General features: G+C 37.7%; 1 protein-coding gene across 3 annotated transcripts; it reads right to left on the bottom strand.

The window, feature by feature from the left end:
• Window positions 1-14,222: 14,222 nt before the first annotated feature.
• Window positions 14,223-69,633, bottom strand: LOC128588010 (annexin A10-like). 3 transcript variants are annotated; one of them, XM_053594576.1, is made up of 12 exons: window positions 69,479-69,633; window positions 62,192-62,273; window positions 57,024-57,118; window positions 29,744-29,857; window positions 28,206-28,296; window positions 27,191-27,270; window positions 22,942-22,995; window positions 22,759-22,852; window positions 21,220-21,315; window positions 18,939-18,997; window positions 16,540-16,662; window positions 14,223-14,443 (listed from the first exon to the last, which is right to left on the bottom strand). In XM_053594576.1, exons 1-12 carry the CDS (start codon window positions 69,494-69,496, stop codon window positions 14,375-14,377), a joined length of 975 nt encoding a protein of 324 aa, XP_053450551.1. In that variant the 5' UTR covers window positions 69,497-69,633; the 3' UTR covers window positions 14,223-14,374. The 3 variants fall into 3 exon arrangements, with proteins under 3 accessions (XP_053450551.1, XP_053450550.1, XP_053450552.1); XM_053594575.1 differs by lacking the exon at window positions 14,223-14,443 and adding an exon at window positions 15,166-15,448; XM_053594577.1 differs by lacking the exons at window positions 14,223-14,443; window positions 57,024-57,118 and adding an exon at window positions 15,166-15,448 and having other exon boundaries at window positions 69,479-69,632.
• Window positions 69,634-72,089: the final 2,456 nt, after the last annotated feature.

Below are 72,089 nucleotides of genomic sequence, written 5' to 3'. Positions count from 1 at the left end.
GCACGATCAATCTCACACAAAGCCTACTAGACCAGTCCTCTTCACCCTTGTCTTACCAATGCTAGATGTGCCTGTCTCTCTCCTCTGATGCGTATGCTGCCATTTCTGCTCCAGATCACATCTGGGAAATATCTGCTGTACACTTAGCCTACCACAAAGAGACAGCCAACCCAGCAGACATGCTTCTGGGGAATCACTCCACCACTGTAGTCAAAGGAACAATTAAACTGTTCCAAAACTTTTCAGAAACACCCGCTCCCTCCCTTACAGATCAACTACCATCTCTGCGGCTGTGGCATCTACCATAAACCTTAACAACCCAGCCCCTTTGTATGACCCACAGGGGCTCTGGTATTTCCTGGGCACTTTACCCCCAAGGCTCTGCAACCATACCACCAAATCCATCCTCCCAACAGTGGTCTATCCTGGCAAGCCCATTATTCTCTGTTGCCTCATGCTAATGGATTGTTTTTATAACCCATTTTCTTCTCAGGAACCCCCAACTTCATAATGTTCGTACTTTTTCTTGCCCTAAAAAACCCCTTCCCCTGGGTACACACTGTTGGCTGCCTTCCACAGACCCATGGGCAGATCTCCTCTTTTATGAGGGGGGCCACTTGCTGGTTCTTTTTTCAGTCTGGGGTAATGAACCAGGATAACATCAGGGAACTCACAGTTTTCTCCACCTTTCCTCATTTTTAACAAAAGAAGATCTAATTTGTACTTGTGGAAACAAAGCACATTCTTGCCTACCCACCAACCCGACAGGCACCTGCACTTTTGGAGATTTGCCTCCTAATTAATCTGTACCCGCTCCAATAAAAACACGCGTCAGGCCCAAAAGACCCCCATGCTAATCCCACTCCTTGTTGCTCTGCAGATAGATACCCACAGGGTTCGGAACAGGACTGGGAGGGGAGGGTCTTCTCTGCATTTTTTCCATGTATTGTCATAACACCTACAAGAAAGCCTGGAAGAAATATCCCAGACCCTTGTAAAATTGCAAGACCAGATAGATTCCTCCCCAGCCATACCCCTCCAAAACGGATATGGCCGAGACCTCCTCACTGCAGAGAGGGGAGGCTGTGTTGGTTCCTGCATGAGGAATGATGCTTGTCACGACACGTCAGAAAGGTCTGCTAACCTCTGAAGACAAAAAGAGAACTCCTGGCAATCTTGGTTTGACTCACAAAGTTGGCTCCCTGGGGTCCTACCTATAAATACCCCTTTAATTCCTTTATTCTTTGTGTCTCCCTAGGTCAGCTCCTTATACCAACTGTAATCCAGCTCATTCGGAACACAGTTCGAAGCTTCACCCAACAACACATCCCCCAGGTCCTTCCTCTAAAGGAGACTCGTTGAAGACAACACCAAAATACCTCCAACCCCTAAACTCCTTTCTGTACCCCTTCCTCTCCAGTAGGAAGCAGTTTTCAGAGATTACAGCACCCTCATTCCTTAAAATAAAAAGTGGGAAAGAAACCCTCAGAACTCTGACAAACGTACAGCTATTTGGAAGACAGAGAAAGAAAGAAAGGCAGAAACCAAGTTGCATGCTTGCAGCCGCCCCTTCCCATACTCCTGTAAATCCTCATGACCATAACAAGGGTCCCTCGAAACTGTGTGAGAGGGGCTGACTTCCGGTCAGACTCCACTCTGCTCCAGTAAAATAAAACCTGTCTTTCATCCCTGAACTGGCCTCCTCTCCTTGCGGACTCTGGCAGGACTCTATCCCTAAACCTCATGGAAAGTGGAATTATGCTCTCTTCCTCTCTGTCTCATAGTTGAGGTACCACATTTACCTCAAATGATGAACATATGCTCCGTGCTTAGGCTAATGGCATTAATAAGTGGGAAGTAAAGTCAATTTAGAGAAGAGAGACCAGCAGGAGCCCAGTCAGGAGACACTGTCCTAGAGATGTGGTCCAGACCCGTGTGGACCCATCCAGGGAGTGAGAAGTGGCCACACACTGTGTCTGATCAGAAGTTCCTGCTGTCAGCTTGCGTGCAGAACATGAGGTGATTAGTCAGGTTTCTGGTGTGTGCTAGGAACTGTGTGCATGTCTTAGTCAGGGTAGAGAAAGATTAAGGAATCACTGACCTAAAGTTAAATATTACAGATAAAATTCCTAAATAAATGCATAAAAATGCCAATAAAAGTCTAAATTATTTTTCAGCCAAAGTACAGAGAATAGGTACTACACATGTGAAGATAAACAATTAGTTTTCTGTTCATTCTATTAACAAAACAAGCCACAGGGATTAAAGATAGCGCAGTCAAAATACAAAAATCTAAAAATATTTAAAAATATGTGTGCCTATACATCCCTAATTTTTGAGAACAGAATGCACATGGGGAATGAATAGTCTCTTCAATAAATGGTGTTGCTAAGACCTAATATTCACATACAAAAAAATTGAACTTGGACTCATATATTAAATCATACCAAAAAAATCAACTCAAAATGGATTACAGACTTACATGTAAGACATGAGGACATATAACTCCTGGGGAAAAAGCACAGGGGAACGTCACAGACACTGGTATTGGCAGGGATGTCATGGCTATGACACCAACAGAACAGGCACCAACAGCAGAAATAAAGAGGACTGAATCAAACCAAGAGGGTTCTACACATCAAAAGAAACACCCAACAAAATGGAAAGACAAGCCAAGGAATGGAAGAAAATATTTGCAATCCACACATCCATTAAGGGGGTAATATTCAAATGCTTAGGGAAAGCAGACTCATTTGAAAAATAGGGAAAGGAACTGAAGCAACATGTTCCCATGACAAATGGAGAGTTGTCACAGAAGCACAAAGCATGTGTAACAGCTCTCCTCATCAGGGGGTTGTTGATTTTGCAAATCAAAACCTCTGTGGTGTGGACTCACACCTGGAAGGGGGCTTTTTAGAAAGGTAAAGGATAAGGGCTATCAGGATGTGAAGAAAGGGGAATACTGAAAAATTCACAGGATGGAAAACAATATGGAGAATCCTCCAATAAAAATAAACTGGTGTATGATGTGGTAATCCCATTTTGGGGTGGGAAATAAGAAAATAAAATCACCATCTCTAATAGGTTACCTACGTTTCCATGTCCATTTCAGCATAATTCACAGTAGCCAAGATAGGGGAACTATTGAAGCTGCTCCAGCAGATTAATGGGTAAGGAAAATGTGATGTGGGTATAGAATAGAATTTTATCCGAATGGATGGACCTAGAGAACATTATGCAAAGTGCCATATACCAGTTTATACAGGACAAAGCAGCCTGAGATTTGCGATATAACCTGTTCTTCCTAAGATATCTTACATAAGCTTTATTAATTTCATGACACTTTTGTAAACTATGATCTAGCCCATCCCTAAAGAACTGAAGGTCCTGGGAATGTAACCATGACAATTCATTGTTTATCTGAAGAAAAATGGGTGCTCTTCAGAGATTCAAAGGTTTGTTTGTTTGTTTGTTTGTTTGTTTTTAAACAGAGCTTTATGTTGCCGGGCTCTAGTATTCCTCATTCCTCAGCCTTCTGGGTACCTGAACTGCAGGCAAGAGCCCCCACACTAGATTTTGTTTTTAAAATTAGAAGCTAAATTGGGACCAAGAAAGTGTTGCTTAAACATTTCCCATTAAAACTCATGAAATGCATATCCTTGATGAGTGGACAGAGCGGAGTATGGTCGTGGTGGAGATGGACAGGTAGTGAAACCTCTAGGCATTATTCTGTTAAAACTTTGGCTACCTTTGTCCAAACACTCCCATAATAAGCAGATGTCTTCTTTAGCCTTCTAGAAAGCCAATCAATGAAATGCCTTGAGCAGCTCAAAATACTATCGTCATGTCCTTTCTCCTCCGCTGGCCTGCTTTTGCTGGGACTGGGCCATGGCCTTCTCTGGGCTCCTGTGTACTTAACTGTGCTCCTTTGTCTTAGTAGCCATCAGTTTGCTTGGGAAGCCATGTTTCATGGTGTGTGGCACTTCCTTGAAGAAATGCGTCAGGATCCTATTCCATCTGTTTCAAATTTCCCTTGAAAGCTCCGCTCTTGTCTATAGCTGATCTAGGTGTAGTGGTTTTGGCAACCATCAAGTGGAAAGGTTGCTCAACTTTAATTTTCCAGTCAGAATTGTGAAAGCTGAACGAGTTGAGATCCTTGTGATGGTAGATATTATTTCTACTGTCAATCATCAATCCTCTTGAAGAAGGGCATGAGGTTAATTTTTCCTTGATGTGGATGGTCTGCTCAGGCAAGTTGCATGTTCAACGTAGTTTCATTCCTTCTTAAAGCAACTGCTTTTTAGGGGACATTGTCAACATCTGGAAAAGTTCAGAGGGCCTCAGCCTCTGGTTTGCTGTTATGGACCTGACAAACATGCTTTATTCTGCATGAACTTTAGAGGAAGATCAGACACAGATCACCTTCACATTTGAAGGCCAGGGATACATACCTCAAGAATTTTTGAGAGGATATTGTTGAGAGGCTCAACAATTGTCACTTGCTCATGGTCTGTGTCAACAGGGTCTAGCTTCACTCCCACTGCACCTGACACACACCTGTACAACTATAGAGGACGTCCTTCTGGCCAATAGCCCCTAGAGGAAGTTGTAAGTTGTACAAGGCAACATCTCCTTGTCCAGAAGGTTCTAATATGTGAGTCATCCTCTCCTCAGCTAAACACTATTAAATTTAATGTGTCTAAGGTTTTTCTTTAAAGACACTCTTGAGAAGATAAACTAGTAAAGGTTTTGCTATGTAGGGATATAGTCTGTTCATGGGACAGGCTGTGAGACCATCCTGGGTAAAGGAGAGCATTATATCATAAGCACAGCATTCCCTAACAAGGAGAAGATTCTGAAATAGGCAGAGAATTCTATAATAGGGAGAGCATTTTGTAATAGGCAGAGTTTTATACAGTAGGCAGATCATTCTGTAATAGGGAGTACATTCTGAAATAAGCAGAGTTTTCTGTAATAGGGAAAATATTCTGTAATAGGCAGAGCATGCTGTAATACGGACAACATTATGTAATAGGGAGAACATTTTATAATAGGCAGAGCTTTCTGTAATAGGGAGAGAATTCTGTAATAGAGCATTCTATAATAGGGAGAACATTGTGTAATAGGGAGAACATCTGTAATACACAGAGCATTCTGTAATAGGCAGAGATTTCTGAAATAGAGCATTCTGTAATAGGCAGAGCATTCTGTAATATGGAGAGCATTCCATAATAGGCAGAACATTCTGTAATAGGGAGAGCATTTTATAATAGAACTTTCTGTAATAGGTAGAGCATTCTGTAATAGGGAGAACATTCTGTAATAGGAAGAGCATTTTGTAATAGAGATTTCTGTAATAGAGCATTCTGTAATAGGGAGACCATTCTATAATAGGGAGAACATTCTGTAATAGGCAAAGCATTCTGCAATAGGCAGAGCATTCAATAACAGGGATAACATTATCTCATAGGAAGAGCATTCTGTAATAGAAAGAGCATTCTGTAATAGGTAGAGAATTTTGTAATAGGCAGAGCATTCTGTAACAGGCAGAGCATTCTCTAATAGGGAGAGCAAAGTATTCTCCCTATTACAATACCCTCTTCTAATACAAAGGCCTCCCGACTCCTTATTGCAAACAGACTTTTTGAATAGTTTATTTCCTCTTACCTAAGTCCAGTTATTTTTTAAAAATTTATTAAATTTGAGTTCCTTGAGTTTCAGAGAAAGCTGTGCTGTGAAAGAAATGAAATATATTACCTAGATAAAATATAGGTTTTATACTTTTTTTTTTTTTTTTGAGACAGAGTCTCATTCTGTCACCCTGAGTAGAGTACCAAGGTGTCATCATAGCTCACAACAACCTCAAACTCTTGGGCTCAAGCAATATCCTCTTAAGCCTCCCTAGTAGTTGGGACTACAGGCGCCCATCATAACACCCAGCTAGTTTTTCTAGTTTTGATAGAGACAGGATCTCAGTCTTTCTCAGGCTGCTCTTAAACTCCTGAGCTCAGGTCATCTACCAGCCTTAGCTTCAAACAGTGGTAGGATTACAGGCGTGAGCCACTGTGCCCAGTCTATAGATTTCACAAGTAATGAACTGTATATAGAAAGCCTTTTTGAAAATACCTAAATTCTCCAAAGGAATTCTAATATTTTTCTTTTAAACGATCTATGAACCAAGTGTATGGTGCCCCATGATCATACTAATGTACACAGCTATGATTTAATAAAAATAAATAAAGAAAGAAAGAAAGAAAGAATTTTAGCTGGCAAAAGTTCTATGCTAAATGTCTCAAGCAGTCAATATTTTTGGCTTGAAATGTTAATATGACTTTTTTAATGTTAGAAATCAAACCTGAATTAAAATGACATAACATCATGTATCATAGTAGAAAGTTGAAATTTTGAAAGAGATTTCAGAAGTCTAATTATTCTTAAATGATTATGCTGTGCTTATTTTTTATGTTTTATGCATCCTATTTCACTCTTGTCAGATACTAGGTATTTGTATTTTGTCAGATACTGAGTATTTTTATTTCCCCTGAGACAAGAGGCAGACCCCCAGGATGCAGGACTCAGGCCACTGAAAATGGCCACATGGGATAAATGCATCCAACACCTGCTCCCACTGCTGCCTGAGATCTCAGTCTGTGCCCCTTGCTCACATCGGTGACTGGTCCACCCATCCTTCCTCTGCCTTTACTCCCGAGTGTACTGTGGCATCGAGTTAGGTTCTCCCCCAAATATGACCACAGAGACTACTGTTCCTCTGTCACTCTTAATTTGCTGAATTTTGAGAGCAGAAGAGACCCTGTTCTCCTGATGGCACCAAGCTCATAAGCAACTGCCAAGAGTTTTTGATGATCGTGTTAAAAAGTGAAATCGAGACAGACAGCAGTGATTTTTCAGTCACAGCCTAGGCAAGTGGCTGGTTACCTACTGACTCCAAAAATTATCTGGAGATAAACTGCCTTTCCCAGAGTGCCTGCCAAATACACCCACACCCTTCTCTGTGTTTTTACATGCAAATCTCTTATGCATCTTGTCCAGACAAGGCAAACATCTGCAGCATTTTGCTTTTTTATATCTTGATTTTCTTTTAAAGTCTGATTTAGATGTTCAGTTCAACTTTATTGTATTTGTAAAAGAGTCATAAAATTCCTCTAATAAGAATGGTCACAAGCTGCATTTTGTTGGTTTCTCAAATCATGCTAAGGACAACCTTGAGCTCCTGCCTCTTAGTGTAGGGTATTGACGGTTCACATTTATTCTTTTTATTTTTTATTAAATCATAGCTGTGTACATTAATCAATTAGAGGGTACAATGTCCTGGTTTTATATACAATTTGAAATACTTTCAACAAACTAGTTAATATAGCCTTCTCTGCATTTTCTTAGTTATTGTGTTAAGACATTTATATGCTACATTTAGTAGATTTCACATGTACCCTTGTAAAATGTACCATAGGTGTGGTCCCACCAATTATCCTCCCTCCACACAACCTACCCCCTCCCGTTCTCTCCCCTTCATCTTTCCCCTTCATCTTGGGCTGTAGTTGGGTTGAAGCATTCATAAGGAAGTGTGGATGTTTATAAATTGGTTTCCTAGTAGGGCTGAGTACATTGGATACTTTTTCTTCCATTCTTGAGATACTTTGCTAAGAATATGTTCCAGCTCCATCCATGGAAACATAAAAGAAGTAAAGTTTCCATCTTTTTTAAGGCTGCATAAAATTCCATGGTGTACATATACCACAATTTATTGATCCATTCATGGTTCGATGGGCACTTGGGCTTCTTCCATGACTTAGCAATTATGAATTGGGCTGCAATAAACATTCTGGTGCAAATATCTTTGTTATAAAGTGATTTTTTTGGTCTTCTGAATATATACCTAGTAGAGGAATTGCAGGATGGAGTGGCAGGTCTATTATTAGATCCCTATGTGATCTCCAAACATCTTTCCAAAAGGAACGTATTAGTTTCCACTCCCACCAGCAGTGCAGAAGTGTTCCCTTTTCTCCACATCCATGCCAACATTTATGGTTTTGGGGTTTTGTGATGTGGGCTAATCTTACTGGAGTTAGATGACATCTCAAAGTGGTTTTGATTTGCATTTCTCTGATGATTAAGGATGATGAGCATTTTTTCATATGTCTGTAGGTCGTGTGCCTCTCTTCTTCAGAGAAGTTTATATTCAAGTCCCTTGCCCACACTGAAGTGGGATCACTTGTTCTTTTTTGCTAATACGTTGGAGTTCTCTGTGGATCCTGCTTGTTATACCTTTATCGGAGACACAACCTGCAAATATCTTCTCCCATTCTGCTTGCTTTACTTACTGGGTTCTTGGCTGTGCAGAAGCTTTTTAGATTGATCAGATCCCAGTAATGTATTGTTGGTGTTGCTTCAATTTCCTGAAAGTTCCTCCCCATAAAATATTCTCCCAGGCCGATTTCTTCCACTGTTTTCCCTGTACTTTCTTCTGGTATATTTATAGTTTAAAGTCTTAGTTTAAATCTTTTATCCAATGAGAGTCTATCTTTGTTAAAGGTGAAAGGTATGGGTACAGTTTCAGTCTTCTACAGTTCACCAGCCAGTTCACCCAGCACCATTTGTTGAATAGGGTTTTTTCCCCCAGTGAATGTTTTTGATTGGCTTATCAAAGATCAAATGATGGTAAGTAGCTGTGTTCATCTCTTAGTTCTCAATTCTGTTCGATACATCTACCTCTCTGTTTTTGTTTCAGTACCATGCTGTTTAATTACTATCGATTTATAGTATAGTCTGAGGTCTGGTAGTGTGATTCCTCCTGATTTGTTTTTATTTCTGAGTAATGTCTTGGCTAATTGAGGTCTTTTTTTTTTCTGATTCCATTTAAAATAATGTATTGTTTTTTGAAGGTCTTTAAAGTGTGACAGTGGTGCTTTAATAGGAATTGCATTAAAATTGTATATTGCTTTGGGTAGTATGGACATTTTAACAATGTTGATTCTTCCCAGTCATGAACATGGTATGTTTTTCCATTTGTTAACATCTTCAGCTATTTCTTTTCTTAGAGTATCATAGTTCTCTTTATAGAGAGCTTTCACGTGCCTTGTTAGGTAAACTCCCAAATATTTCATCTTCTTTGGCATTACTGTAAAAGGAATAGAGTCCTTGACTGTTTTTTCAGCTTGACTATTGTTGGTATATATAAAGTCTACAGATTTATGAGTATTGAGTATGTAACCTGAGATGCTGCTGCATTCCTTGATCACTTCTAAGAGTTTTGTAGTCGAATCCCTGGAGTTTTCCAGATATACAATCATATCATCTGTGAAGAGTGAAAATTTTGATCTCCTCTGTTCCTAATTGGATGCCCTTGATTGTCTTTTCTTGCCTGATTGTGATGGCTAAGACTTCCATTGCAGTGTTAAAAAGCAAAGGAGACAATTGGCAACCTACTCTGGTTCCTGATCTGAGTGGAAATAATTTCAGTATAACTCCATTTAATATGATATTGACTGTGGTTTTGCTGTAGATGGTCTCTGTCAGTTTAAGAAATGTCACTTCTACACCTATTTTCTTAAGTGTTTTGATCATAAAAGGATGCTGGATATGATCAAAAGCTTTTTCTGCATCAATGAAGAGAATCAAATGGTCTTTGTTTTTTATTTTGTTTTTGTGATGTGTCATATTTATAGACTTACATATAGTGAACCATCTTTGAGACCCTGGAATAAAACCAACTTGGTCATGGTATATAATTTGTTTGATGTGTTCCAGCATTCTGTTTGCTAGCATCTTATTGAATATTTTTGCATCTATATTCATTAAAAATATTGGTCATAATTTTCTTTTCTTGGTGGGTCTTTTCCTGGTTTGGGGATCAGGGGATATTTGTTTCATGGAATGTGTTGGGAAATATTCCTTCTTTTTCTATGCTTTGGAAAAGTTTATGTAATATAGGTACTAGTTCCTCTTTAAGGTTTGGTTGAATTTGGATGTGAAGCCATCTGGTCCCAGAACCTTCTTTTATGGAGACTTCGTATAGTTGATGCTATTTCTGTACTTGATATAGGTCTGTTCAGCATTTCTATTTCTTCCTGGGTATGTCTAAGAAGGTGGCATGCTTCCAAGTATTGATCAATTCCTTTCAGATTTTCATATTTCAAGAATAGAAGTTTTTGTAGTATTCATTAAGATTTTTTGAATTTCTGAGGTGTCTGTTTTTATTTCGTCTTTGTCATTTCTGATTGATGAAATTATGGATTTTAATTTTCTATTTCTGGTTAGGCTATCTATAGGTTTATCAATTTTGTAAAACTTTTCCAAAAATAACTTTTTGGTTTATTGATCTTTTGAATAATTATTTTGTTGTCGATTTCATTGAGTTCAGCTCAAATTTGGTTATTGCTTTTATTCTGCTGGGTTTGGAGTTGGAGTGTTCTTTCTTTTCCAGTTTCTTGAGATGTCCCATTAAGTTGTTGACTTCCTCTCTTTCAGATCTCTTAAGGAAGGCTTTCAGCACTATAAATTTCCCTCTGAGGACTGCCTTTGCAGTATCATAGAGGTTCTGAAAATTTCTGTCTTTATTATCATTCTGTTCCAAAAACTTGGTTATTTCCTTCTTAATCTCGTCTTTGACCCAGCTATCTTTTAGCAGAAGGTTGTTTAATTTCCATGTCTTTGTATAAATATTAAGATTCCTGTTATTGGTGAGTTCAATTTTTATTCCATGATGATCTGAGAAAAGACAAGGAATAATTTCTATTCTTTTAAATTTGCTGAGGCTAGCCTTCGGGCCTAAGATGTGATTAATTTTGGAGGATGTTCCATGGGCTGATGAGAAAAATGTGTATTGAGTTTTGTTAGGATCAAATGCTCTGTAGATGTCTATTAAATTCAATTGTTGTCTTGGGAAGTTTAATTCCAAAATCTCTTTGTTTAGTTTATTCTTGGAGGATCTTTCCAGCACTGCAAAAGGGGTGTTAGGGTCTTGGTTATGAATTGAGGAGCATTTTGATTGGGTGCATATATGTTAATAACTGATATCTCATCATGTTGAGTGTTTCCCTTAATAAATATGAAGTGACCATCCTTGTCTTTCCTTACTTTTGTTGGTTTAAAGCCTAATCTATCTGTAAATAAATTTTCAACCCTTTTTTTGTTTGTTTCTTTTCCATTTGCCTGGACTATAGATGTCTATTCCTTCACCCAGAGTCTATATATATCCTTTAAGTTAAGATGAGAATCTTGTATGTGGCAGATATCTGGCCTGAGTTTTTGTGTCCAGTCAGCCAAACTGTGCCTCTTTAGTGGACAATTTAAGCTATTCACGTTAATTCAGAGTATTGGTAAGCCTGCTGGTATTTTGGGTGTCAAGTTTTTTGAAAGATGAGTGGATGTTTAATCCTTTTGCCACTGTGGAAGTTGGGTTTTGATCAATAATTTCTGAGTGAGTTTACTTTGGTGCTAGAGCATTGTGGTGGTCATTATGGAGGATGGGTCTGAAAATATCTTGAAGAGCTGGTTGAGTTATGGCAAATTTCTTCAACGTGTGAATGTCATTAGAGTTTTTGACTTCTCCATCATAAATCAAACTCAGTTTAGCTGGATACAGGATCCTGGGCTGAAAGTAGTTTCCTTATAGAAGATTGAAGGTTGATAATCATCCTCTTCTTGCTTGAAAAGTTTCAGCAGAAAGATCTACAGTCATTCTAATATTCTTCCCTTTGTAAGTTATGATTTTCTTGTGTCTGGCTGCTTGCAGGATTTTCTCTTTCATATAAACTTTGACAAAGTTAATTATAATGTGTCTAGAGGATGCTTTATTTGGATTGTGTCATGCAGGGGTTCTGAAGCTGTCTGTTAAATGAATTTCAGTATCTCTTGCTATGTTTGGAAAGTTTTCCTCTAAAATCTCTTGGAGTAGAGCATCTGTGCCTTTCAGATCATTCTCATCTCCTTGAGGAATTCCAATAAGGTGAATGTTTGATTTTTTGGAGCATTCCCACAACTGTCTCTGGGAATGATCCATCATTGCTCTCCACTTCTCTTCATCTCTGGGCATTTGGGAGCATTTAAAAGCTTTGCCTTCAATATCAGAGATCCTTTCTTCTGCCCGCTCGGTCCTATTTCTGAGGGATTCTGTTGTATTTCTCAGGTCTTTGAGGGATGCAACTTCTTGCCTCAATTTGTCAAAATCTTTGATGATTTTATCTTTGCATGCTTGAGACAGCTTTTGAATTGCTTCTTGAACTTCTAATTCCAATTTTACTTCAATTCTGTTAATCTTATTTGCTATCCAAATTCTGAACTCAATTTCTGTCATCTCAGCTATTTGTTTAAGAATGGGATCTTCTGTTGTGTCTCCCTTGTCATGCCTTGCAGGAATAGATCTACTCTGGTTATTCACGTTGCCCAAGTTTTTCTGCTGTTTCCACCCCATAATTATTTTTCACCATTTGTTTAGACAGGTAAGGTGGAATTAAATTGAGGCCTCCTGGAGATGTAATTAACCAGCCTTTTACCAGAGTTCTGGGACTGTTGACTGCAGCTTTCCCCCTATGGCTTTACCAAGGTCCCATTCCGTACTACAGCCTGAAACTCTGGGGTCCCACTTGGTATGATGGGGCTAGCTGAGTCTTTCTTGTATTTAGCTAGACTCTGACCAATCCCAGTGGGTCAGTGACTTTGGGTTGAAATCTCAAGCTGTGGAGGAATACAAGCAATTAGGACACCCTGCCCCCTACTGGCAATAACTGAGAGAGAAGAATCAGACCCTGCTCTAAAACACAACTAGGGTATAACCTTGAAGAGTCCCCAGTTGATTGCCCCAGATTAAGAGTTCCAAACCAAATGTCCTGCTCAGCACAAACACAGATCAAGTGGGAGATTTCAAAAGGTCTCCAACAACTGGACAGCAGGTATCCACTGGCAGTTCAAGTGTGACTCATCCCAGTGGTCTGTGGAGTCTGAAAGGCCTGCCCAGCAAAAGAATTATTCCAGGGAGGCTGGTGCGTCACTGTCATCCCTAGTCACTGTTTACTCCATAGGGCTGCAGCCAAGCTCTCTCTAATACTCAAGTACACCAGGTATTTGCACCTAAGTCAAAGAGGAGACAAGGCCACCCTGACCCGGTCATCTCACTGTGTGATCTGGAGGTGGGAAGAGTTCAGTCCTAATTCCCTCCAGTGATCATTAGAAACTGGGGAGTATTCCACGTGTGTCTGTACCCAGCTGGGGGTTACCGTGGAGGAGTGTGGTTCTCTCCCTCAGAGACGATGCCTCTGCCTTGGCCACACTACACCTCTAGAATTCCTGCAGGTCAGGTCAGGTTCCCTCTGTGTTCCACAGAATTGTGAAGGTGTCTCTCCCAAATTTGACCCCTTGAGAGGGACTGTAGAGCTGCCACCACTGTCAGGGGTGGTGCTGCCGATCTCGGGTACTGCTGTATGCCAGTTGCAGAAGCTGGGCAGGGAATCAGGGAGCTTGTGGGCAGTGCCTGCTGGGAGCAGAATTGGGCGGAATCCCGGCAGTCCCTGGTGGTCGGTGGCACAGTCCTGCGCTATGCTCTTTCCAACACAGGGCAAGTTTCTTTCCCCTTGTGACTCCACACCTCTATTAAAGTTACAGTTTCAACAAAACTGCTCCACAGCCCATGAGATGCCTGCACTAGCAAAAATCTGCCAGACCCTCCAGATTCTGCAGAGCGTAGTCTTCCAGACTACTGGAGAGGGGGGGAGGGTGGACTGGTTGGGAGAATATTACATCAACTTTTGTCCCAGGCAAGAGACTGCCTGAGCTTGCAGTGGTATCTCGCTGCGGAGAGAGTCCAGCCCTGAATCGTTCTCTCCCCTTCAGTGAAACAAAACATCCTCTGTTCACTAGTCACCTCAAGCATCTCTCATGGTGGAGGGGAATGGTTCCCATCCTCTTTGGGATGATTTTTGTACTCAAAATTTGTTTCCTTGGGATAACGGATAGGAATAATGCAAACCTATCACTCCTCTCTCCTGATCTTCCACTTTATTGAGTTGGTTCTGTCCATTACTTCTCCCATTAGACGGGAGCCTCTGCTGAAAGCTGGCTTCAGTCAGCCATCTTACCTCTTCCTGATGGTTTGCATTTAGATAAAGTTATTCCAATGCAACTATTACATCGTTTCATTATGCACTGTATATATAATTGCTGATTAGATAATAGGCAAATCCAGTATCATATACATTCATGGATAATTTTTATTTTTAGCTTGGAATAATTTCACAAAAAAGAGAGAGTATGATTCTATATTTTAATTATGCTGCTAGTTATAACTGAAATTTGTCATAAAATCTCCATTTGGATGTGTTGATGAAGAGGACTGAATAGTCCCTCAGACCCTCCTCTTCATCTAGTAGTCTTCCATGTCCCCAGCACAGAGAGCTAGCAGTGCTTTCTCATAATGCCCCGAAGCAAAGTTCTGAAAAGACAAAATATGATGCACTTGAAATAAAGTCATTTATTCTTTTTTATTAAGTCTATTGTACATAGATCATAAATACATTTATGCCCATTTCAGTGTGTTGATTATTTGTACAAATTGGAGTGCTTACATCATACTAAACAGCAGAGCTTTCATCTCATTTACCCAATTATAGCATTAGGACATAGTGTTTCTTTAAAAGAAACTCAATTCCTCTGAACTGCATTATGACAGAACCATGGGCTGTTAGCCTTACCAGAATTATTTATTTTTCTCATCTAAACATTTAGTATTTCCTAAACATTAGTCTCAATGTAAGTTGTTGAAAAATAATAGCAGTTATAAGTAATAGTATGCAGTTTATATAAAGTTAATTGAATCAACTATATATCATTGTATATTTATATGAATAATAATTTGAATGAGAATTTAATCTTTTATTCAACTTTATAAGGAAGTGCCTTAAGATGATTATTATAACAAATCAGTAATTGTAATTACTAGAGAGAAAATTGACACTACAACTTAAAAGGTTTTTAAGTTTATATTTACTAATGCAGCAATTCTACCTCAAGAAATATATTAAAGAAAGTTATTATCAATGAATGATGAGAACAAATATTTACACTAAAAATATGTACAGCATAATATTATGAGTAATAGCTAAAACTGAAAAGCAATATATAAATATGAGAGGTAGTTTATATACTTTACAGTTTTATACAATGGGATACCATGGTTCAATAAAAATATCCCGGTAGTCAGTAAAACATATTATTATTTATGTGTTCTAAGAAAAAGAAGATTCAAGCTTCTGTAACAATTGTATAATCTGGGTGGCTTAGAAACAGTAGGAATTTATCTCTCACAGTCCGGAGGGTGGCAAGGTCCAGGTCCAGGTCCACCAGATTGAGTTGGTGTTTCCCGAGGGCTGCTTCCTGTGGACAGCTGCCCTCTCACTCTAAATTCACAGGGCAGAGAAACGAAGGCACTGCCTTGGGCCTATCTTATAAAATAAATACTTCCATACTTCCATTTATGGTATCCACATTCATGACTTAATCATCTCCTTAAGGTCCTGTCACCTTGGGGATTATAATTTCAGCACGTCAATTTTATGGGTACACAAATATTCAGACCATAGCAGCGCCTACCAAAAAATTTTGTCAGTGATTATCTATGATAGAAAATTAAAGAAATTTGTATTTTCTTTTTGCTGTCTTCTACGGTTTCTATATTTTCCCAAAAATTCACAGAAAAAAGTACATATTATTATAAAACTGATCTTTGTCAAAAATCAACTATCAGATTAAAGTGTTCTTTTACACAAAGTTGTGTAATTATAATTCACTACTTTCAATGCATATGGCAAGTGCATTAGTTATATCCAAATGTTAGCAGACACTGAGTTGTGCTTAATTACAGAAAACTAATCATCTAGAGGATACATTTTGTATGACAAGGATTTCTCAATGGAAAATATTTATTAACACTTGAAGAGTTCGGGGCTTTGAAGGTGCAAGTGAGGAGAGTAGACTTCTCTTCACTGCTCCATCACTTCTTACTCTTGGAGACCACTTTACCTTCCCAAGAACCTACAAAGTCTTCTGGATCATGTGGCATCTTGGTTCTTTGGTCAGTGAGTTGTTTCTGGATCACTTTTTCACTAAACTCAAAAGCCATTCCTTGCGATTAAAAATTTCAGCGGAAAACAATGTCAACAAAGTAACAGCACCTAATTATGTGCAAAATATAAGTCAGGACATGTTCTTAGGTCACTGTGCCTTCTTTAACATCTGATCATACTTCAGAATTCAGTTCTTCAAAACAATTACTGGGCATGAATACTGTACATGACTCTTTTATTTTGCTTCGAACACATCAAAGAGGAATCATTTCAGACATTGAGGTGAAGCATTTTTCTAACTTGGCACCTGTTGGTCTGGAAAGTGTCTGCAAAACTAAGGTGAATTATCCCTGTCTAAATATTTATTTAACTGTTCAGATTCCACCATGAAGTTTAAATGAAGCTCATATCTAAGTTACAAAAGAGATAAAACACAGCCAAAATAAATTATGTATAGAAGACTTACTTTGATATCATGAAAAAGAGATTTTCCATATTGCTCTTTGTAATGTTTTCTTATGGTCAGCAAGTCTATTTCACTTCTGGCAATTAGAATCCTGATTATGGTTTTATTATGGAAACCAAAGTCCTACAAAATACAGAAAGTGGGGATGAAAACATGATGCCCTTAAGTAAGTGGCCAGTGGACGCACATCTTTTTTGAAGCTTCTCTCACTGTATCCCTCACCCACTAGCATCATTGTCCACCCTGCACCCAAGTCAGATCCTGAGAGCCACCTCTGTGATTCTTCTCTCTCCCTTACTATGTATTGAAAATAAATGATTCTCTTCTATTTTACTATTTAAATGCTTTTTAATCTCTATTCTAGTGCCACCACCTCGACTCTGACCAGTGCCATTTCACCCTATTCTGTAGTAGTTACTTCCTCTTTTCAGCCTTGCCAACCTTCACACTACATTACAACGTGCAAACCTGATCATGTGGGCTTTCCAGGTGAAAATTCTTCCTGGGGCGTGAGAAATCTGAACCTCAGTTAGATGCACATTGATAGGTCTAAAACTGCAATTATATTTTCGTTATTCTATTCATTATTTAAAAATTGTAAAAAAAAAAAAAAGTCCAGGCTCTTCAAATATTTGTTTATTTAAATTCAAATACTAAAAAATGCAAACTCAATGTTTGTGCACCTACCCCAGAAGTAATGTAGCCTGATACATTCAGTTTCAAATTATCTTTCCAAATGGAGGAATGATGACATCTGGCGGCCAGAAAACATACTCTACTTTTTAAAGTTTGAATGTTTGGATGCAAATCTACTAAAAAACTTTTAATAACTTGAAGTGATTGAAATGAATGATCTAGCCAAGTGTCAAAATTTAAATTATATATTATTCATTTAGACTAAACTAGAGAAAAATATGAATGTTTTCTTTGGTTTGGGGGCAGCTGAAAACAGCTTTTCAACAAATATTTGACACCTGAAAGTCTTTATATTTCAAAAATTTGATTTCTTGAATGTACAATCCCTCTGTTTATCTCCAAACAATTTATGAGTATACACACCTTACTTTCTGCCTTATATCACATGCACATGGCAAGGATGCAGTTTTTTTTATTATTAGAGTAAGTAGCCCTGAATTTGGGTAGTCACTCACAAGTAAAGCTTTATTCTGTCATCGCAGTACTTGGCTCTTTGGAGAAGGAAACTGTTGAAATCATCCTGTAGCATTGCTCAATACACTATTTCACATACATTTTTAATCAAATTAACCTTTTCTACTTGGAAATAGAATAAAAGAAAAGCAGAGGACTGTGACCACCATTGATCATCCTCCTACATTCTGAGATTGCATAAGGTCATCTGGACATAAGATATATAATAAAAGATTCTTGGGCGGCACCTATGGCTCAGTGAGCAGGGCACCAGCCCCATATACCAAGGGTGGCAGGTTGAAACCCAGTCCCGGCCAAACTGCAACAACAACAAAAAATAGCCGGGCATTGTGGCGGGCACCTGTAATCCCAGCTACTCAGGAGGCTGAGGCAGGAGAATCGCCTAAGCCCAGGAGTTGGAGGTTGCTGTGAGCTGTGTGACGCCACGGCCCTCTACCGAGGGCAATAGAGTGAAACTCTGTCTCTACAAAAAAAAAAAAAAAAAAAAAAGATTCTTGACCAGTAGCATTCTTTCCCAGCATGTTGGCTACTTTCCAGAAGTTTTCCTGCAAAAATCAGTTTGAGAAATAAACACTCTGGTTTAGTTTGGCCTTTTTTTTTTTATTTTTTGGATAGAGTCTCAGTCTATTGCCCTAGGTAAAATGAATGCTCCAAAGGATGTGTGACTGACTATCATACTAAAGTATGGAAAACATCCCTATTTATTTGCAAAAATAGCTTCAGAGTTTATTGTAGTCTAGCCATCTCTTTAAGCACTTTTTGAAAAATAACACTTTATGTTTCAACCCAGCGACATTATTTTGAGGAATACAGCAATTTCTTGCTTAGAGTTAGCAATGTTTTGAATTTTCTACTTGATGCCATGCTTTGTACTTGCATATGTGTGATCTAATGGGGCTTTGGAAATACGCAAAAACATTTGAATTTACCAGTTCCTGTAGGAGTTAAGCTCTAGACTACATAGGACAATAGACCTCAGAGAACCATATTTCAATACTTTCTGTATTTTGATATAGAAAACAGACTGTCATGCTTATTTGACTGGTATTATTTTTGGTGTAGAACATAATTTTTTTCTACCTTGGGTGTATTTCCTTAGACATGCATGTGTTTATATACAAGTTCAAAAAAAGAAATCAAAAGTTAAGTAATGGAAATAAAATTAATCTTTCGAGAAAATAGTCATAATTTCTGGAGAAATTTTAACCATATGCATGTTTCTTACTTACATGGATTGCACTATGTAGTCTATTAGCAAAATAGGCTGGTTTGTCTCGAACACAAAGAACTAGAAGAAATCAGAGAGAAAAGAAGAAACATTGAGAATGATATTATGCATTTTCTTTTCTTTAACAACTTAAGAAACAACAAAAACACTTTTTTGTCTGTTAGGAACCTCGCACTGCATTGCAACTTCAACTCTTATGATAATATTAACACCTTAACCAGAGAAAAATATAAAGCAACAATACTACAATATTTCAAGAAGATTTTCACTTGGTCTATCTTCACCTCTTCAATTCCTTCATATGGTCTAATGAAAAAAAATTATCCTCTTAATCTGAAAGCTTCAAAGAGATCTAAATTTCAGCATTATTACAGATTTTTATTAGTGTAGGAGTCAGTGTGATGCAGCCCCCACACACTTCATTCTTCTTGAATGCTATTTTTAAGTTCCTGATAGATTTGTCAGTAGATCTGAAGTCTCTTAAGGAGAAACTATATGGATCATAACTGGTCTGGACCAGTTTTAGACGTCATCTAGAAGAACTGCTATGGCATTGGAGCACCTAGCACGTAATCAACAAATGTTGTTGATGAAGGTCAGTTGATGGTCATAGACATTCAATAGTGTTTATCTGAATCAATAAACAAAGTAATACTTGAATGAGTAATACACCAGAGGCTATAACTTCCGGCCAAAACAAAATCACCATAAGGGTGTTTTCTGTGTAGTTCAAGTAATAACTTTAGATAATGATGTTTTCTCTTCTTGATAGAACCCCATAATTGCTCTTAAGTTACTGTTAGAAAGTAAACTTCTCCAGGGAAGGGGCTATTGTTGTTTTGCTGTTCTCTCTGCAGTGCCTAAATCAGTGACCAGAACAGTAGGTGCTCGAAATGCTTATTGAATAACTAAATGAACCAGTTAAAACATTTCTTAGTATTTCTGATGTCTACTTTTCCTTTCTTATGCCCACTGCTTTGTGGCAGTGGAAAGAGAGCAATCTTGAGATTCAGAAACCTGACTTTTAGCCATAACTTTGTTGATAAGAAGCTGATAGACTCTGGAGCAATCACTTAACTGCCTTATGGTTTGCTTGTAAAATGAGCAATTTTGATGTGATACATGTATGTAATTACATTTTGTTGACAATTTGCTGGAAATGTCCATGTTCTTCTCACAAAACAGACATAAATAGTCATATCTTGTATGTTATTTTAGGGTTTTCCCAAAACCCATTCAACCAATCTTGTGGAACCATTTCTAAAACTCCTCCATCAGATAAGCTATCACATTGTCGTCTCTCAGCTTCCATGTTCATGTCTGTCTCTGTCATTCTAGGAATGGAAAGTCTCAATATTCATTTATTCAACAAATATCTGCTATGGGGATATTCTTACGATAGTAGATTATTCATCTACTATGGGGATATTTCACAAGGACTCCTGAACTTAATCCCTAAAATGTGTGCTGTCAAGCCACCGTGCAACACAAGATAAAAGGCAGGTAGTTTTGCTGTAGTTTTTCTGATATCACCTATGGAGAGACATCTTTTTTCATTTAGGAAAGAATAGGGGTGGCAATGGTGGCGCAGCTCTCCTAATAGTCTGAGGGAATCATTATGTGGCAAACCTCTTCTATGGTAGGATTTACTCCTAAAAGTAAATATATAAGAGACAGTGACAAAAACAAAAACAGACAACAAAAAGCACTTTTCTTCTTGCAGAGAAGAAAACCACATGGCTAGCATTTCTCTGCTCTTGGCCAAGGGAATGGAAGTCAGTAAATGCAAAGTGTACTGAACACTCTGTGTACTGAACTGTGAGCAGCCAGGCACAGAGTGTCCGAGACCTCCCTTTCCGTGTGTGACCTCTGACCCAGTTGGCAGGGAAGAGTCTCCGTTCATTACAGTCCTAGTTATCAGTCTGTGTCTTGTATCAGGAGCTGGTGAACTTTTCTTCTATAAAGTTCGCACTCCTTTTAAATAATGAAATTCAGGGGAAAATGACCTCAGTCAAGATGTTACTCATGCACTTTTCATTCAGTGAGAGCCAGGCAGTTTTGTGCATATGCAAGGGTACATGTCAAATCTATTAAGAGTAGAGCATAAATGTCTTAACTCAATAAGTGATTAAGTGAGGTAAAGGCTATGTTAAGTATACGCTGTAAGTATTCCAAATTGCACATAAAATCAGAACATTGTACCCCATAAATGCAATAATGTACACAGTTATGATTTAATAAAATAAAAAGACATGCTGTACTCCAAATAAATTATCACTTACCAATTGCAACTAGCAGCTCCTGAAAGTATCCATCATAGCATTCTCTGATGGTATCTACTATGTCTCGTCCAGAAATACTTTGAAATTCCTGGAAAACTTCACCATATTGGGTAAGTCAAAGGAGGTTTTGTAAATATTATAAATTTAAATTTATATCCATTAGCAAATATCCATTAGATTGCTATACATAGTGAAGATATTTTCTCTAACTGAAAAACACTAAAGCTATTGGTTTTGTTTGATAGGACTATTGTCTGAAACAAACACATGAACTCTGAATCAGCAGAGTCAGCATAAATCCTGAAATTCAAAGACATGTTATTACTCTGGTCCCCTGGAGAGCAACTGCTACTTCTAGGGAGTCCATTACCTCATTTAATTTAAATTGAGGGGAAGCAGGTGTCAAAACTTTAAGGACCAATTTTTTAGGGCGTATATAATAGACTTATGTCAACAGTAAATTTCTACTATAGCTTAAATATTACAATTAAGTATAAAAGTCCTCAGAGCAATGATTGAAAGAATGATCATAAATTCCAAGAAATGGATTCTGAGAAATGGAGAATCATCAATCATCTTTAGGGCATAGATTACAGTTTATTTTCTTTTTTTTTTTTTTTAATTTGGCCGGGGCTGGGTTTGAACCCACCACCTCCGGCATATGGGACCGGCGCCCTACCCGCTGAGCCACAGGCGCCGCCCTACAGTTTATTTTCTTAAAATTTTGCTAAACTAAGCTTCCTCATTTCAAGAACTTACTTATCCGGCTTTATCCCAGGAAACTTTTAGTTCACATTCATTCTTACAGCAAATTAGAAGCAAGGAGGTTTATTGTTATGATGATGATGATGATGTTATTACCTCTTATTCATATATAAAGTAAAGCAGTGTGACTTAGGTTAGAGGAGACTATCTTTAGGGTTTATTTATAGAATTTTGTGTGTTTCATATACAAAAAAAATTTAAATAAGGGAAAAAGAAAGATGCAACACTTTAAGAAAGTCAAGCAAAGTACAAAGTAATCTGACTGCATCCTCTAAGACCAACAAGTCACTACTTACACCCACAAATCAATAATAATAACCTTGATGTGTTAGCAGCTAGTTAAATTGTATCTACTACACACTTTTCAAGACAACATATAATATGCATGATCAAAAGTAGCTTATATATTTGAGTAAGTTCTTCATCAAAAAAAGAGATAATGTGCTCAGTATTTGAATGTTACATAATTCAGTCACTGGAAAAAATAATGGAGAAAATTTTATCCCTCAGTGACATCATTAAATGGTGTGTGTCACCAATTGTAACTAGCAGCTCCCGAAAGTATCAATTGTAACATTCTCTGATGGCATCTACTGTGTCTTGCCATTGGAGATATATAAATAAAATTCAAAAATACTGTAAGTACCTTTGAGATGACTGACTTTTTTCTCTATTTCTATGTAACAATTTTATTTTTAAAAAACAATATTTAACTAGTTGCTTTTCATTATATAATCAGCTGAATGGCTTAAAAGAACCCCCCTGAATAGTTACCTAGCCACAGCTGCTGGTAGCTCTTGCTGCACAGGACTACCTGCAGCATGGTCTTATGCTCCCCTGTCTTCTGCTGGCAGGCTTCCCACAAGACCTGAAATGGCACACGCAGGCAGTAGCAAAGAAGCACGCAGACCACTGTACAGAGGTTCTCTACAGTCGGGCTGAGGGGGTTCTAGTTACCATTGCATCCTGGGCAGCCGAGGCAGGGTCTGCATAGCCTTCTTCTCTGGTTCCCTGTGAAGTAAACGCAGGTTTCCCTCATAAATGTTCTTAATACCAGACAGGATTACTGGGACGAAAATCTTTGAACCAAACTGTGGTCATCCTAAGAAAGTTCTGTCATTATTTGGAATAAGATAGTTACCATTTCTTAAATAAACTAGGAAATTTATTTTATTTTTTAGACAGGGTCTTGCTCTGTTTCCCTGGCTTGAGTGCTGTAGTGTCATAGCTCATAGTAACTTCAAATTCCTGGGCTCAGTCAAGGAGGTCTCAGCCTCCTGCCTCAGCCTCCTGAGTAGCTGGGACTACAGGTACCCGCCTCTACACCCAGGTAATTTTTCCATTTTTAGTAGAGACAGACAGGGTGATGCTCTTACTCAGGCTGGTCTCCAACTCCTGACCTGAAGTGATCTTTCCACCTCAGCCCCACGGAGTATTTAGGATTAGAGTGCTAGCCCTCATGCCCGACCTAATTTGGTGTATGTGTACAGCAACTGTGGAATTCTCTGAAAGAAGCCAAGGTGTTTCACTTTTCCAAGTCTCCCTGCAGTATCTTTCCTTTTTTTTTTTTTTCTTTTTTTATTAAACCATAGCTGTGTACATTAGTATGATCATGGGGCACCATACACTTGGTTCATAGATCGTTTGACACATTTTCATCACATTAGTTAACATAGCTTTTGTAGCATTTTCTTAGTTATTTTGCTAAGACCTTTACATTCCACATTTACTAGGATTCACATATACCCTTGTAGGAGGGGGACTAATGCAGTATCTTTCCCATCAAATCAAGCACCCACTGGCTGGTAGTGGGCAGCAGGAATAGGTTTTAACATTATTAGACAGAAAAGGCACAGAGAAAGAAGTCTTCCTCTAATTTACAAAGTCTGATTTATGCAACAACAATATCCAGAAATCCAGACTTTGTGGAGAGAGAATACTTTGTAGATTTTTTTTAGCTCCTGCCCCTTTTATCATGTAAACCACAGATAGGGTCCAGTTGATCTCTCAATCAGGAGGGAAGGTGGCTAACAAATACAGGACCCAGAAGGCCCTGAGGAAAAGAGGGGAGAGGGGAGAAGGAGGAGGAGAGGCCTCCTGTTAAAATTCCATCCTCAGTGTTGGAGGTTAGGCCTCGTTGTAAGAGTCTGGGTCAAGAGGATAGCTGGCTCACGAATACGTTGGTGATGTTCTCCCTGTGATGGGTGAGTTGTTGCTTCTGAGTCTCCTGCCCCTGGAGCTCCCTGGAAAGCTGCTCATTTAGCACACTGATAGTGACACAAGAAAAATTTTTTTTTTCTTCTGGGCCACAGTGTTTTATTAGGTCAAGAGACATATGAGTTATACATGATTCATAACCCCCTGGCTCAAAACTAGTGTAAGTTAAAATACAACCCACATGACAGTTCATCTATTGAAAGGAGTCTGGCACCCACTTCCCTCTCGCCTGCTTCCTTCCTCTAGCCACGCAGTGCCCACTTCCCATCCATCACCTCCACCACACCTGGAAGTTTCCAGAAGTCCTCACCAGAAGCAGATGCAAGCACCAGGCTTCTTGTGCAGCCTTCAGGACAGTCACCCAAAATAAAACTACCCAGCCTTGGGTGTTCCTTTTTGGCAACACAAACATGGGCTAAGACATCAGACATCAAAAGAAAGAGCTGAGCTTAGAAAGTAATTGGCTAGTTTGCAAGTGCAAACAAAAGAGGGGGAGAGAACATTTAGAAATCTGTAGGTTCTGAGAGTTAGAAAGGAGAACCACTTCCTAATCTAAGCAATGTGAGCTCAGATTGAAGGTCATTTCAAAGGCAAAGGCCTTAATGGCTCAGCCCTGCAGAAAGACCTAGCTAATTTTATTGTCTCAAAGAGCCTCCAAGGTAGTGTCTTTGAGTTGTAAAAAACAAGAAGGAGCACAGCAGGTGAGGGGTGCAAGGATGCAAAGAAATAAATCACATTTGAGAACTATATCTGGGAAAAACTTCAGATGTGAGGTCATACAAGGAACTAAGTGGAAGCAAGCAGCGCATGAAACTTATTTTAAGTCTTTCAGGGATTCTCATTTTCAAAGATATCACAAACCCAGATTAAAGGAAAGCAGACTACTTAAGCTTTAGAAAAACTGTGAGGCTTCTAAATTTCCAAAAATTGAGCTGTGAAACAGGTATATCTCCCAAGGAAGACATAAAGGTATTCTTTGACTTCCTTTTTTTAAGAGACAGAGTCTCACTATGTCACCCTGGGTAGAATGCGGTGGAGTCACAGCTCACAGCAACCTCCAACTCCTGGGCTTAGGCCATTCTCTTGTCTCAGCCTCCTGAGTAGCTGGGACTACAGGCGCCCGCCACAACGCCAGGCTATTTTATTGTTGCAGTTGTCATTGTTGTTTGGCCGGCCAGGCTGGGTTCAAACCCTTTAGCGGTAAACCCTGAGCTACAGGCGCCTTGACTCACACGTTGATGAATGCCGCCCTTCCTTCCGCTGTGAAGTTGAAAACGCGGTTCATGCGTCTAACCGGCAAACCCCGCAGCTTAGCCTGGCTTAAAAGAGCACTCAGATGAGCCCCCAGCTGGACAGACTACTTCAGCACCAAGCTTATTTTGTAATGAAGTGTTGAAAAGCTGAGTGTCTCATGTAGTTTACTGAATACTGTCCGTAACACTGAAACTCTGACAACCACGTGCTGTGGTAAAGTAGGAAAATGGGAGGTGAAACAGCCAGGGCGGGGTCAGGAGCCGTGGGCGCTCCCCGCACCTGTTCCTGTGAGACCGAGATGATGAAGAACAGGAAGGACCTCTCAAAGCTTGTCAGTAGGAGCCACAGAAATGTGTAGGGTAAAAAAATCCCAGGAACTCAGGTAGGGAGACTATTGGGACTAGCGCAGGGCAGAAAAAGGAACAGTAAATAGCGGTGCCCTGGGTGCTGTTCACGCCAGCGCCACCTGTTCCTGAGGACCGTGGGGCGCTCACCTCGCCTCCCCCTGCTACCCTTTGGACCTTTCTCTGTAGAAGGTACTACTTCTCCACCTTTATTCATACTGAAGGGCGAATAATTTATTCTTCTTCTTTAAAGGCAACTATTTTACTTTTTTTAATTTCACATGCTCGTGTACAAAATTCTACTTGTGTCTTTCAGTGAAATTTTTGTAAATACTCAGGTATATTTTGGATGTATAAAGGTAAGATTTAGGGATGTGTAACTACTTGTTTCGTTTTAAACATATATCACACACACACACACCAAACCAAAATATCAGCTTTCAAGACATTGTCCCCAGAGGTGGGCTTCTAGATCTCTTTCAGTAATTAAAAGCTGAACACTGACTCTCTTTCGCTTTGCCTTCCTGAATATCTTTGCTAAACAGAATGGTAGGCACATATGAGAGTGTGCTGAAAATGACAGAAAAGTTTATCTTAAAAATATTATTCATATTACAATGTTAAAAAATATGTAGACTGTTTTAAAGAAATGTTAATTGAATGGAAAAATTACATACCATTTAGTCAACACAGATAAATAAGATCTTTGTCAAAACCAAAATCTAATTTTAATTCGAAGTAATGTTCCTATTTGGGATAATATATTCCAGTGCCACCAAAGTTTACCAGTAGCACCGAGGATCATAAATGGCATTTGGAGTCTGTAGGATTCAAATAAATTCTGGACTTCTACTTAGTAGCTCTTTAGACAATCAGAGAGCTAGAACCTATGTTTCTTCATTTCTAAAATGGTCCTGAGTATTTATACTGCAAGTGTCTTGTTGTCATTAAGTGGGAAATATGCTTGTCTCCCTGCACAATATGAGGCACGTAGCAGGAATCTAGAAAAGCTAGTATACCCCTATTTGGTAGTTTTTAAAAATGGAATTAATTTCTAATTACAGTAATAAACTGTAACTTTATAATTCTAATCTTTTAATTCCTCTGAAATAGATAATTATATATATGTCTATATATATAATATTTGAAACCATTTTAAGTAAGGGAGACTTCAAATTTTTTGAGAATTAGGGCTGGTACATTAGGCATACTTGTCTCTAAAGCCAACTCAAGTTTCTAGCCGAGTAACTTCAACATGGCTTCAGTAAAAGTCATTACACAGAATTTACTACCAAACTATAATATACTTCAATTTTCTCTTCTATGTTTTGGAGGTGATATATATCTAGTTTTTAATAGTACAAAATGGTATGAATTTTGGAATGCCATACCTGGACCAAATTGATAAGGGTCTCTCTGAAGTGTCCAGAGGTCTCTGAGTAAATGTCCTCTTGAAGGTTACTGCTGTATTCTGTATAGGAAACCACGTTAAAGATGTGATTTGTTATGGAACCACGAATCAGTGTGCTTTGGATAAGTTAATGTTCTCCAACTAAGTGCAGGAAATATTGTCAATCTCTTGACATTTCTTTGTAAATAAACTATCTCCAAAGAAAGGTGCTACCTAGTGGCAATGTAGGCATAGGTCTATTCTTTAAAAAGTTATCTTTACTCCAAAATTAAAAAACAGACTTGAGAGTAATTTCATATTCTCCAGTTCTCAAAGTTCAGAGCTTTGCATTCTGTTGCCATAGACTTCGACAGAGTCCAGCACTTTTCTCCAGTACTTATTTTAATATTTTAAGGGAAAGTTGTTACTTCATTCCCCTTGAAAAGTCTTCTTTTTGTCCAAATGCAACAGAGGTGACTGTCTGAAACATTTTCTTAACATTCAAGGTTATATAACCAGAATGTAATGGAATTTAAGGCATTAAGTTTTTTGTGAAAATGAATATAATTGCCATGCCAACTTTTGAATATGAAAAAGTTTGATTTTGAGGAATATTACAAGGCTAATGAAATTTATGTAAAGCAAAGTAAATATATTTATAGACTTCACTGAGAGATCGCTGAACTTTGCTTTATTTTGTCTATTTTGAGTTAGAGATAAAAACTTCCCCTGAGCTGAGGTGCAGGGAACTTCCCTGTCGTAATGAAAACATTCTCCTCAGAGAGACTTGTAATTTTTTTCCTGGATAATTTGCTTAACTTGATTGGGGAAATGTTTCATTTTTTAGCACACTAACCATCAATTTTACTTAATAGGTTAATTGGTCTTGTGTGAGTCATATTTCAAATGTAAGAAAATTTTTCAAAATATATGAACTATAATATTTTATGTGCTATTTAAAAATATGAAGTTCATATATGAGTGAAATATATTCATATATATATATATTTCCTTACGCAAGCCGTAGGCTTCTCTCATTTGAAAAATTTCTCTATTTGTTCTTGAGGCTAATATATCAATGAGGCAATTCTCATCTGTGCTTGCTCCCTGGAAAAATAAAAGAAGAGAGAAATATAAAAGCATTTTTATTGGGAATAACAGTGCACCTTATGAAGAGCAGTAAGACCCAGCATACTCAGGGTCTGAGACGTGGCAGAAAGGAAAGGATGTTTGGGACAAAGACTCAATGTCAGTCTGGCTATACCATTTACTTAGGAGGTAACACATTTATTATCTGAAGGACACTGTTCCTTCCTTTACAATAAAACTGCATAGGTATTTCTAAACAATGTGAAAAAAATGTTTAAGCAATGCTCACAGCAGTGAGGATTTCCATTTGCTGTCGGAATATCAGTATTCTATCAAGCTGCAATTAGAATATAGATGTTCTCATTTTCCAAGAACATTTTAGGGATCTGTCTCTTCTTTTCCCTAGATGTGGAATTTTGTACCATTTGCCTAAACATTTGCTTTCCGTGGTATCTTACAGACATGTGCATGTACTGGCTTGTGACAGCGATTTTACGTACAACACACCTTTTCAGAAAAGCACATTTATCCTTCTATAAACTGTTGATAAAGTATACCAGCCTCATCTAAACAACAACATGTGACCTTATTCTTGTAATATTTCGTCACATAATTTTGCAAGAGGTAGAAATCAATGAGATATTTCTTAAAAGTGATTAAAGTTCACATGAATTTTAGGCAATTCCTATTCTGATCAGTAAGCATGATGGCTGAAATCCATGTTCCTGTAAAAATTTTTTCCTGTTGCCGCTTTCCTGTTACACACTCTTCACCTATCATGGATCTGTTCATTGGCAAGCATCATAGTGGAACATTTCAACACTTGTGCGGGAGTTTCATATCAGCATTTGGAAGTAAAGACCCTCCCTCTCTGTTCCCCGTCCCTATCTAACAAAATCTTAACAGATCCATAGCCAATTTATTTCATGGACATGACTTTCCTATAAGAAAGGGGTATTATAATCCTACAAAAGTAAAACTCTGATAGATTTGAGCAATTGTTTTTGTAAAAGACTAACTGAAGTTCATAAAAATAAAGATGTTACCTATACACTATCTGAATCAATACCCTATTTTGACTTGAGCTAAATTTTAACACATAATTTTAAAAGATTTACATGATTTTTAACATATTATTCTCAATATGAAAATACATGTTGAGAACAGGCAAATCTGAATAGCCTTGGAGGCTTAATGATTCTTTCCTTTTGGTAGCTTAACATGGACCTGGCTCAGGAAGTCTGAGTCTGTAAACAGAACCTCTGACTCCAGCCACTGGTTTCTGGAGGCCCCACCTGCTAACAAGGCCACTTCCTCTGACCATGTTATTTTCACTGTTACATCACTGCTTAGATATACCCTCTGCTCTCTTTAATCTGGTACATGTATAGGAGTGTCAGGGGATAATTTGCTCTCTGAGAATATCGGCCAATAGCTTTTACAGGTTACTTTTGGGTCAGATCACCTTCATGGCGTGCCAGAGTTCATGAGCATCATAAGATGGTTGGGGGTACATGAGACCAACCATCACCTCCTTGAAGTGATGTGAAAGCTTCTCTGTCAGATCCCCAATCAGGTCCTATGGAGGAAAAAGTAAATATTTTTATTACATCAGCTCGTAAACCAAAGATGGGATAATTGGAGAAAAATTTCTAGGAAGATTTACTTTTCCACATCATTTTGCATAAATGTGAAAGCCAGAATTTGGAATTTCTCATTGATTAAGTTTGTAGGGCCAAAACTGAGCAAATCCAAATCTGTGGCCTTTCCAGGGTTTAGTAATTTCTGCAATTATATTTTTTATGTCATTTTTGATTAGCAATCAATGTATTATTCAGAAAAGATGCTTTAAAGTTGTATGGTTATCTGAATAATTTATGAAGCAAGAGAATAAATATAACATTTTTGTCATCTGTTAAAAACTTCCTATGTCTTAAATTTATTTTTGAGTTAAAAGAGTTTCTATTTTATTGAGATACAATACACAAGGTCTGACAATTAAGTTTGTGAATTTGCCATGTGCACTTACATTGGAAGAACTGTACAAACATCAACTTAGTGATGTTTCATAACTTTGGTATATCAGTCAATCATTGTCTCTCAGCTGTGTTCATGTTGTCATGTGGCGGTATCTTTCTGAGAGGCATTCGCTATTGTTGTGTGTTTTGTGTGCGGTTGTGATAATGTCAGAGCTTGAATTAGAGCAACAAACAGTAAATTTCTTGTTAAACATAGCAAGAATGAAAGTGAAATCAGGAACACACTAGCCCAAGTTCATGGGAATAACGGCACGAAGAAAACAGCAGTGTACAAATGGATTAAACGTGTTTCTGAGAGGAGAGAAAAAGATCACCAATGAAGAGAGGTCAGGGCAGCCAGTAAAGAGCAGAAGTGATAAAAACATTACAAAAATTCATTGAATTGTGAGTCAAAATCTTCAGCTGCCTGTGAAAATCATAGCAGGCCAAGTAACATCAATAGATAAACAGGAAAACCTTAACTGAGAATCTGGGCATGAGAAAGGCCTGGCTCTTCCATCACAACAATGCACCAATGCACACAGCACCGTCTACAAGCCAGTAAACAAATATCTGTATTGGAACACACTCCCTACTCACCTGATCTGCCCCCACAGTGACTTTTTTCATTACGTGAAGTTAAAGGAAATATTCACAGCTAGAAGACATTTTGATGACATTCAGGACATCAAAGGTAATATGACAACAGCTCTGAGGACCATTCCAGAAAAAGAGTTCCAAAATTGCTCTGAAAGGTGAACTAGGCACTGTCAGTGTACAGCTTCCCGAGGGGATACTTCAAAGGTGATGGTAGTGACATTCAGCAGTGAAGTATGTGGCAATTTTTTGAGGATGGGTTTGGAAACTTAATTTTGAGACTCACATGTACAATGAAATGCACATATTTATACATTTGTGATGCCATTAAAACAACCAATATATTAAATATTTTCATAACATTCAGAAATTCTTGTGCCTCTGTGCTGTCTATTCCTCTTTTCAACTGAGATCTCCAGGCAACTATGATTTGTGTCATTATAAATTAGTTTGCATATTTTAGACTATTTTATAACTGAAATTAAGCACTATATATTATTTTTGCCCATTTTTATAACTCAGTATAATAACTTTTGATATCCACATGTTTTATATGCTTCAGTATTTCATTTTTATCTCTAGACAAGTAATATTCTGCTGCTGTGTGGCTATATCACTGGTAAAATCATTCACATGGTGATGGACATTGGGTTGTTTCAAGATTTTAGCTATCATAATAAATCTGCTGTAAGCATTCATGTACAAATCTTTTTTGAGAAAGAGTCTCACTCTACTACTCTGAGTGGAATGCTGGGTGTCATACCTCACAGCACCCTCAAACTCCTGCCTCTGCCTCCTGATTAGCTGTCTGATCTTCCTGCCTCTGCCTCCTTAGTAGCTGGGACTACAGGTTCCCAACACGATGCCTGGCTAGTTTTTCTATTTTTAGTAGAGACAGGGTCTCCCTCTTGCTCAGGCTGGTCTCAAACTCCGGAGCTCAAACAATCCACCTGCCTTGGCCACCCAAAGTGCTGGATTTACAGGCATGAGCCACAACACCCAGCCTTCATCTTCATAAAGTAACATGTTTATTTATATTTATTTAGGAAATCACTAAAAATGGAATGGCTGGATTAAATAATAATTGAATGTTTCACTTTATAAGAAACTGCAAAGAGTTTTCAAAAGTTGCACCATTTTATATTCTCACCGGTGAGTTATCAGTGAGTTATTGCATCTCCTCACTGACCCTTTGTATTATTATTATTTTTTAAATTTTAGATTACTGGTGGGTGTGCAGCAGTATATAATTATTGTTTTTAACATCATTTGTGTAATAATTTTAAAGAACTCATGGAATTATCCTTAAAAGTCATTGTATCAAAAATTATAGGCAAGGAATTATCTTTTTCATATAGACAATTAGTGTTTTAATATTTCTCAGAATTACTGTTTTGTTATTAACTTACTTTTAATTGGTAAAAATTTCCCAATTTAACAGGAATAAAAAATAAAACTCTTTAATATTGGATAGATATTTCACTCTAAAAAAAATTTGTGCCAAATGAAGATATAACTGTTACAAAAACTTTCTGATAATGTCAAGCAATTTAACACATGTTATTGTAGTCTGATAAAATGGGAAGGCATAAGAGATTAAAAATATCAAAAGCATAATATCTAAACATCTACCAAATTTAAAATAAATTATAAACATAACAATCTCCAAAATTCTAGCGATTGCAGGTACAATAAACACAATTATAGGTATACAACTTACATAAAATTGTTATATTATTTAAAGATAGACTTTCATAAATCAAGGGTACATTTTACAAACCACAGTACAAAATTTAAAAAGCTAAACACACAAATACAGGTCTAAAATGAGCTCCAAACACAAGTTGAATTAGTCTAAAAGAGGCTAAGAAAAGAGAAGAGACAATATGAAATTTAAATTTAAAGTAAGTAATAGATGGTGGTGAGTCTGCTCAACCATTTGACAGTTGTGTAAAAGCTAACCGTGAGCTGAGTGTGGCAGCTTATACATGTACTTCTATTCCTTTGGAGTACAGCAAGATTCCAAAGCAGGTGAGTGTGGCAGCTTATACATGTACTTCTATTGCTTTGAAATAGAGCAAGATTCCAAAGCAGCTGAGTGTGGCAGCTTATACATGTATTTCTATTGCTTTGGAACGTGGGCCCAGGAGTTCATGTCCAGCCTGGCAAAAGAGTGTCCTCCCATTTCTAAAACCAAAAGTAATAATAATTCAGCTGAGCATAGTGGCTGGTCCTGTAGCAACCTAGCTACTTGAGAGGCTGAGGTAAAAGGATAGCTTGAACACTGGAGTTATTTGAATATGAAACAAAGTACACTTCTGAGAAAAGAAGATTTCTATGGATGAAGAGGGGTATTTCATGCTGATAGAGTGTCAACTCATAAATTAGAATAAAATACTAAATGTATATTTACCAAACAACAGAATTTTGAAATATATTAAGAAAAAAATGACAAAACTGAAAGGAGAAACCGACAAAAGAAATCTTTCATAGCTGATAGAAAAGTTAGAAAATAGGTAAATGGTAATAAGACATAGTTTTCAATGTCAAACAAATTGATATTTATAGCACACTGACCAGCAACAACAGAATACACATTCTTCTCAAACACACATAAAACATTCATCATGTGAATGTGAAAATAAGTAATCTCAAGATATTTATAAGAGTTTAAATGATCTCCAGTATAATCTCTCGTGAAATTAATAATAAAAATATATCTGGAGAATCCTAGATATTTGGAAATTGGACAACATACTTCCATATTACCCAAGGATTGAAGAATAAATCATAAGGAAGTTAGAAAGTGCTTCAAATTCAATGGAGGTACAGAACATGCCAAACTTTATGAAATGTGGCTGAGACGATGCTTGAAGATAAATTTTTAAACATTTATGGTAGAAGAAGAGAAACATAAAATAAATTACCTAAGCTTTCATTTCAAAAGATCAGAAAAATAGAGTAAATTAAATCCAGAAAAAGAAGAAAGTAAAATATCTATAAGTGCAGAAATCAATGATATAGAATTATATAGTATTAACAAAACTAGAAACTGTCAATAAAATCAAATTCGGAGTTTCTGAAAAGTTCAGTAATGTTGATCAAACTCTAGATTGGTAAAAAAAAAAAAGAGAGAGAGAGAGAGAGAAAATACAAATACCAGTAAGGGAGACACATTTTCATAGCAGATACGTGTATTACAGGCATTAAGGATAAGAATATCACAAACACATTTATGCCACTATATTTTAAAAATTTAGTTGAAATGGACAAATTATATGACAGACATAAATGACTAAAATTGATTCAGACTTGAATAGAAAATCTGGATTACCCAATATTAGTGAAATAAATTAAATGTGTAATGAATGCCCCTCCCCTAACTCTCAGGTGGAATCACTGATATAATCTATGAGGCATTTAAGAAAGAAGTAAAATAAACCCTACACAAAATCTTGCAGAAAATAGTAGCTAGAAGATTTCTTATTTTATCAGATATGGCCTCATTGCCCTAATACAAAAATCAGAAAAAGACTTCACAAGCAAAGAAATTGAAGACTGATATCCCTTATGAACATAGACACAAAAAATGTCTTTTCAAATATTTAAAAATCACATCTAGCAATACATAAAAATATGACACATAATGATCAAATAGGGTTTTTCCCATGAATGTAAGTTTGGTTTGTATTTAAAAATTAATAAATGTAATTCACAATTTTAGCAGTATAAGGAAAAATAGGTACATGATGATATCAAAGATACGGCAAAAACTCTTGAGAATTTTTAACACACAATCATAATAAAAACTCTTTCCAAAGGAAGAATAGAAGGAATCTTCCTTAAGCAGATGGAGGGCATATGTGAAATTTCCATACCTGAGATGATACTATTGAGAACTAAATTCTACTTCTTTTTTTTTTTTTTTGCAGGGGCTGGGTTTAAACCCCCCAATGGGGCCGGCACCCTATTCCTTTGAGCCACAGGCGCCAAGAGCGAGGCAAGGATATTTGCTCCTACTATTCCTACTTAAACTGTATTAGAGGTAGACACCTAAAAAAGAACAGTTAAAATTTTGAATCATCTGGAAGAAAGAATAGGAAAAAACTTTTGCAACTTGGTGCAGACAAAAAAATTTTAGATAACACATAAAAGTACAAACCATAAGTGAACAGAGTGATGAATTTGTATGGAAAGTGAAACTTTAATCCTTTCGAAGGAATGTTTAAGGGAGTAAAAGAAAAGCCACATATTGTTACTTCACATATCTGATAATAGTCTTGTGCTTAGAAGATAAAAGAAACCCCTAGGGGTGGCGCCTGTGGCTCAGTCGGTAAGGTGTCGGCCCCATATACCGAGGGTGACGGGTTCAAACCCGGCCCCGGCCAAACTGCAACCAAAAAATAGCCGGGCGTTGTGGCCGGCGCCTGTAGTCCCAGCTACTCGGGAGGCTGAGGCAAGAGAATCGCTTAAGTCCAGGAGTTGGAGGTTGCTGTGAGCTGTGTGAGGCCACAGCACTCTACCGAGGGCCATAAAGTAAGACTCTGTCTCTACAAAAAAAAAAAAAAAAAAAAGAAAAAACCCTAAAACTCAATAATAATAAAACAACCTGATAAAAATGTGGACGTGAGATTTGAACAAATATTTCACCTAATAAAGCAGATAATTTGGAAATAAGCCCATGGAATGATACTTAGGACAGTAGTGATTAATCCAATAGAAATTAAAACCACAGTGAAATATCACTGCATATTTCTAGAGTGGCTAAAATTTTAAAAAGACTGATGATATCAGGTTGGTAAATGGATTATTTGCAACTGTCATTTTGTCATTAATGGGAATGTAAAATATTGCAACCACTTTAGAAAACCGTTTTGTAGTTTTTTATAAATGTACTTAAAAATGGACAAGAAATCCACTTTTAGCTATTAATCAACAAATATGAAAATTTACGAACATGTGGCACATGTGTGTTTATAGCAAGTTTGTTCATGGTAGCTGATAATTAGAAATGACTCAAATTACATCAAGAGATGAATAATTAAAAAAATATTCATGTATTCATATGCTTGTAAAATACTCAGCAATACTAGGGAATGAACTACTAACACCCATAGCAACAATTAGGGATCTTAAAAACACTATGTCGAGAAAGTAAATTCAGACACAAAAGAGCATGTATTAAACGAATCCATTTATATAGCAAAGGTGATATATAAAGACCAGGGGAAAGCAGGCAGGTGGTCACTTTCAGGAGGATGGAGGGACATGGCCTGAAAAGGGACAGGGATGATGTCTAGGGGCATTAGAAATGCTTTGTGTCTTGGTTGTGCTTGTGATCACACTGTGCTAAAGTGAATGCATTTTATTTTATAGAAATTATACTCCATATTGTGTATTTTTTATTTTAAAATGTTATTTTGAAATCTATTAGGTGAATATATATGGTCTAAATCCTCAACTTATTTACTTCTTTCAAATAGATTTCCTACTGTATTTATGTGCCATACTACTTAATCCCTGGTTTCATATTATTGATCCAAGTAAATTAGCAATTTTTAGCCTTTTCCACATAGGTATGCCTTGGAAAAAGTATAAAGGCCATCATTAGTATTGGTGCCATAGGGCATGGGATGGAGGCCCATGAGAATTCTAGGTGAGAGGAAGAATTTGTAAAGTTGTTCAGGTGAGTTTAGTATCTGAACTCAGGTGAGTTTATCCTCTCTGAAGGTAGAATGCTTGTTCCTTTCTTTTCTTTTTTGTAGAGACAGAGTCTCACTATACTGCCCTCAGGTAGAGTGCCATGGCGTCACACTGCTCACAGCAACCTCTAACTCTTGGGCTTACACGATTCTCTTGCCTCAGCCTCCCAAGCAGCTGGGAACTACAGGCGCCCGCCACAACGCCCGGCTATTTTTGTTGCAGTTTGGCTGGGGCTGGGTTTGAACCCGCCACCCTCGGCATATGGGGCCTGTGCCCTACTCACTGAGCCACAATTTAAAATTTTTTTAATGAAATTTTTTTTAAATTTTTTTTGAGTTTTGGTGTTTTTATTTCAACAAGCATAGTGAATATATTCTCGCAATGATAATCATTGGTAACTACAAATTCTTTTTGTAATTTACTTTTTTTAAATTTCAGAATATTACATGGGTACTTGCGGATGTTAGTTCTTTACTCCAACTTAACATCCCTGAAATGGTAAGAACAGGACACAGGCACGTAAGGCTGGGTTCTCATCTCCTTTGCTATGAAGGGCCCAAATGAGGCCTTGGGGGTGAGGCATTGAAACCTACATAATTGTAAAATTCATAAAAGAGACAGTGTTAATAAAATGAGGGTTCATGAAAAGTGTCGTTATAAGCTGAGCCTTGAAAGATGAAGTGAGCTTTGGTCAGACAAAGGCCTAGGCAGTATCAACAATCAACAATGTTTAAAGACAGAGAAAGTACACTCTGGGTATAGAATAAACTGTGCATTTGAAATTTGCAGTTAGCTTTACATAAACGTTGGATTGATTTGAAATCTAATTATTTTACAAAGGACTTTTTTGATCTCAAATGATCTCAGAATGGTCTCAGTCATTCTGACCTTCCTTGTATGGAGAGGAAAGGCCCTAATAATAAAATTTGACCAGGCTGGTCAGAGGGGGTCACGACTATGACAATCACTAGTAATTATTGAGTGCTTATACCTGCCAAACAGTATTCTTAGTATTAGAATAAGTATCATAACTAATGTAATACTATAGTAACTCGTTACAACCACCCTAAGAAACGCAGTCATCCCACCATGCTGATGGAAAACCCTGCACACAAAGGTTGCATAACGAGTTCCGTGAACTACAAGTAAGTGATGAAGCCTGGACTTGAAATCAAGCACCCCAGGCTTTCTTATTTCAGGCTTTTTTCTTATGGTATTTTGTCCACACAAAGCTACTGATGATACACCAGCAAGGTGATGAATATAGCATATAGGTGGTGACTATAGAATTCTTAGAAAAGAAATCTTGTGGCAGGGCATTGAGCATGTGAATGCAAACAAACCAATTCAATACACTTTTATCTCAAGAGGCCAAGGTACCTGGCAATTGATGGAAAGGGAGAAACATTAAAATTATCATCTTTTCCACAAGCCTTCCTCTATACCCAAGTAAAGCTTATTATTTATTTGCAACCATTTTTTGCATTTATTGTACTATATTTTGATAACCACACAGTATGATAAACGTATTATATCTGTGCATTTCTCCTCAAAGCCTATCAGGGCATGGACTTTCTCAAAAATTCTTCCAAATTCAGCATCTAGCTCTAGCACAGCTCTGAGCACACAAAATATGCAGAGTATTGAGTATACATAACACATACAGGAATATAATAACAAATGGGAGAACTAATGAATGAATGTGGAAAGTAAAACCCTGACTTACTTATTAAAGAAGGGTAATGTTCAAGGGGGAAATGAGTCAAGCATTGCAAAAGTCTCTTAATCTCTAGTCACATTTCTTTGATCACTACCCCCAGTGCATTTACCACGGCGTCTTCAGTGTCTGTGTGTTAACACAATTTTGTACCGAAACCGAGTGCTCACGGCTGAGCCCACTGCAGACTGAGGTTGGCGTGGCCACGAGGTGGCGCTGGCGCCTTTGTCTTGTAAAGCGGATGGGCGCGCGCATGTGCGAAGATTGAACTGATTGGGTAAAAAGAAAAAAAAAATTATGAAATAATATAATTTCAGGAATGTAAACAATATCAGATATGATCTAATGGCATTAGTATGTACAGGTGCCGAGGTAGGGTGTTTTGATTACAAGTTTGTTACCTGACCTCGGTATCAGCTTCCCTGTCTCCAAAGGGGAAATAATGAACAGCACCTACCTCACAGGGCTGGTATAAATGTGAAGAGACTTAACTCGTGTAAAATTCTTAAAGTATTTTCTGGTATATAATAGGCATTCTAGAGGGTCTTACCTCTCCCCTCCTCTTTCTGTGTGTTTCTCTGTCTTTCTACCTCAGAGTTTTGACTGTGTTTCTTCCAGCTTTTACTATGTCCGATTGTCAAGGAATTCTGTTGCCTCCACCTTACAAATGTCTACAAACTGAGGACTTGTCACCAATTTTGCTGCTGCAGCCGTGTCCAGGCTGCCATCATCATTCCCAGGACCCTGCAAATGACTTTACCTTCCGACATTGTACCCTGTGGTTTTTACTCAACACACTAAAAATAAAAATCAGATTAGATACTCATGTGCTCAGGATGTTCTTTCTCACTCCAAACTCCAGAATAAACTATTGTTTTATACAGTTGATCTCAGAAGAAAGTGGGCACTTCACATGTTTTATTCCATTAAAAATGCTAAAGTCCTTATACTGGTTGACAAGACACAAATGTTTCTGTTCACTTCTCAGCCCTTAGCTCCTCTTGCCGGTAGTTTCTCTACTTCAGCCACAGCGGGCTCCTTCCTGACCCTGGAATCACAGATATGCTCCAGTCTCTTTCCTTACGCCCTTCACTTCCCTCACTTTGCCCTTGGGGTTCTTTCTCTAGGTATTCACATGGCGGGTCCCTCCCTCCCATCTCAGTGAAACCTGCCATGGTCACCTTATTTAAAATTACACACCTGAACCCCGGTGCTTCCTATGTTTCTCGCTGGCTTTTTGTTCTTTAACTTTATTTATTTATTTTTACCAAAGCACTTACTGCCTCCTAACATGACATTTTTTACTGACACATTATGTGTCTTACCTAAGTGGAGCTTGAGCTCCATAACAACAGAGCTTTGGGTCTGTTTTCTTCATGGCTATTTCACCAGCCCCTAGAACCGCACCTGCTACATAGTTAAGTACTTGAAAAATGGTCACGGAATAAATGAATAAGTGAATGAATAAATGAGGACCACTTGTAACTGAACAGTTATTTACTTGGAGGCATTCCTGACAAACATCAGGTTGTCCCTACTCTTAAGCAGTCTCCTTTTCCTGGAGAAGGCAGAGAAATACAGGAATAGCAATGGCAACACATTGCAAAATGTGGGCAGGGCTGCAGTAGTGGGAATGTTCCCATCAGGACATCTGCAAGGAGATATTACTTTCAGTTGGGAAGATAAATATTGAGTAATGTGTTTAAATAACTGAACACTGCCAAGTTCAAAGAAGAGCCTTCAAATAACCTCTGTAATTACAGTCTTAAATTCTCACTTGGAGTTATATAGGCAACTTTAAAAATTCAACCTTTTGAGTGTGACTTTCCCCAGTCTGACTGCCTCTGCCTCCCTGTTTTCTAAAGACTTGCCCTAAAGGGAACTCTGTTGGAGTCACAGGGTGGCCTTGCATTAAGCTAAGGAGTGTTTGCTTTGCAAATTGAGCTGTTCTGTGCCACTGTTGGAATTGCAGATTACCCAGTTCCAGCTATTCTGACCATTTCATTTAAGTCACAAATAAAAGGGCATTTTCTTAAACCGTATTCATTTTCTCTCTTTATGGATACTTGGGGCATATTCATTTTCTCTCTTTATGGATACTTGGGGCAAGAATCGAAGTTATGACTAACATTTCGTTTGTTGGAATATGCTCGGGAACGGTTTCATGTGATTTAACAAATATGCCTTTTCTTATTATTATAAAAAATGATATTTACTATTTAAACAATGATGCAAACCATATAAAATGAGACTTAGAATTTATATTAATTCCACCCACCCCAGCAGTCACTGTGCAAACACTTGCACTATTTTACATTATAAAAATATTTGCACGGGTTCCTTTGTTACCTTGCAGGGTGAATAAATAGTCTTTCAAACAGTTTCATTTTACAGATATTTTCAGTTTATTTAATTGTTCCATGTTTAGTGGGTTCTTATTTTTTGGCTGATAATAATGATGATGATACTTTGGTCTTCTAGATAAACATACTATACGAAAGCTAAAATTTGCCCCCTTCAAACACTAGAATAAAATATAACAACCATTTTTCCAACAGTGCATGTGATCTTAGAAGACAGAGAAATCTCTTGGTATGAAAACCATGAAAATAATGAAAACTGGAGAATAAGCAGGTGAGCTGACCTTGGAGATGATCTTGCAGATAATGAGTAGGCTTTGAGAACTATTTGTTTGTGGGTTTAATGCCCAACTTAGGGAATTATATGAGGACAGGAGAATATTTTTTGGGACAGTGTAACACAAGAAATTAAGTATGAAACCTCACATAGGAGGTTAGGACCTTCAAAAAATTGCACCGTCCAAAGTAACAGGAACAAGGAAAAATTATCATTCACCAGTGACATAAGGTTGACAAAAATTTCACCTCTCTCTGCCTGGGTTTTGAGTAGAAGAACATTTTCCCTGAAATTCAAAACTTCCCTGAGCTTGAAGTTCAATTTTCCTCTACCCTTACGACCTGAGTCCTCTGTGAGAAGAAACCACCATATGAAAGTCAGTCCTGAGTAAATGCAAATCAATCTTCAGAAATCCTCCCACTACTTTCCAGAACAAAATAAAAGAGTCTCACTTAGGAAAAGCAAATTTTCAAAGTTGCCATGATGAAAATACCAAGAAATATACTTAGAGACAATTTCCCTGGGTGATAAATAGTAAAATCTGTAAATGGCAGAATCAAAACCCATGAGTTTGAAATAATTAATAACAATTTCAAAGAATACTACAAAAAAAGCAACCTTTAAAAAGAACAGATACAATTTTAAAATGCCAATATACACTTTAAAGAGTAGTAATAAACAGCTGGAAATAGAATTAATAAACTGGAAAAAATTTTAAATGACAAGAAATTCCATAGAAATAGACAAGACATAGATAAGAAATAGATGATATGAACGGGAGGTTAGTAGACTTGGAAGACTGAAGGAGAAGGAAAGACATTTGTCAAATAGATTTTCAGTGGGAAGGGATGTAGGCAATCCCAGTGATAATCCACGGTCACTTCAAAATTAACCACCTGGTGGCCTCCCTCCTCCCTAAGTAAAGAACCTTATTGTGAGTTCCTCAAAACTTACTGTGAGCTCCTCAAACTGTTGATGTAGCTGTGATTAACATGTGATCCACTGAAAATGAAAAGGACATTGGTTTAATTTTGAATTATAAAGTTTTACCAACTATCTTGCACACACGTTATAAACTGCAGCCAATGACAATAACCTGTATAATGTATAGCTCAAGGAACAGGACAGCGCTGCTATGAGGAGTCCCTCCCTTCTCCTGAACTTACAGAAGCCTCCAGCTTGCAGCAGACTCTGGACTAAGCCAGCTTTACTGCTGTGTCTTCTCATATCATCTTCACATTTGGCTTCCAACAAACATTTATCAAATTATTTCTGCTCCAACAGCCTTAAGTTCAGTCAACACCAGAAACACACTGTTTCAAATCTCATATGATATGTGACTCCTCAGCTGTTTAAATAAAAATACACAAACTTCTTGACTATGACAGTGAAATTGCAGAATACCAAAGACAACTTTAAAGCAGAGGATAACAGACAATCCACCAAACAAAAACAAAAAAGCAAAACTTAACTGTGAGATTTCTCAGAAATGCCAATAAAAGTGAAGTTATACCTCCAAAGATCTAAAAAAAAATAACTAGAACTTGGCCTGGAATTCTATAACTATGTAAATTAATGTCTAACAATGAGGGAAAAATAAATACATTCTCAGGAAAGGACCAAATGAATTTAACATTCATTTGTTATTTCCAGAAAAGCAAATAACTGCTAATGAATGTCCTTTGGGAAAATGTAACATGAAAATCAATGTTGAAAGAAATATGAACAAAGACAATTAAAGTCATGAATAAAACTAAAGAATCATTGACTTACTTAAACAGCAGCATAATAATGACTAATTAGGGGGAACAGAAAACAAGTAAAATAAAAATATTGGGCAGTATTAATATGCTGCCTAGAAATGGTCCTCAACTCCTAAAGGCAAAAACTTAAAAGATAGAGATGTTATCACAAGAATTGGGCAGAAAATGCCCTAGAATCTATTTCAAACACTAACTCATAAACAAAAAAAATTGCCACATGTGGGTCAAAACAAAGTTAGTCAAAGTCTACAGCCCTTGGCTGTGGCCAGAAAGAATTGTGGCTCTGGTCTCTGGGTCAAGAATTGACAAAACTGAAGCATAAGCTGTCAGAAATGATGAACTTGCCCCGTATACAGGACTTCGTGTAAACCAAAAACACTGATGTTCATTTGGTGGAGGTGTGCAAAGCAATCCCACAGAAAACAAATGTGGGATGCCTGCTGGTGCACAGCCACTCTCTCCCTCCCTTCTTTCCCTCACCTTTCTTTGCCTTCTAGCCAACTTCTGTTGTTTTCAGGAGAAAAGTAGTTAGGGATAGGACAAAAGTCTTTCTGTCCCCACTGTGGGACATGGCCATGCACCTTTGTCTTTGGGGAGCAGAATGGAGCAAAAGTCTTTATGAACTTTTTGCCCAAGTCAGAATTCTCCCTAAACCCAGGGTACACCCACATTCAAATGATAGGTCTGAGCAAGGCTTTGAGGGAGGGGAGAGAAGCCAAGGGACCTTGTGATGGGGACCTTTGGACTGATTCACTCTACTGTTATCGTAACCTCCCCCGTTAGATTTCTTGGTACTTATGTTTCATCTGCTGCTCCTGTGAACGCTCATCAGTGCCAGAGGGGAATGTTCCTCCAGGAAAACAGCCCCCTGGAAGAAGTGCTTCTGCCCATGGTGCCGCAACCCCTAATGACCACTTCCAGCTGGGAGCCTCTGTGACAGGTGCTCTGCTGAGGACAGCCTCCAGAAAGGGAAGGCAGCTTCGCAAAGGTGCCCCTCGCATTTTACAACTGTTGCCTTCCTGACACAGCTTCCGGGTAAGTCACTTTTGCAAGCAGCTCTTGGCTTGCTATGGGCTCTTTATAGAAACAGGACTCCCAGCCTGTGGAGGACTCACATGCCCCTTTGGGGTGGAGCAACAGGACTCAGTGACTGACAAGGTGGGAAGAAACCAACCAGTCTGACTTGTCAAAGTGTAACAGTGCAATGAAGAACACCACCGGCCTGGCCCCTGAGCGTCTTGGGTTTACGGGACAGAAATGGCAGATACTCCTATAAAGAACACTTCAACCCTTACCCTGCAGCCAGAGCAAGTGCTGATTCTGGGAGACCTCTGTCTGTTGCTGTAAATGCTGTGGCCTGGCTCACGGGTAGCTCAGATAAGCTGGCACCAGAGAGCGTTGCCTGGGATTCTGGGACTGGTCAACCCAGGAATAGATATGCAGAACCACAAATGGCTGATTATGGCCCAGGGGCAGAAATCAAGCTTGTTCTCACAAACTTGGCCAGTGTTCTCTTTGACCTAACACTTGGAAAAATATGAACTGCATATTAGAGAAGGATTTCTTTCTTTTGTCTGTGGGGGGAAAAAATGTGGCTGCTGATAACAGCTTTCCTGTCATTCTTTTTTTTTTTTCTTTCTTTCTTTTTTTTTTTATTGTTGGGGATTAATTGAGGGTACAATAAGCCAGGTTACACTCATTGCAATTATTAGGTAAAGTCCCTCTTGCAATCATGTCTTGCCCCCATAAAGTGTGACACACACCAAGGTCCCACCCCCCTCCCTCTGTCCCTCTTTCTGCTTCCCCCCCATAACCTTAATTGTCATTAATTGTCCTCATATCAAAATTGAGTACATAGGATTCATGCTTCTCCATTCTTGTCATGCTTTACTAAGAATAATGTCTTCCACTTCCATCCAGGTTAATACAAAGGATGTAAAGTCTCCATTTTTTTTAATGGCTGAATAGTATTCCATGGTATACATATACCACAGCTTCTAATCCATTCCTGGGTTGGTGGGCATTTAGGCTGTTTCCACATTTTGGCAATGGTAAATTGAGCTGCAATAAACAGTCTAGTACAAGTGTCCTTATGATAAAAGGATTTCTTTCCTTCTGGGTAGATGCCCAGTAATGGGATTGCAGGATCAAATGGGAGGTCTAGCTTGAGTGCTTTGAGGTTTCTCCATACTTCCTTCCAGAAAGGTTGTACTACTTTGCAGTCCCACAAGCAGTGTAAAAGTGTTCCCTTCTCTCCATATCCATGCCAGCATCTGCAGTTTTGAGATTTTGTGATGTGGGCCATTCTCACTGGGGTTAGATGATATCTCAGGGTTGTTTTGATTTGCATTTCTCTAATATATAGAGATGATGAACATTTTTTCATGTGTTTGTTAGCCATTCGTCTGTCAACTTTAGAGAAAGTTCTATTCATGTCTCTTGCCCATTGATCTATGGGATTGTTGGCTTTTTTCATGTGGATTAATTTGAGTTCTCTATAGATCCTAGTTATCAAGCTTTTGTCTGATTGAAAATATGCAAGTATCCTTTCCCATTGCGTAGGTTGTCTCTTTGCTTTGGTTATTGTCTCCTTAGCTGTACAGAAGCTTTTCAGTTTAATGAAGTCTCATTTGTTTATTTTTGTTGTTGTTGCAATTGCCATGGCAGTCTTCTTCATGAAGTCTTTCCCCAGGCCAATATCTTCCAGTGTTTTCCCTATGCTTTCTTGGAGGATTTTTATTGTTTCATGCCTTAAATTTAAGTCCTTTATCCATCTTGAATCAATTTTTGTGAGTGGGGAAAGGTGTGGGTCCAGTTTCAGTCTTTTACATGTAGACATCCAGTTCTCCCAACACCATTTATTGAATAGGGAGTCTTTCCCCCAAGGTATGTTCTTGTTTAGTTTATCAAAGATTAGGTGGTTGTAAGATGTTAGTTTCATTTCTTGGTTTTCAATTCGATTCCAAGTGTCTATGTCTCTGTTTTTGTGCCAGTACCATGCTGTCTTGAGCACTATGGCTTTGTAGTACAGACTAAAATCTGGTATGCTGATGCCCCCAGCTTTATTTTTGTTACAGAGAACTGCCTTAGCTATACGGGGTTTTTTCCGGTTCCATACAAAACGCAGAATCATTTTCTTCAAATCTTGAAAGTACAATGTTGGTATTTTGATAGGAATGGCATTGAATAGGTAGATTCTGTTGGGAAGTATAGACATTTTAATAATGTTGATTCTTCCCGTCCATGAGCATGGTATGTTCTTCCATTTGTTAATATCCTCTGCTATTTCCTTTCTGAGGATTTCCTAATTTTCTTTATAGAGGTCCTTCACCTCCTTTGTTAGGTATATTCCTAGGTATTTTATTTTCTTTGAAACTATGGTGAAGGGAGTTGTGTCCTTAATTAGTTTCTCATCTTGACTGTTATTGGTGTATACAAAGGCTACTGACTTGTGGACATTGATTTTATATCCTGAAATATTACTGTATTTTTTGATGACTTCTAGGAGTCTTGTGGTTGAGTCTTTGGGGTTCTCTAAGTATAAGATCATGTTGTCAGCAAAGAGGGAGGGTTTGACCTCCTCTGCTCCCATTTGGATTCCCTTTATTTACTTGTCTTGCCTAATTGTATTGGCTAGAACTTCCAGCACTACGTTGAATAGTAAAGGTGACAGAGGACAACCTTGTCTGGTTCCAGTTCTAAGAGGAAAAGCTTTCAGTTTTACTCCATTCAGTAAAATATTGGCTGTGGGTTTGTCATAGATAGCTTCAATCAGTTTTAGAAATGTGCCACCTATGCCTATACTCTTCAGTGTTCTAATTAGAAAAGGATGCTGGATTTTATCAAATGCTTTTTCTGCATCTATTGAGAGGATCATGTGATCTTTATTTTTGCCTTTGTTAATATGGTGGATAACGTTTATTGACTTGTGTATGTTAAACCAGCCTTGCATCCCTGGGATGAAGCCTACTTGATCATGATGAATGACTTTTTTGATGATAAGCTGTAATCTATTGGCTAGGATTTTGTTGAGAATTTTTGCATCTATATTCATGAGTGAGATTGGTCGGAAATTCTCCTTTTTGTTTGGGTCTTTTCCTGGTTTTGGTATGAGGGTGATGTTTGCTTCATAGAATGTGTTGGGGAAGATTCCTTCTTCCTCAATTTTTTGGAATAATTTCTGCAGTACAGGAATAAGCTCTTCTTTGAAGGTTTGATAGAATTCTTGAGTGAAGCCATCTGGACCAGGGCATTTGTTGGTTGGAAGATTTTTTATTGTTTCTTTGATCTCAGTGCTTGAAATTGGTCTGTTCAGGAGCTCTATTTCTTCCTGGCTGGGTCTAGGGAGAGGGTGTGATTCCAAATATTGATCCATTTCCTTCACATTGTCAAATTTCTGGGCATAGAGTTTCTGGTAGTATTCAGAGATGATCTCTTGTATCTCTGTAGGATCAGTTGTTATTTCCTCTTTATTATTTCTGATTGAGGTTACTAGAGATTTTACTTTTCTATTCCTTGTTAGTCTGGTCAATGGTTAATCAATTTTATTTATTTTTTCAAAAAACCAACTCCTTGTTTCATTAATTTTCTGAATGATTCTTTTGTTTTCAATTTCATTGATCTTTGATTTGATTTTGGATATTTCTTTTCTTCTATTGAGTTTAGGCTTAGATTGTTCTTCTTTTTCCAATTCCATAAGATCTCTTGTGAGTATGTTGATGCACTCTCTTTCTGTTTTTCGAATGTAGGCATCTAAAGCGATGAATTTTCCTCTCAAAACTGCTTTTGCAGTATCCCACAGGTTTTGGTAGCTTGTGTCTTCATTGTTGTTATGCTCAAGGAAGTTAATGATTTCCTGTTTTATTTCTTCCTGCACCCATCTGTTATTCAACAGGAGATTGTTTAATTTCCATGCCTTTGGGTGGGGTCGAGCATTTTTGTTAGAGTTGAGTTCCACCTTTAGTGCCTTATGGTCTGAGAAGATACAAGGTAAAATTTCAATTCTTTTGATTCTGTTGATATTTGTTTTGTGTCCCAGGATATGATCAATTTTGGAGAATGTTCCATGGGGTGATGAGAAGAATGTATACTCTTTATCTTTGGGATGGAGTGTTCTATATGAGTCTATCAAGCACAGTTGTTCTAGGGTCTCATTTAAATCTCTTATATCTTTGTTTCATTTCTGTTCAGAGGATCTGTCCATCTCTGTAAGAGGAGTGTTAAAGTCCACTGTTATGATGGTATTATCAGATATCATATTGCTCAGACTGAGTAAGGTCTGTTTGAAGAATCTGGGAGTATTTAAACTGGGTACATAAATATTAGAATTGAAATGTCTTCTTGTTGTATTTTTCCCTTGACCAATATAAAGTGACCATCTTTGTCTTTTTTGACTTTAGTTGCTATAAATCCATATGTATCTGAAAATAAGATTGCCACTCCTCTTTTCTTCTGAATTCCATTTGCCTGAAAAATTGTCTTCCAACCCTTGACTCAGAGCTTGAATTTGTCTTTTGAAGCCAGGTGTGTTTCTTGCAGACAGCAAATGGATGGCTTGTGTTTTTTAATCCAGTCAGCCAATCTATGTCTCTTCAGTGGGGAATTCAAGCCATTAACATTTATTGAGATAATTGATAAGTGTGGTAGTATTCTATTCGTCTTATTTGGTGAGGGTCCATTGCTCAGTTTTATCTTTTGCATCAGTGTGGAGGTTAGGTTCTGTCCTTTAATTTCCGAGTTCTTACTTTGCTGCTGATCCATTGTGGTGGTCAGTGTGCAGAACAGGTTGAAGTATTTCCTGTAGAGCTGGTCTTGTGGCGAATTTCCTCAATGTTTGTATATCCGTAAATGATTTGATTTCTCCGTCAATTTTAAAGCTTAGCTTAGCAGGGTACAGAATTCTGGGCTGGAAATTGTTCTGTTTAAGTAGATTAAAGGTAGATGACCATTGTCTTCTTGCTTGGAAAGTTTCATTAGAGAAGTCTGTGGTCACTCTGATGGATTTGCCCCTGTAGGTCAACTGGCGCTTACTCCTGGCAGCTTGCAGAATCTTTTCTTTCGTCTTGACTTTGGACAGGTTCATCACAATGTGTCTTGGAGAAGCTCGGTTAGAGTTGAGGTGACCTGGGGTCCGATATCCCTCTGAAAGCAGTGTGTCAGAATCTTTGGTGATATTTGGGAAATTTTCTTTTATAATATTCTCTAGTATGGCTTCCATTCCTCTGGGGCGTTCTTCTTCCCCTTCTGTAATTCCGATAACTCGTATGTTGGAAAGCTTCATAAAGTCCCATCATTCTGACAGTGAACGTTCTGCTTTCTCTCTCTTCTTTTCTGCCTCTTTTACTATCTGAGTTATCTCAAGAACTTTGTCTTCTACCTCTGAAATTCTTTCTTCTGCATGGTCTAACCTGTTGCTGATACTTTCCATTGCATCTTTAAGTTCCCTAATTGACTGTTTCAGTTCCTTCAGCACTGCTATATCCTTTTTATATTCTTCATATCATTCATCTCTTGTTTGATTCTGTTTTTGGATTTCCTTTTGGTTATTTTCCACTTTATTAGCAGTTTCCTTCATTATTTCCATCATTTCTTTCATTGTTTTCAACATGTGTATTGTAAATTCCCTTTCTGTCATTCCTAACATTTCTTTATAGGTGGAATCATCTGCAGTAGCTACCTCATGGTCCCTTGGTGGGGTTGTTCTGGACTGGTTCTTCATGTTGCCTGGAGTTTTCTGCTGATTCTTCCTCATTAGTGATTTCTTTTATCTGTTTCCTTGCCCTAATTTTCCTTTCACTTCCTCTTGCTCTTTAAGTTCTTGTGCCTGTGGAAGTTGTGGGCAAGTTTAGACAGATTGAACACACGTGACCACTTGCCAGTTTTCCACTGTTTTAGTCCTCCTCTTGGGGTTCAGAAGTCTCTCGCTGAGTCCCTGTATCCTCGCAGAGGTGATGATAGGCCGATCCCACCAGCCAGAGATGCCTGGAGTCCTATCTCCCCAGACTCATGGTGCCCAGAGGCAAGGAAGCTGTTACTCGGCCGCCATCTTGCTCCACCTCCCCGCTTTCCTATCATTCTTCATCCACAGTGAATCCTCACTCTCTGAGGGACTGACTGGAACCAGCTGCCAGTCAAGCCCACATTGCCCAGATCATGCCACTGTGCCTGCTTCATCATTAGACCGCACATCACAACACACATGCCATCGGGACCCAGATGTGGAGAGTGTTCAAAATATCTGATGGCAAGATTACCACCACTTTCCAGCCTGGTAACTTCTGTCAGAAGTCTATGCACCTTTTCATGATGAAGGCAGGCACAGTGGGCAGAGTTTTGCTCCTGCATCTCTGGCAAATGAATTATATGAGACTATTACATCTCTCAGGGCTCCTATAAGACTGTGATTGTATCTCAGGGCTCCTGGTAAGACTGTGATTATCTCTCGGGGATCCCAAAGGTCTCATGACTGTTGACACTTCTTTAAATTACAGTGCTGCCATTTCTGCTCAGTCAGCTGACTTCTGATGCACAGTTATGATCCTTGAAACCAGTCCATGGCATGTTTTTATCTGTCCAGCCTACTGGGAATCTAGGCGCAGTGTGGTTTTTAGTGCTATTAAATGCTACTGAAAACACACTAAAGTCTTTTGTTAATTTTTCTTCTAAAATTGGTTTTTACATCTCTGGCTTCAATATCACATTTCCAAATATTTTTTTATTTTTATTTTTTTTGATCCCTTCCATGTTCCCCACGATCCCTCGGGTCCTGGGACTTTTACAAGTTCATCAACTTGGTAAGATCTCTGACTATGTTTCTTTTATCTCCTTATGGTCAACCCAGCTCAGTGTTTTGTTTCCAAATACAATATAATTCCTGGGAAAGAATCACGTCTTTTCAGCCTCTTCTTCAGTAATGACCATGATGAAGGTGGAAGAGGGTCAGACATACAGACCTATCTTTAAAATTTGGAATTTCACCCTGATCATTCTTGAGCTTGAGGCTCCCTGCTTCCTCCTAAACACCACCCTCGGGGTGTGCTGGGTGGCAGCCCAACAAAGATGAATGTAGGAACTCAACTCGGTTCTGGTTCTGCCACCTCAACTCTCCTGGTCGTTCACAGTTCCAGACCATAACGACAATGATCGCTTTAATGAGTACATTTACTACGTGTGTGGGACCCGGGGCTTTCTGGAAATTTTATAAAAGTGGCCCCTTTCCTCTTATATACAATGATCACTAATAAAAGCTCTAGGTGGTAAATGGAAAATAATAGGGGAAAAGGTGAAATTACAGCTGCTGGAATGGAGGCCAATTTTCTGGTGTTAGAGTTCAGTAAAACAACCTTGGCACTGCGTGAGGAGCACCCAGTCTCAGCATGTTGGCACTAGATGGCATGCAGGACCCCTGGGCTCACTGGCCAATCCTGCCTTGGATGATACGATCATCTTGTAATTCTTTCCTTCTCAGTCAAGGAGAGGTCTGCTCCATCGCTGAGACATCCTGCTGTATCTAATACTTCAAACCAAGTAGAAAGGTCACTACCAACACTGAGAGAGAACCCAGATTTTTGGGTTAGGCCTGGCCTATTGATTTATGGGATTTATGCAGCCTATTGGGTCTAGGACCCTGGTGGAGGGGTATGTTTACCTCTCTCTTCTCCTATTAGTAGGAGCTTTAGTTGTTTGAGAAAAATTGATAAATTTGTTCCCAGCCTGGGTTGGGTCAGACTAATAAGAGTGGCCTAGGGTTTAGCATACTCATAGAAAATTTTATCAGTAGTAGAGGTAGCATAAAAATGAGGAGTAATATTGTTAGGAGACAATTCTCCGTGGGTCTCTGATTTCTGAATGTTATGCAAAGTACCTTTCCAAGGAATTTGGCATAACCAGTAGCCTTGGAAGTCAGAGATGTTTCTCTGATGAGCAAAAGCCAGGCATTCGTTTTGCCTTTTATAAATTATTCAGGTGTCCTACCCTCATGGTTTCTCTTCTGCAGTGAGACCCACTTCATACTGTAGGTGTTATCTGGCCATCTTCACATTGATCATGGGAACTGAAGCTCAGGGAAGTACTTCAGAAGTGCTGATACTCTGCCCACCAAGTTAGTGTGAGTCATAGACTGTCTTTTGTCTCTGACCCAAGAGTCTTGTGCCTCTTTCCAGCATCTGTGTCATCTTGGCCGATTAACTTGCTACCCCATAAGTAGGTTGAAGTCTCATACTTCGTGTCACAGTTCTTGACACAAGATTACAAAACATGACATAAAAATAACCCATATATTTGAAGAAAACATTTGTAGTTTATAAAGCCAAGAAAGGACTGATGTAAAAATTAGATAAATAACTACAAATCAATAAACAAACCAGAAGCTACCAAAATAAAAATACACAAGGATATAAAGAGCTCACTTAAAAAAAAGAAGAAACCATCACATAAAAGATACATGAAAAGATCTTCAACATTACCTTTTATCAGGGAAAAATAGAAGTTAAAAAGATTCCATTTACACTCATAGGATCAGACAGAAGTTAAGAAGTTTCATATTACCCAATCTTGGTGAGATTTAAGGGAAATGGGAAGCATTATTGCAGGTGAAAATGTAAATTTATAGAACTGTTTAAAGAGTATTTTGAATCCTGATAAGGCCTGGTTTCATCAGTATCTCTGACTTCCTTCCTTCTATCCTCCCTCCCTCACGCTACCTCCATCCATCCTTCCCACCCTCCTTATGTTCCTACTTCCCTCCCCAACAGAGATTTGATATGTTATCCCAAGGAGAAATAATTTCCTAGGCTGTAACAAATTTACCCAGGTTGTTTCCTAAATTTATAAAATTAGGATTGATTATGAAAAAAACATTTTCAAATTTTAAATTTTTTTTTTATTTTTTTAAGTTTTCAGTTTCACCAAAGGGAGTATATTTACCCATTATGTATTTGACAGATATGATACATTATAAACTCAGTAAGTTAACCACCAAGGGACTGGGACAAACTTTTCAACACACTGAGGTGGTCAACATAAGGAACTAGGCCTACAGTACCTATACCTGTGGAGGTACGTGTTTTTTCTATCAAAATCAGGTCAACTTGAGAAGGTTGGCAGTGTAGGAAACTTGTCAACTATGGAAGTAGTTGTAATCGTACCATTTAAAATTATATTTAAATTATGTTTATAAAATTAATGTGTGATAAACTATGTAAAGAATTTCAACTTCGGGGTCTAAAACGACATCTATCCCCCTCTCTTCTGAACTAAAAGTGAGGAGTAGAGAAGATACAATACCTATTACTAGTATTAATGATAGAATAATTCTATCTCGAAAGCAGATCATTTTCTAGCTAGCTACTTCCTCGCTATGCTGACACTTCAAGTATCAATATTTCTAACCAGGGAGCAGAGGGGTGATAGCAAAATAATGTTATGAGAACAAGATGTGTTTGTAGAATGAATTATTTACACATTCACATCTGTTTATTAAATACCAATTATATCAGTTTGCTGCCATAACAGAAATATACTGACTGGGTGGATTAAGCAATGGCAATTTATTTTTTCATAGTTCTGGAAGATGGAAACCCAAAGTCAAGATGCCGGTAGGTTTTCTTTCTAGTGAGATCCCTTCACCTGCCTTGCAGATGGTCGTCTTCTCTCTGTGGCACATCCCTGCTGTTTCTTCCTCTTCTGAGGACACCAGTCCCTATGCTTGTGACCTAACTTAATCTTAACTACCTCCCTAAAGGGCACCTCCAGATACAGTCACATTGGGGGTTAGGGCTTTAAACATATAAGTTTGGGGGGAACACAATTCAGTCCATGGCACCAACTATGTGTGCCTGCTACTGGTGTAGGTGCTGGGATACATTAGAGAACAAAACAGAGGTTCTTCTCATTGTAGGCCTTGTGTTCTAGAAGGAGATGACAAGAAAAAAATAATAATTACAATAAGTAAATAAATTATGTGGTGAGTTAGAAGGTAGTAAGTGTCATGGGCCAGTAAGAGCAGGCAGGGGACTCTGGAGCACTCTCCTCGGCCTCAGGGAAGGTGACCATTTAAAATAGATTTGTCATGGTTGACCTTTGAGCAAAACTTTGCTGGACACCAGGGGATCAGCGGTATTGACTTCTGTCTTATTAAATCCAGCATCTATTTAGTTCAGAGGATTACTGAGAAGCTACAGAAGAGACAGTTTAGAGTCAGATAATCTTGGTTCAAGTTCGACACTGGGCAGGTCAGCCTCTGCATGAAGTTGCATAACTACCGCTGCTGCGTATTAAATGCACAACAGAAACCAACATATTTCAGAGTGGGTCATCCCTGTTTTAGATGAAAAATGAGAAAACTGCTTTACTGCTGAATGTGCACTTCTTCGGGAATCGCTGTCTAAGTGTCCCCTGCACGTTCACAAAGGCATTCCACCGTCTCCTGGGTTCAACTCAAGTAGACTTGCTTCGGGGTTTATAATATTGATAAATGTGCCAATCAGTGGCATTCCAAGCAGCTGTTCAGCAGAGTGGAGCGATTCGTTTCTGCCATAGGAAGGCAGAGTTGATGAAACGCAGCAGCTTTGCACCATGTGAAATGGCCAGGAGGAAGTGTGCACGGAGCAGGGGGAGGATTATGCTTTACTGAGCAGCTGAGAAAATAATTCTGTCAACTCTTAATTATTCGTGTTCAGAAAAAATGAAACTGTCGATTATTAACACAGAAGATAATGTATACATTCTCACCGCAGACAAGGGAAGGTAGCAAGAGCTATCCATCAGCCAAATGGAAGAAGCGATTCTGAAAAGAGTGACAGCGGATGTCAAGAGGGCCTGGCCAGCGCCAGGCAATGAACCTGGTCGCAGCCAGAGCAAGGAGAGAGGGAAAGGGTAATCTGGGCAAGTGTGAGCTCATTTTAACTACCATATAGCTAACAAGAGGGCGTGTCCCTTTTTTTCTTTTATTCTTTAATGGAATAAGTAATAAACAAATACAATATAATCCCTTAGATTCACTTATTCTATAAACAAATTGCCTTTTCTATGTGAGAACCTGAGCTCCAGAGGGACTGTAGCCAAGAACCCAGTCCCTGCTATTTCAGGAGATGATAATGTCGTGGGCAGGACATAAAATGAATTGACACACCCTCATTCAGCAAGTGCTGCTGTGGAATTATGCACAGTGATCTCTGGGAATCAAGTGAGCACTTAACCCTGAGCAGAAGGCGGGGGTGGCAGGCCAGGGAGGGGCTTGAGAGCGAGCAAGCCTGGCCGCACCCTATTGGAGGACCCGCAGTCAGCTCTGCCTTCACAGTGTCAGTCAGCAAACACTAGCTAAGCAACCTCCCCGCACGTTGGACAGACATTTGCGCCAAGCCTGCGGATGAACAAGAAATCAGCTTTCAAGGTTTTAGGCTCTGGGAATGTGAAACGAATATAGACAAGCTCAGAGATCTGTCATCAGGTACACAGGAAAGTTAGGGAAATGATGCTTTAGTCAAGTGAGTCTGTTGCACTTGATTTGGGAGTGGCAGTGGGAGGATGACAGGTGGATAGCAGGTAGGATTGAGAATCAAGCCACTGAAGGCAGATGAAGCTGGATCAGAGGAGGGTAAGGAGCAGGAGGGGTTCATAGAGCAAACTACAGTTCAGTAGTTCCACTGGGCTACTGGCCAGTGAGGAGGGCAGAGGGAGAAAGAGGGAGCAGAAACCGGGCAGGCCAGGCTTTGTAGCCTGTGAAGGCTTTGGGTTTATTGCCCAGGCATATGGAAGGAGGAAAGGGATAGACATTCAAGGCTGAAAGTGGCAAGTGGTATGAAGATTTAGATGTCGAGTGACTCTGGCTTGAGCTTGGGGATGAATTACAAGAGTAAGGGGCTGAGGGAACCAGTGAGGGGTTTTAGCATTATCTGGGCACAAAAACGGTGAAGACTCAAATCAAGAGTTTGTGAAGGAGGAGAAAGAAAGAGGTGAGAGGAGGAGGGATGTACTGGACTTGATAATTGGTGGTATGAGTAGGGCATTGACAGGACAGGGGGCGACAGACCACCTGACCTCCAGAGGATCCCAGCTGAGCTTTTGCAGGAGGTGTGGATTCCTCAGCAGAAGTGAGCATTTAACTGACTTTGAGACCTTATCTGTATGGGGAAAAGTATATTTATAGTAGTATATAAATTCTTTAATAGATTTTAACTTCCTTGAGTGTAAATACCTTATTTCTTCATTACTTTAATGTGCTTTAATGCAATTTTGTAGAACTTGACAATATTTTAGCCTAAACTTAACCTGATATATAAAAAGCACCACTGTATGAGATATGTAAACCTCTGAGTGAGAAAAGGTACAAAAAATGAAATGACGTCCCTTATAGCACTATACATATCAAAACAGAATTAGATTGCCAATGATATTATTTTTATATATAATTTTTATGTTCTTTTACAAAAGAAAACTAGCACAAGTGTCATGGGAACATAAGTTAAGGTAACAGTTTTATGTGTAAAAAAATGTATAACTGGTCTTTTTTGGCTTAATTCAATCAATAGCACTATTAGTAGTAGCATTTATATTATTAATTATTTCTAAAACTGACAGCTATCTTTTATATAGTTGTTCAAAGACTAGGGTTTAGACATGGACTCAATTTGTATGGACTAACTCTATAGAGAAAATTTTATGATAGTGTTTTATCGATAGTGTTCAGTTGACCAAGTAATTGCTATTTCAGGCCCTTTTGCCCCGAAGAATTTTTATTCTGAATCTGTGATTGAAATGCATGACGAAAACAAGGAATCTTTAATGGTACTTATTTTGAAATTAGAATGTGATTACTTTAAAACACTATGGATAGCTTTATTGCCTTAAAGTATTTTTAAACTGCCATTCTTTTTTAATGGTCTCTGTAACTGCACACTGGAGAGAAAAACAGCTACTACAGAATTCTCTTTGGCTGAGAGTTTGGTGAGACCTTCAGGGAATTGCAGGAAAAGATGATATTTTTTTACCTGGTGATGATTAGTTGTTTTCTGTGCCCAGAGCTACACTTTCAGCTTAATTGGACCAATTGGCAGTGTAAGGTCATCACAACTTTTCATGTGGGGATGCTGAATGATTTGGGGATGGGACTAGTGAGTTTGAACATCCCTCACACACACATGCATTTCATGCTATATATCTTACTCCTTGAAACATGTTCGAAGAATATGAACTGTTTCTGACAGATAATAAAGTCTGAAAGTCTTTGTGAAAAATAATATCTGTTTTCTGAGAGTGTGATTGGCTCTCAGGTGATTGCCCTAGAAACAGGTCAAGATAAAGAAGTCTAACCTGACCATACATTCCCTGGTACGCCTCTGCAATCAGCAGCCTTTGTGCATTGCAGCGCTGGGTTAGAATGCCGATCAGCATGTCGTTGTCACAGTCTGGAAAAGAATAATATTGGAAGATTAGTAAAGTTGCTGCTTTTCAGCCCATTATCTAAGGATCAATGTCCAAGCATTACCCCTGATGGTACTTTCATGCAGAGAGCAATTTGAAACCAATGCTGGAAATCACATTGAAAGAGGATACCCAGAAAAAGTAGGGTCTAAGAGAACAGAGGTCTTCTCAAGGAGAGCCCAAAGACACCCCTGGAGGTCCTTGCCGTAGTGACTCAGCTCTTAGGAATTTGTAGAAACCTAACTTCCTGGGACCTGGAACTAACACTTGCTTCTGCTTCTATAAAAACCAAGTCCACTTCTCCAGCTTGATTCAAACTGACCAATGAACCAGCCTGAGCCAGAGCGAGACCTGGTCTCTAAAAATAGTTGGGCATTGTGGCAGGCACGTGTATTCCCAGCTACTTCGGAGGCTGAGGCAAGAGAATTGCTTGAGGCCAAGAGGGTGAGGTTGCTGTGAGCTGTGACGGTGATGCCACTGCAGTCTACCAAGGTTGACAAGGTGAGACTCTGTCTCAAAACAAACAAACAAACAAATACCAAACTGACCAGTGAGAAAGGTACCCATGGCTAGAACTTTTGATTGGAGATAAAAAGGAGAAGACTGAGCCAGTCGGGGAGTGTAGCCTTTTTAGACTCTAGTCTGCCCTTGCTCTGCCACCTGGAATAAAACCCTTCCTCTTTTAAACTTGATTTTTCCAGTATTCTTTATTTCTACTGGGCCTCATCAGCCTGCAACAACATAACAATCCTTGATGAAGCCTGGGTTCTTCCTATCCCTACTTTTAGTGCTATTACTACAGAGTTCCTCCCTTCCTTTAAAAAGATGGAATAAAAAGTAGAGGGGAGTAAAGAAAATATACTCTTTCTTCATCCCTTTTTGCCCCACCCAAAAAAAGGCTTCCTTGACCTTTCAGCTGATTAATATTTGCATGGGCACAAACAGGATGACTATAGTTAACAATAATATATTACATTATATGGTTTTAAATAGCCAGAAGGAGGATACTGGATGTTCCCAACACAAAGAAATGGTAACTGTTTGAAGTGACGGGTGCACCAGTGACCTTGATCTGATCACTTACATGGGAACATCACCGTGGGCTCCATTAATATGTATAAGTCTCACGTATCAATTAAAAATGAAAACTAATTTAGCAATAAATGGGCACAGCATCTTTTTATTGTACAATGTGAGAGAGAAGGCTTACAATGAATATATATTAAGGCAAAATGACTGCTTTTGTTCAGAACCTCCAGAGGAAGGAGCGGTGATGGAGAAAGAACTCGGGGAGGGCAAGGTGTCTGAACGCTGTCTCACCTGCTAGCCACTACCACTACTTTCAAAACAAAACTGACCACTAAGCTCCTTTTAAAAAGTTATCATTAGTATTAATCAGGTCTCATGCCACGAATCTACAAATTCAGCTACTTTTCCATCTATCCCATAGCTTTATAACATAGAAAAATGTTACTTTAGCATTTTCTTTAACAGCCTCATGCACAGATCAATTTTCTCCTCTTTTTTCTCTGGCTATATCATATTATTAATGTGTTAACATTATGCTCATGGCCAACAGCACTATAAGTCACACTTGAGTTTCGCTTATGTAACACTGGTATTTTCTCCTGAATCCTTTTTTGTGCACGGGAGTGCTGGACATCACTTCAGCTGTATGCTCAAGGCCATTTTAAGCAGTAAAATCACTAACAAAAAGCATAAAAGTGCAAAATTGTGGCACTAAATAGACTGCAAAATGGACTTGTTTATAGGATGAGAGCTAAAACAAGAAGGCAGAGTGTCAGCCCTTGTTTGATCTTGAGTAGGAACAGTGCATTCTAGTGACTAAAATTTTTCCCATCTCTTCATGTCCGCAAATGACCATGAAGTCATTGTGAACATTAATTGGGTGGTTATAAATAAGTAAACTTTAGTGAGTGGATAAATTAATAAATATGGAGTCCATGAATAATGAGGATTGACTAAATGGCAGATGGGTAAAAGTAGCCTACTAGGCAACAAAATTATAATTACTAAAATTTCAAATTATTTCTAAATAGCACTGGATGCTACTCATCAAATTAACTTTAAATGTGAAGATACAGATAGATTAGAAATAAAGAGATGGAGAATGATATACCATACTATCAAAATAAAGAAAGCTGCAGTAGCTGTATTAATTTCAGAGCAAGAGGCTTCAGAGCAAAGAAAACTACCAGGGATAAAAAGGGTCACTACATAATGACAGGGGGGTCAATTCTCCAAGAAGACATAACAAGCCTTAACAGAAGAAATACAATTCTGTGCAATTTCTTTCAGAAAACAGAAGCAGAAGGAATACTTCCTAACTCATTCTATCATGGAATCATTACTTTAATACCAAAACCAGAGAAAGAAATTACACGGAAAAAATAAAAAACCACTGATCAATGTCTCTCAGGAACACATATGCAAGACTCTTCAAAAAACTATCAAATCAAATATAACATTGTATAAAAAGAATTATACTTCACAATTAAGTGGGTTTTTATTTTTTTAATTTATATATATATATACAAGGCTGGCTTAATATTCTAATATCAAATAATGTCATCCATCACATCCATAGGCTAAAGGAAAAAAATATGATTATATTGACAGATACAGAAAAAACATTTGACAAAATCCAGCAACTATTCAACATAAAAACTCATGGCAAACTAGGCGTAGAAGGGACCTTCCTCAACTTGATAAAAGAACATCAAAAAAACCTATGGCCAGCATCAAACTTAATGGTAAGAAAGATCAGGAAAAAGGTGAGAATGTCCACTCCAAACAGCACGGAATGTTTCAAAAAGATTCGTTTTGACTTGTATGCTCTTTTCCCAAGATTTAGAAATGTAGGTTAAAAATGAATGTAGGTTAAAAATGATTCTAGTTGTTAAGGATCTCACAGAGCTCATGTGTACAATGAGCCCTGTGTCTGATGAACCCTGTGTCCGATGAACCACGTGTCCGATGAGCCCTGTAAGATCCTTAACAACTAGAATCGTTTTTAACCTACATTCATTCAAATACAGTTCTAGGAATACATGGACAAGGGAAGCAGCTTCTAGTGGTGAGGAATTGGAAAGTAGACAGCAGTGCCAGGGAATGTTAAACTGAGAAGTGTTCTGTTTTAGATCATCAGCACATTTTCATATAACCTTAAGACAATTTCTGTTGAAACTACTCATTTCATTTACTTTTGAAAACATTTTTGCTTTTGAATTTTTCTAAATAAAACTCAGTAGACAGAGAAAACCTTAGAGAGGGATGTATCTTCTTCAATTGCACTTTGCAGGGTCAAACAGACGGATAGACATTTAAAGCATTTTGGAGCTGTGTTCTCGCGCTGGTGTGCTACAGTGGCTGGAACGCAATCCTGTAATTCCTCTGCTGGGCATATACCCAGAAGACCAAAAATCACAACATAACAAAGATATTTGTACCAGAATGTTTATTGCAGCCCAATTCATAATAGCTAAGTCATGGAAAAAGCCCAAGTGTCCATCGATCCACGAATGGATTAATAAATTGTGGTATATGTATACCATGGAATACTATGCAGCCTTAAAGAAAGATGGAGACTTTACCTCTTTCATGTTTACATGGATGGAGCTGGAACATATTCTTCTTAGTAAAGTATCCCAAGAATGGAAGAAAAAATACCCAATGTACACAGCCCTACTATGAAACTAATTTGGGACTCTCACATGAAAGCTATAACCCAGCTACAACTTAACAATAGGGGGAAGTGGAAAAGGGGGGGGTGGGTAGAGGGAGGGGAATCGGTGGGATCACACCTGTGGTGCATATTATAGGGGTATTTGCGAAACTTGGTAAATGTAGAATGTAAATGTTTTGGCACAGTAACTGAGATAACGCCGGAAAGGCTATGTTAACCACTGTGATAAAAATGTGTCAAATGGTTTATGAAGTGAGTGTATGATGCCCCATAATCATATCATTGTATACAGTTATGATTTAATAAAAAAAAATTAAAAAAAAAAAAAACCAAACCTCTTGAAATACCCCAGCCTGAAACATTGACAAGAAACAAATTACGATGGTCAAAATGAACCCCTATTCTGACCCTAAAATTGCAATGATAAGAACATTGAAATTGAAGGAAGGAAAAACTTCTCAGTGAATAGATTGCTGAGCTCTATAGTTGAAACCAAAAATTGCTCTCCAGAAGAAAAAGTTAATTCATAACTTTTCATTACCTTGTCTTTTTGTTTTTCTAGTGATGATTTGTATTTTAAGAGGAATAAACTCATTGCAAATTCCTAAAGTCAACTTTGGAGAGCGTATCGAAAGTTCTTTACTGTTTTCCTGTGAGATGCTGAATAGTGAATACAACACACAGATGTGAGTTGGTATTAATCACCTGTATGCCAGACTCCAAGCTCTGGGAGTTCACCATCAAGTCAGGTGAGACAAACACAAGCCCAGAGCAAATGAGACGAGGGACTGGAAGAGCAGAGCTGGGGGCAAGACGCGTACTGTCCAGCTGGCTGCAATGTCAGTGCCCAGAGAAGGGCTCAAAACAGAGGTGCTTTTGAACAGATGCTTGAAAGAAGAGAATGTGGATGAAAATTAGATGAGGGAAGAAAATGCCATTCCAATCAGAGGGATTATTAGGCCAGTTTATAGGGATATTAAAAATAATTTTTTAAAAAAGCAGAAACCATTTTGGGGAATAACTGGAAGTTTGATTTAATTGGAAGTAAAAGTAGGGGAAAAAAACAGGGTAGAAAACAAAGGCAAAAGTCAAAACAGACTTTCATCCTCAACTAAAGTGGTTAAGCGAAACATGTGAAGATTAAGTTTGCAATTTCTAAAAGAAAATCTGTTCATCAGTATTATCTTTTTCTGTAATTTTTTGCCATTTCACTTCTTTTCCTGTTTTTTTTTTTTAAATCTATGTCTACCTTTTGTAAGGCATCAGAGATTTTACACCGACAGTATAGCCTGACAACAAAGAGGAGCAAGAAAAAATTGCAATGAAAGCCAGTAGACATGATGAGACTTACCAAAGCCTTGGAGTGCACTGCCCAGCATCTGGGCATCCATGATGGGGTTGAAATTGGGAGCTGGGAAGATGGTGCCTTGTATCTTGTGGGAACAATGAATGAGAAGGAGACTGTGGTAATTCACATTAACGGTTTCCATATTTTTTTCTAGATAAATTAAACTGAAAGTAGCTTCTATATGTTTGATTTACATACACAGAAGCCTAATGTTCTAATTGTGTGTTTATTGTCAAAAGCAGTCCATTGGCCTCCACTGTTCCATCATTTATTTTTCAGTAAGAAATCATGATACTAGAACCAATAGTAGAAACATAGAAGAATCAAATTAAAAATATTTTTCTTCTTAACTAACAGTAATTATTTCCTCAGGAATTAAAGATTGCTTTATGGGAACTGAAAAGATAATTGTATGAGGGTGATTCATGTCATTCACAGGAATTAAATGTAGTACTTGCCACCAAAGCTTTTTGCACAAACAAGGCACTAAGATCTTATTAGAGAAAATTGAAATGTTTGAATTTAGATTACAGGATTCATAAAAATCCAAGTGATGCAGATGGAGCGGAGATTGTTCCATGGAAACTCATAGCTCAGAGGAAAACAGTGAAAGAACAACCCATCTGTGAAATACAATATGATTTACAATTTTTTAAGAAAGCCCATTACTAATACACAGTACTTCGAATGATGTGTCTATTGGTGTTAGAGTGTTTTCTTTTTTCATAACTTAAAAAGTATTACCATAATGCTTTTAATTCTGGCTTATTTAAAAATAAAAATAGCACAATTTTTTCAATTAAGAGATAGGATGATAAAATACAATATGATACCCCTTGGCTTTATTACAAATTTCCACAGAATAAATATAAAAAACCAATCCCAAGTAGCTGGGAGTGAAATTGATTTTATCCAGAGCAGAAGTATATAAAACACATCATCTTGTATACAAGTTACTATTATGTTTTGTATGTGACTTGTGTCATACTCTGTAAATTTTTTTATGGTTTCTTCTAGCTTAATTACTAGAATGTCTGCAAGACACAAATAAAAGTGTAATTAAGAAAGAATGGACTCCTGGGTGGGTCCTGTGGCTCAAAGGGGTAGGGCACTGGCCCCATATGCCAGAGGTGGTGGGTTCAAACCCAGCTCTGGCCAAAAACTGCAAAAAAAAAAAAAAATTAAAAGAAAAAAAGAAAGCGTGGATTCGTAACAATGTGCAGTGACACCTGTGATATTGGCAAAGAAAGAGCAATTTTTACTCTGGGCTGGATGAGAAAAGCATGTCCACAAGCTGTAAGCGAAGTTTCTTCAGTCATTGGAGACAATTCAGAGAAGCTGAAGCTGGGAGACTAACAGCATGAACTCTGTAATTCATTAAAAAAAAATTCTTATAATCCCCTCCTTTTTGGAAAATCAGGCAAGTAACTCCTGATTACAAAGAATTTTTGCTGATAAAAGAAAGCCAAGGTAGATAGAGGGGTGGGTGCTGCTCTGTGAGGCTGAAGTACAAAATGAAAAATCCGAGTATGCCCTCTAAGTGGCTCCTTTCTGCTCTCTCCACCCTAATATGTGACGCATTAGAATAACCATGACTCATATTGTTCAAATATAATTTCTGAAGACTTTTATCTTGTGACTTAATGGAACAAGGTATAGGTTTTAAAAGCTTATAATTTGTGGCCATCCCATGACTTTCTCCCTGTACTGTTTGTCAAATGGACTAATTAACCAGGAAGAATGAAATAAATATATAGTCACCTTTCCTCTATTCACTGGGAGTTTTACAATCCCAATGTTATTATATTTAAATTTGAAGAGGGTACTAGGTTTAAAATGTTACTTATTTAAGTGAACAAAATATGTACATTTTTTATTGTAGAGGTAGAATGCCAAAATAACTTTTCAGATAATTTTACAATCATCTGGAAAAGTAGCATTCCAGAGAAACCCGCATATCTAGAGAAGTGTCCGAATAAGACCTCTTCTTCTCTGTGTACTGAAAACTCTTGGAAAAATGAAATTCAAGTCTTATTGTTATTCTTTCTGTCATGGTAAGTATGCTAAGAACTTGTGACTCTGGGCTAATGGCTTTCTGATATAAATATCAGATGATTTTACCTCTGACCCCATTTCTATATTTTAGGATGCTGATGGAACCTGTTCAGAGGAGAGAGCTTTCAACAATCACGTCACTGCTTCAGCCACAGACCTTAGGAGCGAAATCACAGACGCTGGTAGGATGGTACTAAATAAAACCAGCAGGTGATGATAATGTAAGGTATAAAAGAAAGAGTCAGGGATAATGGCAAGCTTTTTTTTTTTTTTTTAACTTTTTTTCCCCTTTGCCTGAGCTAATAAGAGGATGGAATAGATGCTTGGTTCTATGAAACTGAAGTTGGGCGTAGGCACCGGGCTGAGATAGAAATTTAACAAAAGAGTCTGTATCTTGATTGTAATGAAAGCCATGCTATTAGATGCTATGTGCAAAGGAGAGACCATATGTAGGAAAGAGGAGAGTTTTCAGAATTTGGCCCTGGAATACTGCAGGGAAAGGAGATTGTCAAAAGATGCCCAGACACCTAACAGGACAAAGAGAGAGCATGGAATTCAGCCCTGGGAAGGCACTGCTCACCTTCATAAGAGCAGTTTGGGTGGAGCATTTGCAGGAGAAGCCCACTTAGAGTGGGTTGAGAGACAGCTGGGGCGGAAAAACTGGATATAAGGAGAGCAATACACTTTTGAGGAGTTTTGCCATAACATGGAGAAGTTGACAGTAATTGGTGAGAACAGTGTGTCTACGTAAATTTTCAACCATGACAGAATCTACTTACAAATAAAAATTATGCTGAGTTTAGCCAGATGTGGTGATTCACCCCTGTAATCCCAGCACTCGGGAGGCTGAGGTGAGAGGATTGCCTGAGCTCACAGGTTCAAGACCAGCCTGAACCAGAGTGAGACCCTGTCTCTAAAAAAAAATAGCCAGGCACTGTGGTGGGTGTCTGTAGTCCCAGCTACTTGTGAGGCTGAGGCAAGAGGCTTGAGCCCAAGAGTTTGTGGTTGCTGTGAGCTATGATGCCACAGCACCTACCCATGGCACTCTACCAAGGGTAAGGAAGCAAGACTCAGTCTCAAATAAAATAAATGAATAAAAGATTATGCTGAGTTTAAGAGAAAGTATATTGCTACTCAAGAAACTTTTGATGTTACTCAAGTTTATTCATAACATTTGAAATAATTATATGCACACATACATATGTGCATATGTTGTACATATATAAACATATAATATATGTATTTTTTTCCATTAGTAATGGGTATAAACTTAATCTCCTCCCTAGAAGCAGTGCATTGGGCTGTTGAAGACCAGATATTTTGAGTAAGTAAAATTGGATTCGATCTTTGGCACTGGTACTTAATAAAACTGAATAACAACTCACATTCTGTGCTGCTGTCTCTCTTCCAGGCACTTTTCTTAGTACTCTATCTGCCAAATAATTCTCAAGAGACTCTTACAAAGTAGGTGCTATTATCACACCCATTTAACAGGTAGGGAAATTAAGAAGCCAAGAGATTAAGTCCACTGTCTCCAGTCACATGGATCCCAGCAGTGAGGCTGGCTTTGAGTGCGCGTTTAACATTACTCACAGTCACATTAGTCCAGCCTCTACATTAAAAACTATCTATGGTTGTTACAATGGTATTAAAAAAAATTAGTATGCATTTCACTTCAAGGAAAAAGTTACTACATTTAATTTTTTCAGTCCTACACTTATTAGTTCCACAGAAGTTTGGTAAAACTCAAAGTCATAAACTAGCATAACTCATAACTTTTGTTGAATCAAAGTGTGTAAAGTTCAGACTGTGTAGCCTGGTGATAATGAAAAGCAATCTAAAGTATGAATAACCTTTTAATAGTATTTATTCAGTAAGTCATACTGAAGATAAACAATCAAAGTCAGATTTCTTTGGACAGAAGTTTTTCCTCCCAGGAATTTCTTCCTCCAGAAAAGAAGCCTGCTTTGAACATGATCGTGCCTTATCAACGGCATTTGCTCCCACAAGATGTGTTTTCAGCCTGCAACTGCTCTGATATAATATGCCCCAAATTTGCTTCTTATTTCCCAAGTGCTTTCCCTTCATTGTGTATAATCCATTGCTAAAGACTGATGGGTTAACTCCCCTCGAGGTAGAATGAGATGCAGAATGTCACATTGCCCACAGAAGACATTCCCTCCTATGAAATGCATACAAATTACTTAAAAATGTGCTCTTGAGCTGTTTCAGGGCACACTCATGAGTACAAGCAGCTTTGTACACATACTGTTGGCAATTTTCCCTCTTTTCTTGGTTTCACAAATAATGTTCTCTCTCTCTCTCTCTCTAGATGTGGCTTTGGAGTTAGATGGGATCTTATGTATCCTGGGAAAAGTACACAAGTGCTCTGAAACTCAGTACTTTTATATGGAAAATAGGACGATAATACTGTCCTTGAATGTAGTAAAGACTGAAAGTCATGTGTGTTAAACCACTCAGTAGAATATCTAGTACCTCAAAGAAGCATTTCAAAATTTTGGCATGTTAAATAGTATTCTTTAAAAAAGTTTGTGTATTAAATTGGACAAGACCCTGACATACAAAAGACAGAAAATTATAATATTAATTTTTCTACTTTGTTTGTAATATATTATGCTATTTCAGGCATGAAATATATTACCAATGTTATAGTGCTTTTAATAGTGCTGTGATTAACATTTGTCTGCCAGCCAATAAACATGGTGGAAATAGGAAAAGGTATCAAAAGGTTAGAAAAGGGACCAGTATTAAAGTTACCTTAGAGGCCAAAAGGAAGGGCATTGTCAAAGGAATGAATTTATAGTAAATTAAATGCTGCTGTAGAAAATAGGGGGCTTGATGAAAAAACAGGAAAAACCAGTCAACAATTTCACAAGAATTGGGCAATATCCTGAAAAGGAAAGATTGTGAATTTTCCCTACTAGGGATACTTTGGTCTAGATCCTGGAGTGGGCAAATTTTTTAGCACTGTGTAATGAAATTTTCTCCATTCAAATAGGAATAGTATACCAATATCTTCCTGAAACGTGGTTTAAATCTGACTAATTAATGAATCAAAACACTTTCAGGCTTGCAGTAATCAATTAATTAAATCTTGCTTTCAAGGAGTGGTCTCAGAATCAAGCACGTAAGTAAAATACATATGCCTGTTGTACCAAAAGTAAATTTACCATCTTAATGTAAAAACACCCTTATTGACTGATGCCTGATTAATTCCATAATTGTAGAAAGCAATTTTTTAAAATACTGTGTATGCTTATTTTATACCCAAATGTAACTACTTTTCTATGATATCTGCCTTTTTCTTAATGTATATGTAAATTGCCTACATTTTGTGACTGACAGTAAGGAACCACCTCAGGAGCTCTCAACAGTGCAAACCCATTTATGTCAAACTCAAATATCATATATAAGAATCAGAACTGCTGAGCAGAGGGGCTGAGAATCTATGTTTAATAAGCATCCTGGTCAGTATTATCCATGGTAAGAAATGAGAACTTTCTTGCTTACAGAAGAGCTTGTCCTTTGCTTAAGGACACCAGACAGAAACAAAAACAGATAAGATAGTAATCTTGGCCTCAAATATTGGTCTTTTTTTTTTTTGGCCGGGGCTAGGTTTGAACCCGCCACCTCCGGCATATGGGATCGGCGCCCTACTCCTTGAGCCACAAGCGCGGCCCATATCGGTCTTCTTAACACCAAATTCTAACCACATGGGCCATATAAATTAAGATAGAAAATTACTTTAAAATATAACAAGATTGATTATATAAAGCCATTTTACTGTCTGTACTTGCTATGATTATACATAAAGTGTAATGTTTATTGCCAATAAAACTGAAAGAAAAGCTTAAAATTAATTTTCAGGTATGCTCAAATCCAACTCTTTATTATTTTTTTTTTTTATTAAATCATAGCTGTGTACATTAGTATGATCATGGGGCACCATACACTTGGTTCATAGACCGTTTGACACATTTTCATCACACTAGTTAACATAGCTTTCCTGGCATTTTCTTAGTTATTTTGCCAAGACCTTTACATTCCACATTTACTAAGATTGAAAAAGTACCCAATGTACTCACCCTTATTATGAAACTAATGTAGGACCTTCACATGAAAGCTATAACCCAGTTACAACCTAAGAATAGGGAGAAGAGATTTTATTTATCTGCTTTGGAAGTACGGCAAATCATTGTGTACCTTTAAAATCTTGTTATCATGATAAACGTTTTATTATCCCTGAAATATAATTTACATAGTCTCTAAATGTTTCATTTAAAAATTTGACATATAGGGCGGCGCCTGTGGCTCAGCGGGTAGGGCGCCGGTCCCATATGCCGGAGGTGGCGGGTTCAAACCCAGCCCTGGCCAAATTAAAAAAAAAAAAAATTTATAAAAATTTGACATATAAATATTAATATAAGACAATACAGTACACAGAATTTAATGTTGATTACTTCTAAATAACTGTACTTGAATGAATGGAAAGGGATACAACAATAGGCTTTTTCAAATTAAATTATTTACCACATGGGCCTAAATTATCTTATACATTTTATTTCTCTGTAGTAAAATATAACTGCCTCACAACTAATAAAACAATTATGGTAACTCTCAAATAAAACAGTATATCCAGGTAACTCAATGGCTGTATTGGCTTTTTAATGCACCAAAATGATTCAGACAAGGAAGAACCCAAACAACTCAACTGTGACATACACTACATCAATAGCAACTATTAAAAAATGAACAATTTCCTTAAGAAAGCATGGGATTAAAATAAAAATTATTTTAATTTCATATAAAGACAAAGAAATATGAAAACAAAAAATTCTATTATAACTTCAGTCAGAATTCTGAGTCATGTTACTTATAAAAGTCAAGGTAATTAGGGGAGCACCTGTGGCTCAAAGGAGTAGGGCACCAGCCCCATATGCCGGAGGTGGTGGGTTCAAACCCAGCCCCAGCCAAAAACCTCAACAACAAAAAAAAAGTTGAGGTAATTAAATTGCGTCTCTGGGATAGTATATTGTTTCAAAATTAACATAAAAAATTAATCTCATGGATGGAATTTCTAGGCCTTAAAATTTAATGCAAATAAATTAACACATTATTTCCTGTTGAAAATGCCAAGTAACACAAACATAAACAAAACTTTATTAATAAGGATAAAATATCAAAATACTGAAAAGAAATAACCATTATACTTACATAGTCCCCACAAAACATTTTGATGATAATGGATAATTTCAGAGTAAATCAAAAGACTTTCGATAAGTGAACGATTGCACAGGCTTCTTTTGCAGTGAAACCAGAACGAATTGAGGTTCGCTATTCAATCAAATTTAAATAACGTTCTCAGTCTCTCAGGCAAGAAAATGTCCAAGCAATTCTGAATAGAGTATTTATACCTTGCTATCAGTCATAGGTGAGTGGGCAGAATGGTTGCACAAAATAAATAGAGTCATTAACCTAAGCCCTGGTTGTGTGTTGATTTAATACACATAAATTAGCCAACCAATGAAAGAAGTGTAATCTTTTGAAAAACCTGATGACTTAAGGAAAGGTAAGTTGATTAACTACAAAGTTAATGATTATATTTTGCTTAATTGTTGTTAATACGCAGGCACTTTGGGGTCCTCCAGCTCTAGCTCCGTATTTTAAATTGCTAGGTTCTGTGTGCAACTGTACGACATTATAAATACTTTGAATACTGTATGATATGCTCTCATGTTAAAAAGTAACATATTTAGGACAGAATTCATTACTCAGAAATAAAAGTGTTTGAGAAATATATTAACCACCATGTTTTGCACTTAATTTTCACATATATATTATTTTAATATTTCCATTTCTATTTTTCAATTATTCTTATGTTTCTATTGTATTTTAAGAAAACAAATTTTAGAAAAACCTTTGAAGTCCTAGGTAGTATTAGAAACTATCTATCCTTAAAAGTTTTATACATTTTTTCCAAAAATAAGAAAATTAATGTGAAATCTACCATTTTACTGCTATTTGCCATTTAGTGAACAATATAGTGTTCATTTACTCTATAAGATTTTAAGAGATCTTGAAGAATAATCGGTCATAAATAATATTGGTTGAAAAAACAGAATATTACAAGATAAGTGTTAACTGAACAGCATCCATAACTCCAAAATTACTTGATCCCAAATAAGCCCAATGTTAAAATATGAATAAAAATCCCTAAGCAGGCTGTCTTGATGATATGTGTATATAAATAATGAGCAGGACAAAGTCTGAATTATTGGTGGAGAATTCACCTACTGACATAGTTGGTACTTGATGCTATGACACCCGTACAGAAACTGCCTGGTCCACAGATGTTATAACCTTGTAGGTCCTACTGTGTGCACCAGCACTTGTCTGTTTGTAAGTGTCTGAATCAGTTCTTGTGCTTTCTTTGTACATATTTAGACAGCAGATAGCAATTATTAAATAATAGTTACACTTATCAAATATATAGGATTCAGAATTAGAAACAAAGGAAAATAAGTTTCCAAGTAAAATGAAATGTATTTTATGATTATTTAAAAATGTTATGGGACCTATGGTTTTCATTATAGATGAAATGTGTCAGTGTGAAAAAAATTGTCAAAATGTTTGAGGTGGATATATTTTCCCTAGCACTCCTAGATAAAGGCACTCAGAGAAAAGAGATTTGATAATATCTCCTAATTTTCTCTCAGAAACGGTTACTCGGCATATTTTTTTCAATCATCAGTATTTTGTAATTCATCCTTGAAAACAGGCCTTTAGTTGGGACTATGATGTCAGGTGTTTGCTTTATAATATTTCACACACAAAAAAATGGTACATGAGACAGTGTGATAAAATCTTAAAACTATTGAGGTGATTGTAGTTAATTAGATAAGTATGTTTGTATATTTGAAAATTTTTGTAATAAAAATTGTAAGTGTTTGGGTTTAATTTATCATTAAATTTAATTTTAATGATGTTTAAATTTAATTTAATTATCTACTATCTAAAACATAAAATAAGAAATTCCATCTTTTCTAGCATTTTTAAATAAATATACATGTACAAATTAATTTAATCTTTACTACAACTCTATGGACCTAGGAATAATATTAGCAATATTTTAGTGACAAGGAAACTGAAGTACTCAGTAGTTGAGAAAGTTGCCTGAAATTGTACCCTTGAAGTGGTGGAGTGGAATTTGAACTTGGGCAGTGCAACAATTTATGACTTCAATGCTATATGGATGCTGGGTTAAGGAATAAAATAGGCAACAATTAGAAAAGATGACAGTTTTCTTGATTCTGAAAGAATTACAGTATAGGTTAGTTATATAGGAATACTCAGTTGTCACAGCACCATTTATTTTAAACTTTCTTTTTCCTCATTGATTTACTTTCATACATTAGTCAAAACTTATTTTACCATCTGCATACATGGCTATGTCACAATCTACATATGCAGCATTGATCTAGCTGTTCTTTCTTTCCTCAGTACCACACTGTCTTCCCTGTAAATTTATAATGAGTGAAGAAATCAAGCAATGTGAATCCTGCAATGTTGCTTGTATTCTTTTCCTCTTTTTCTTTCTTTTTTTAATCGCTTTGGCTAATGTAAGTCATGTACTTTAATTTTTGAATTTTTACAAACTTGTCACTTTCTTTTTTTAAAAAAAAAGTTTTTGCTGGAAATTTAATTAGGATTGCACTGAATACATAGGTTTACTTGGGGGTATAAATGTCAATATCTAGTCTTATGATCTATGAACATAGTATATCTCCCAATTTAGTTAAGTCTCCTTTCTTCAATATTTTGTTCC

Source organism: Nycticebus coucang, chromosome 6 (genome assembly GCF_027406575.1).
Source record: "Nycticebus coucang isolate mNycCou1 chromosome 6, mNycCou1.pri, whole genome shotgun sequence".
In the NCBI taxonomy this organism is placed as follows: domain Eukaryota; kingdom Metazoa; phylum Chordata; class Mammalia; order Primates; family Lorisidae; genus Nycticebus; species Nycticebus coucang.
This window is presented reverse-complemented; position numbering and strand designations above follow the sequence as displayed.

Bases quoted from the DNA above. Each gene is read 5' to 3' on its own strand.
- LOC128588010 (XM_053594575.1), bottom strand. The intron at 27,271-28,205 runs GTAAGGAAATAT...TTTCCTATACAG, and splicing joins GAGAGAAGCCTACGGCTTGC to AATACAGCAGTAACCTTCAA. The intron at 15,449-16,539 runs GTAAGTCTTCTA...TTTATAAGATAG, and splicing joins CTCTTTTTCATGATATCAAA to GCCCAAGGCAGTGCCTTCGT.